Source organism: Rhinichthys klamathensis, unplaced genomic scaffold (assembly GCF_029890125.1).
Source record: "Rhinichthys klamathensis goyatoka isolate OS25496 unplaced genomic scaffold, OSU_Roscu_1.1 h1tg000172l_1, whole genome shotgun sequence".
In the NCBI taxonomy this organism is placed as follows: Eukaryota; Metazoa; Chordata; class Actinopteri; order Cypriniformes; family Leuciscidae; genus Rhinichthys; species Rhinichthys klamathensis.
Genome location: NW_026606702.1, coordinates 692090 through 764178, shown reverse-complemented (window position 1 = coordinate 764178; position 72089 = coordinate 692090). Strand labels below are relative to the sequence as shown.

Genomic DNA, 72089 nt, shown 5'->3' with positions numbered 1-72089 from the left:
GGTCGGACAACATGTCAGTGGTGGCACACATAAATCGCCAGGGCGGCATCAGGTCCCCAAACCTTTACAGGTTGACGGAACGCCTTCTGGTCTGGGCTCAGCACAACCTGCTCTCGCTGAGAGCAGCGCATGTGCCTGGTCACCTGAATGTGGGACCAGACAGACTGTCCAGAAACAATGTCCCAGCAGGGGAATGGTCGCTGCACCCGCAAGACGATCCAACTGCTGTGGAAAACGTTCGGCAGAGCGCAGGTGGACCTGTTCACGTCCCACGAAAACGCTCAGTGTCCGAACTTCTTCTCGAAGAGCAGGGATGCGCTGGCCCACGTCTGGCCCCGCGTTCCCTTATATGCTTTTCTCCCTGTCTCGCTCCTGCCTCAAGTGTTGGAACGAATCAGGGAAAACGGATGCACAGTGCTGCTCGTGGCTCCGCACTGGACAAACCAGACCTGGTTCCCAGTCCTGATGCAGCTGGCCAGCACTGCCCCGTGGCCTGTCCCACTGAGGAGAGACCTCCTCTCTCAGGCAGGGGGCTTGATTTGGCATCCTCGCCCGGATCTGTGGTCCCTGCACGCATGGGCCATCAACGGGTACCCGCTAACCTCCCGGGGGGAGTGTTAAACACGATCACGCAGGCTAGAGCTCCGTCTACTAGACAGCTCTATTCCTCGAAATGGTCTGTGTTCTCTGCTCGGTGTCAAGCTCAGGGCTTTTCACCCGTAGACTGCGGGGTTACGGAAGTGCTTTCCTTCCTTCAAGAGCTGCTGGATAAGGCAGAACCCCATCCACGCTCAAGGTATACGTGGCGGCCATAGCAACATTTGCAAAACCGGCGTCTGGCCAGCCACTGGGGAAGAACGACTTAGTCGTGCGTTTCCTCAGGGGAGCTCGGAGATTGAACCCTCCCAGGCCCCCTTCAGTCCCGATGTGGGACCTTTCCATGGTGTTGGAAGCCATGAAAGGTGCCCCATTCGAGCCAATCCATTTGTCAGACATGAAACATCTGTCTTTCAAAACGGTGTTTCTCATGGCTCTCGCTTCAGTGAAGCGCGTAGGGGACTTACAAGCGCTTTCGGTAAGCGCGTCGTGTATGGAGTTTGGGCCTAATGACTCAAAGGTCATACTCAAACCTAGGCACAGGTACGTGCCGAAATCCCTCAACACACCGTTCAGGGCCCAGGTGATTTCCCTGTCCGCCCTTCCGGTTCTCAATAAGGAGAAGGACGCGAGTATCCTTTGCCCTGTCAGGGCACTAAGAGCTTATGTGTCCCGCTCGTCTGGTTTTAGACAGACTGAGCAGCTTTTCGTTTTGTTTGGCGGACGTTCTAAGGGACTTGCCGCATCAAAACAGAGCCTATCCAGATGGATAGTCGATGCCATAGCGCTGGCTTACACCTCTAAGGGCCTGCAGTGTCCCTTGGGTGTCAGAGCGCACTCCACGAGAGGCGTGGCCTCTTCGTGGGCATGGTCTAGCGGGATTACCCTGCAAGATATTTGTACGGCCGCGGGCTGGGCCTCGCCGTCTACATTTATAAAATACTATAACCTGAAGGTCCCCGCCTTACAAGCTAAGCTTTTGGCGTTCTAGGATTCAGTGCGATCTGCCCCGCTGTGTCGGCCCAGATGCTGAGTTTGGCCTGCGTATCGCTCACTGACTGATACAGCAGCTCCACGAGTGTTGACAATGGCCACCCAGTTTAGGCTGAAAGTGTTTTCACCCTGGCTGCGTGGTATAATATCTATATGATTAGCTCCTCTGGATGCTATTTTATAAGGAATGATGCTTCTAGCCCCTCTTCCTTCACTCTCTGTGAGTCTATGGTGATTATGCACTACATGCGCCCCGGGCCTCTGCCCTTGGGACTTTGGTGTTGGATCCCTGTATGCACGGCGTGTTACACTGTGTTCCCCATAGCGTAAGATATTACGCAGTACGAGAGATACTCTCGTAAGAGAACGTACTCGGTTACTAACGTAACCTCTGTTCTCTCTAGAGAGGGAACGAGTACTGCGTATCTTGCCGTGCTTACAATACGCTCTGGTTCGCTTCGGCGATGAAAACCAGTTTGTATCAGCTATCGACCTGCTTATATAGGGCGAGACCACGCCCTTTCTGGGGGGACGTGACGAAATGGGCGCGAAGTGCCCCCATTGGTCAAGACGTCACGCAGAGCCGCTCTCGATTGGCTGCTGCTTTTGCCGCAGGGCAGCCAATAGGCGTGCGAGCCGCCTCGCCTATGTCTGCATGCTGCCGCAAAGCGTTTTACATTGATTAAAAATTAAGGATAATTTTTGGCTTCAATATCTCGAGGAAAAGAGGTTTTCCCCAAAGCGTGAGATATTACGCAGTACTCGTTCCCTCTCTAGAGAGAACAGAGGTTACGTTAGTAACCGAGTACGTTACCCAGCATGGTTATTTCCTGGTTTCAGGTACTCTGGTAAAGGTTAACCAGCTCTTAAGAATTTCTTAAAATTTGATTATGCACAATTTTTACATAATGAGATGAACCTCTTTTTTTGTCAATATATTTCAGAAATGGATGTTAAGGTTTTGTTCTTTGATAATTATTTAGAACCTGTGAGCATTTCTAAATCCACCTCTTCCTTTTTTAGATCTTCTGTCAGAACAGACAGTTTGCTAGCCATAGATTGCACCCTTGCACATGCTTTCATTCGGGGAGAGAGAGCCATCTGACTCAAAACCACATATATTGTCTTGAATGAATGTCAGTCTATTCAGAAATTCTCAGCCTCGCCTTACTGACCACAGTAGACATCAGTGCATTCAGTGCCTCAAAGGTAGGGTAAGCAATCTTTTCATAAACAGTTTGTTATTCTGGTTGAAACTCTTTTCACGTCCTGATAGAAATCAATTATAGAAGTGGCCTAAATATTTTTTTCCAAAAATTACATTCTGTGGAATTCTCAGGACCAAAAAATGTTTGTCCAATCATTGCATTCGGTCCAAATGCAATGATATGATGTCCTACTTGCCTGTCAACATACGTATTTATTTCCATTTTTTCCCATATTTTTCACACACCCTGTCAAGTCAAGTCAAGTCACCTTTATTTATATAGCGCTTTTTACAATACAGATTGTATCAAAGCGCTTCACAGTGATAACATGAAAACAATATAACAAAAACAATATAACAATATAACAAAGTTTGTTTCTAAAAGAAATTGCGTCAACGTCCACCTTAAGTAAGGCAGATCAATAATATTATTGAATATTAAATGTTAAATGTCCCCAACTAAGCAAGCCAAAATCCAAGGCAACAGTGGCAAGGAACCAAAACTCCATCAGGTGACAGAATGGAGAAAAAAACCTTGGGAGAAACCAGACTCAGTCGGGGGGCCAGTTCTCCTCTGGCCAACGGAAGAACAGTGCATGATTCGGGCAGCATTACAAGTCAGATTGGATCGGAACATTTAGAGTATTTTTTGGAAGTCCAAGTATGCACGCCGGTCTTAAGACGAGTTGTTGAGGATCAGTGCCGTCCACCATAGAGAGTCCATATCGCCCGTGTTGAGTCGTCACTTCATAGGCTTTGTGATTGGAGCATCTGAAGTCTCCGTGAGAGGCTGGATACAAACTGGAGCTGACGAACGCCATTTTCTCGGGACTCGCGTCCCGAGATAACAGCAGAAAAGCAAAGGGAAAATAATTAGCGTAGCTGCTGTTCATAATGATGATTTCCATAACACAGGCGTAAAAGACAAAACATGAAGACAGTGACTCTTGCGTCCCAAAATCACCCCCCTCCGTCCCCCACTCAACTCTGCCCAGCTTACTGACCTCTACATCCCTCCTGCTGCTGAGACCTAACCACAATCTCACAATCTCTCCGCAACCCAACCATACGCGCCAACCCGTTGACTAAGGCTGTCGAGCCCCACTGGTGCGTGAATAGGCAGTTTCAGTGGACAACGGTTCCGTATGGCATACTACCTACCGCAACACAATATCTGCCCAACCACCCGTCATTCACGCAATATACACAGGAACGTAATAACTGCAAATACTATGCAACCTATACAGATAACCTACAGTCTCTTCAAGTTTTATAGTATTAAATGCATTTGATCTGATTCAGCAGTATAATAAAAGGTAAGCATTATGTAAATGCTTGGCTAAAAAGATGCGTCTTTAATCTAGTTTTAAACTGGGACAGCGAGTCTGAGCCTCGAACAATATCAGGAAGGCTATTCCAGAGTTTAGGAGCTAAATGTGAGAACGCCCTCCCTCCTTTAGTGGACTTAGATATCCTAGGAATGACTAGAAGCCTCGAATTTAGTGATCTTAAAGAACGCGATGGATTGTAGGGCGATAGAAGGTCCATTAAATACACAGGAGCTAAACCATTTAGGGCTTTATAGGTCAGTAATAGTACTTTGTAATTGATACGGAACTTGATAGGTAACCAGTGCAGAGATGATAGAATCGGTGTTATATGATCATATTTTCTTGACCTAGTAAGAACTCTAGCGGCTGCATTTTGCACTAACTGTAGCTTGTTTATTGAGGATGCAGGACAACCGGCTAATAAAGCATTACAGTAATCTAGTCTCGAGGTCATGAATGCATGAACTAACTTTTCTGCATCGGAAACAGATAGCATGTTACGTAATTTAGCAATGTTTCTAAGATGGAAAAAGGCCGTTCTTGTAACATATGAAATATGATTTTCGAAAGACAAGTTGTGGTCTAGTATAACTCCCAGGTCTTTTACCGTAGAGGATAAAGTAACAGGACATCCTTCTATATTAAAGTTGTATTGTAAGTGGTTTTGTGGATAGTTTTTTGGACCAACAAGTAATACCTCGGTTTTATCTGGATTTAGTAGCAGGATTATGATGCGGTCTGAATCCTGACTGAAATTTTTCATATATCTCATTTTCTTGCATGAAAGAGCACAATTGAGCGGACACAGTCTTTTGTAGTATTTTAGACATAAATGGAAGATTTGAAATCGGTCTGTAATTTGCTAAGTTATTTGGATCTAATTGCGGTTTCTTAATGAGAGGTTTTATTACTGCCAGCTTGAATATTTTTGGAACATGACCTAAAGATAAAGACGAGTTAATAATATTAAGAAGAGGCTCTTCCACTACAGGTAACACTTCTTTCAGAAATTTAGTTGGTATTGGATCTAATAAACATGTTGTTGGTTTAGATGCAATGATAAGTTTATTTAGCTCTTCCTGTCCTATAGTTGTAAAGCGGTGTAGTTGTTCTTGAGGGGCGATAATTGAGGCTGAATCATAAGACACCATAGAGGATTGTACATTTACAATTGTGTTTCGGATGCTTTTTATTTTCTCATTGAAGTAGTTCATAAAATCATTACAGCTATACTGTAACGGAATAATTTGCTCGGGTGATGTCTGTTTATTTGTTAGTCTAGCCACGGTGTTAAATAAAAACCTTGGATTATTTTGGTGATTTTCTATTAGTTTGCGGAGATGCTCAGCCCTGGCTGCTTTTAGAGCTTTTTTATAACGTGACATACTGTCTACCCTGTTACTGTCATACTGTCTACCCTGTCTACCCTGTCTACCCTGTCTACCCTGTACTACCCTGTTCGCGCAGACATCACACGTCATCAGCACGTTCCGTAAGTCTATGCAGAGTTGTGGACAGACAATCATCCGAGCACGCGCAAACAAACAGCAGCCATCTTTTACAGGTCATCCTGAAGCAAAACAACGAGCTTATGCTGCATTCACGCCATGTCATAACCGTAATTACAAGATACACCCTCTGACGTTTGTCCTCAGACTGGGATTTATGCAGTTCTCTGGCAACACTATCAACACCGAGATGAATCTGCAGCAGTCAGGTGGTACAAGTCTGAGCTCTGTAAGTTGTTTTTATCTTCATTATTATTGTAATGTTATGTGCTTTGAGACATGAGGTAATTTAACGCCATCTCTCGAGACACTTTGCAGAATCTGCTCTGGCTGTGTGCATGTGTTTGGAAGGAGGCGTGGGTTTGGAGAACGCTCTGAAGGGAGGTTGGGATCTAATACTTTCAAAGATGATGTTGCTAGCCTGTAACGAGGTGCGGCTGAAGCAGAGATGAGGCAGGAACCAAATGCAGCACACGCTTTATTTAACAGACCACAAACTATACAAATTAGACTGGATACAGGACTCGGGACCAGGATACGAGAACAGAAACGAACAACCAACATCAACGTTAACAAGCTCAGCGAACTGTAACACATACAAGAACTCACCAAGACAGGGCTTAAATAATCAGGGACAAACGAGCTAGACAAGATAACAAGGGGGCGTGGTTAATCAGAAACACCTGGGATAACCAATAGACAAGACAGGGAACCATAGAACCTGACAGGACACAAAACCCACACCGTGATATAGCCTCTCCGAAATTGCCTGTATACCTTTAAGTTAACAGATTTTTTCTTGGAATGTTTTTCCCCCTAATAGTAGGTGGTTTGGTAGCTTCTATAGAAGCACTTCAAACATCTTCCTGATTATTGAGAGGGGTCCCTCAGATTGGATGTTTCCAAATAGTGCAGTGAGTGTTTTTCTACCATTTCTGTATGTCCTGCTGAAATGAGATTAGGCAGGTTAAGCAGCACCTCTAAGGGTTCAGCACGAGCTGCTGTCAGCTGTTTTACCTGGGATGTTAATGGACATGACTCATGACTGTTTTCTCCCAGTCAGCAGAAAAGGACTACCACGAAAGTCCATCTTACATTTTCTAACAGCCGCATAAGCTAAGAGTGAAACGAATAATTCAAACCTAAAAGTTTTTCTGCCAGAAAATATTTTTTATATTACTAATGACCTGTCATTATTCATTTGGTTTTGACTGTGATTGCAATAACTCACACCATTTAATATGCGTAATATTAATATTTGCATTTATATGACAGACTTCTCTGGATTTCTTCTTCGTCCCTGTCTGTCGAAGATGACAACGGTTATGGTCAGAGTAGCGACAACAGTGGCTAAACAGTCCGATTTTGAGTGGCTTTCAAATAGGAGGCTCCACACAAATAACCCATAATAGCTTATTGCTCTTTAAATGCACTGTCTGCACCACTCTAGCCCTTGGAGATGTTATATGCTGATTTCTGGTTATTTTGGGGTGTTTAATAGCACATTTAATTTCTGCTGCTCTTCACATGCCTAGCTAGTGATCAGACTCATCCCTGGTCTCTGTGTGAACATATCTGGTATGTACTGCCCTCTAGTGGTGTGGGAAAGATCACCTCAATGGATTGGTATTGCAAAACCACCAGTAGCCCATGTTCATTTATTTTTTATTTGGGTTAACCACAGCGCACCTCATTGCTTAATAAATGCAATCTCCCCACATTTGCTCTAATCTCTGTGTTTTCTTCTCAGTACTATCAAGCCTCCAGCATCCACTGCGGCTTATCATATTATTGTTACTGTCATAATAATCAACCTGATGTCCATCCACTGTTGTGACATCAGAAAATCCTGGACTACATGACACAATAATAACAAACATTTTATTTACACAATTACTCTGAATGGTATAAGAATAATCATCCTTTCTGAATTGTAACAATTTGAGGTCGCAAAAGAGTTAGAGACAGTGACACTAAAAACACTCTGAAATCAATGGAACAGATGCCATGCAGGAAAAGGACGAGAAATGTGTATGACAGGTCCAAATTTAAACATAATTTCAGATAGATGAATTTCACTGTAGTTTTTTCCTTTTACTTTGTTCCTGGTGTTTCAAAAGCAATGACAGGAATGTGCTTTGCTGCATTTTTGGCAATGTTCACATTTTTAGGTTATGACAAATCTCATGGGCCTAATCAGTTGACAAATACCTTATTTTTTGGGTTGTGCAGAGTGGAGAGATAGAGCATGGATGTTGAATGTATAGAAGTCATGCATAGAATTAGCTAAACTGAAAGTTTTTCAAGTTCAATCCACAAAACAGTTTCTGAAACGTAAAACTACCCAACAAGGCAAGCATATACTGAAGATTAAGCAACATATCAAAACAGGCATCCAAATTAATTTTGAGTTGGCTAACAAAACCCCTTTCATTCTGATGAAGGCCATCCAAATAACCTGAAAAAAAAACAGGGAAAAAGTGAATGTCCAATGAATGTGAGGATTTAAACAGCAGAAGCTAAGTGCTGTTTTATATTCTGAGTGTGCAAGTGAAAGTAAGTGTACTTGCAGTAAAAGTGAAAGAGATTTGAATGCTTAACTAGTGTGACAGGTTTCACAGTCAACAGCAGGAAAGGCGAAGACTACTCTGAACAATTACAAAAAAATCACATACAGATCTCATAACTCGCAGTTTTTCTTGAGAAAACTTGTGAGAGCTTCGGGTCCTCTGCACATTCTTCTAATGAGACTTGAGATATTTCAACAGAAAAGGTAAAGTAACAAGCCCTGGTGGGTCTGTTGCACACTTTAAAATGTGAACGAATGGTAAAGTCTTTAAAAATAGATCTTCTTTTAGCACTATGCGACATCCTAAAATTCTGTCCAGATGATTCATGAAACAAAAATTCTTCTGTTAACAATAATAAGACTTGTTGTGTTACTGTGACAATGACGTACATTTCAATACTTAAAGACAATAAGTAGAAAACTAGTCATAAGCAGATTATTACCATAGGTATATGATTAATTAAGCAAATGCCAGTAAAGATAATATTGAAATATGAAGTCATTTTTTGTGATGCTGTGATTGGTGGTTAGATGGATTTATTTTATTTCTTTAACAGTTTTTTGTCTCCCTATATTTAGGAGAGAATAATGGCATCTGCAAGCAGCAGTAAGGCTTAAAATTCTGTCACATGATAATATTTCATTAACACACAAAATATAGCATAATTTAGGTCATGTACATTCCATGTGTTTCTCTCTTCCTTCACAGACGAGTTTCATCTTATTGTCCCTAATGAATCTCAGAGTGCTGAGGTCAAACTGGGGTCTGATGTCACCGTACCGTGTCATCTGTCACCTGAAATCAGCGCTGTTGACATGGAGATCAGGTGGTTTAAGGAGACAGGCTGTGCTTGTCTCTATAAGAACAGAGAGGTGATAGAAGGAAGGAGCTACGATGGCAGAACAGGTCTGTCCACTAAAGAGCTGAACAGAGGAAATGTTTCCTTGAACCTCAGAGAGTTCAGAGAATCAGACATAGGGGTTTACCTGTGTCAGGTCATCAGTGAAGACAGAACAGAGGAAATAACAATAGGATTAGAAGGCGAGCATCCCATAACTTCCCTCTACATCAGCTCAATGTCCTCAACAGTCTCCTACCAGGGAGAAATTAATCTAATCTTAACCAAACCCAATAAAACACATGCTAATGCTTTAAATTGTGTCTTGTTCCCTCAGCAAGGGAGGATTCTGATGGCCAACCTGTAAATCAGCCATCAAAGATTCAAGGTAGACAAGTTCATCTGACACTTCATGAGGTAAGTCGACTTAAGAACTACTTTACATTATCCATTAACGTAATGTAATTGCTTTAATGCATTACAGTTTTTTTATTGCTTCCTAGGTTTGATTTTAAAATGTATGCACAGGGATCCTAAATCCCTGCACACCCTAAACCCCACCTCAGCAGGATTCATTATAAGCAGCTGTTTTGCTGTCCATAATTTAGATTTTTAATTGAATTGTATGTGCCCAGAATAAACATACACTTTATATTGTAAGCAAGTGTAAATCAGGTCATAAATGATCTAATAAGAAAATGGATGCAAACAGATATACAGACATGATTGTTTGACATGATTGTCTAAAGTACAAAAAGCAATACGGAATCAGTTCTAATCAGAAGTCATAGTTTTAATAAAGACATTTTTGTTTACTGATTCCATCCGTAACTGTAGAAACATAATGGATTCTTGAGAATCTTTTTCTTTACTTCCACAGTCAAACAGAACATGGGGGGAGAATCAGAGAATGAAAATGGAGGAATCTGTTTTAATGACAGGTGAGTGTTGTTAAAGTTCACTATGTTTGTATGTTAAAAATCAGGACTGACACGTTAGGTAGTGTTACAAGGTCTGACAGTGCTGCTCCACCACAGCTCTCAAAGAAATTAAAAAGAAATTCGGGTTTAGAGCATAGAACACCTCAACCCCGCAGACTATGTACCCGGAGTCTCATCTCCCACACTGAAACTTGTATGTATAAAACCCCCAGGCAAGGAGTACAAGGTAACACTTTAGAATACTGTATCTTACTCACTGCATAACTAATAAGGAATTATTGAAGAACTAGTAGGTAATTCTTCATTAACTACTTCTTCACTGCTGTTAACTACTAAGGAAGATGTGTTAACTAATCAGTATGTAATAGAATTTTATGATTGTGTTAAGTAACAGTTAGTTAATCAATAACTACTGAATTCTGTCATACCTCCTGAAGAACTACCATTAATTATCTACTAATTAAGGTTCAAGAAAAATAACTATGAAGTAACTAGTAATGAACAGTCATACACAGTAGTCACTACAATAATCCAGTTTTTTTTAGCATTGTAGTGGTGGAAGTACACAAATCAAGTACTTGAGTAAAAGTAAAGATACCCCAATAAAATATTACTCCAGTACAATTATAATTAGGCCATTTTCAAAATTACCTTAGTAAAAGTACAAAGGTAATTAATTTTTAAAGTACTTAAAAAGTAAAAAGCATATTATTATACTTAGTTCTTATACATTTTAAACTTATTTTGCACCATTCAAGTTCCGGCAATATCACGGTAGCCTACATTTTACAGTGATTTGGTGATGCAAGAGCGCGGGCATTTGCATCCTCTTCTGGAGAGTTCTCAGCGCCGCCGATTTGGTGCATTTCTTCTGCGAAATACAGGTTTGTGTACGTTTTATTTAATCTATAAAATCATTACTGTGCTGTAAATCATTTTATTTTATGCAAGGCAACATACAAGGACGCGATGTCAGTAAGCCTACCTAGCTGAGTCTGTCTTTTTTGCGTGATGGAAACGCCTGATCCCTTGCATAAAACAAATTATTTTATTCATAAATATAGTAAATCTATTTACATCAGATGTTAAATATGTTCTTAGAGCTGTGCACTGTTTGTTTATGGGCAGTGAAACGCAGGGCGGCGGTCTGAAGTTAAGCAGTTTCCCCGCCGAACACGAGCCCAGCTCCCGCAAGAGATCCAGCAACACTACGGTGGAGACGCGAGAACAGTTGATTACTTGAATTACTTTTAAAGGTTTAACTTTTGATTATAAATGTTTGTTAAACAAGTTTAAATGTAGGCAGTATACATGTTAAAACAAAATATCATCTGAAATAAAGGAAAATATCATGTAGCTTAAACGAGTCATTGTCGTGTATTTTACAAGGTGATTACGTTAATAGTGTTTTTTTAACAGTAAGTTTTATTTGAGTCAGAAGTATGTGGTAATTCTTTATTAATTACTAATGGGTTCCCTATATTTTCACTTTAGAATACTGTTTCAGGTTATAAGTAATTCCTGAAGAATTATCTAATAATTCTTTATTAATTACTAATAAGTTCCCTATATTTTCACTTTAGAACACCGTTTCAGGTTATCAGTTGCCTAATTCCTGGATAGTTATTTGATAATTCTTTATTAATTACTAATGGGTTCCCTATATTTTCACTTTAGAATACTGTTCCAGGTTCTAAGTAATTCCTGAAGAATTATCTAATAATTATTTATTAATTACTAATAAATTCCCTATATTTTCACTTTTGAACACTGTTTCAGGTTATAAGTAGCCTAATTCCTGGATAATTATTTGATAATTCTTTATTAATTACTAATGGGTTCCCTGTATTTTCACTTTAGAATACTGTTCCAGATTATAAATAATTCCTGGAGAATTATCTAATAATTATTTATTAATTACTAATAAGTTCCCTATATTTTCAGTTCCCCTCAGTTGTTGCCTAAAATACATGAATTTACTCAATGGCATTATATGCTGAGGAAAACAGACACACACAGTACTGTATATAAAATATAAAAACTAATCTGAGGTTAGTTTTGTATGACTGTTCATTAGTTACTACTTAGTTATTTTTCTTGAACCTTAATTAGTAGATAATTAATGGTAGTTCTTCAGGAGGTATGCCAGAATTCATTAGTTATTGATTAACTAACTGTAACTTAACACAATCATAAAATTCTATTACATACTGATTAGTTAACACATCTTCCTTAGTAGTTAACAGCAGTGAAGAAGTAGTTAATGAAGAATTACCTACTAGTTCTTCAATAATTCCTTATTAGTTATGCAGTAAGTAAGATACAGTATTCTAAAGTGTTACCGAGTACAATTAAAGAATATGTTTATTTAAACATAACTTAGGAGACAAAATGGAAAAGCTTCTGGAGAGGGAAAGGCCAAAACAAAAAAACAAACAAAAATTAGCCAGCTAACTATGGTTACACCTCTTTACTGCACATAAAGAACATGAAAATAAACAATATAAGCTTACCTCCCTGGCTAACCACAAAACTGGAGAAAGCATGGTAAAAATAAACACGCACCCTTCTCTCTACAAGGTGTGCACAACACACTCTGGCCTAAACATTGACATTGCCTAAAACTGCGTCACATACATTTAATAATAAGCTATGTATCAGGGAGATATTAAATACCATCGGGTATAAATAAATTTAGACATCATTATGTGATTTCCTTTTTCAGAGCTTGAAGTGAATTATGTGAAGGTAATTCACCAAACGATATTCAAGGTTTTCAAAAATCAAGGGAAAAAACTGGAACAAACTGAACTACAGTTAAAGGCATCCAAGACTGACTTGGAAAGAGTCTTACAACAATTAGAAACAATCAGAGAAAAATCTGGTCTCCTAGAAAATAAAAAAGACCTTGATATGAAAGAATCACAGATGCAACAAATAGAAAAACAACTGCTACAAATAACCAAATACATTGAAGAGAAACAGAATCAGCTTGAGGAGAAAGACACACAACTGGAGGATATGAGCAAACAGATCAGCGAGAAAGAGAAACTGCTGGAGAGCACAATCAAAGAGATGGAAACCAGTAAACAACAACTACAGACACTGAGACAGGAGCAAATGAGACAGCAGGAAATGCTGGAGAAGAAAGAACAGTTGAGGATTTCAGGTAAGAAATTTGATCGATATTTTACATTTGAAAATTTTATCAAAAACATTAATTAAAAACAAATGGGTGTTTAAGGGAATAACCTTTTTGATCTAACATCTGGGATTGTGTTTATGCTTCTCTCAGAGTTTAATGAAAAATCCAAATGTCTTGAAGAAACAAAATCTCTTCTAGAAGAAAGAGATGGAAAGATTAAAGATCTGGAGAAAGAGAAAGACAGACTTGATGAAGAACTTCAAGACAAAGACAGACGTCTTAAGGACATTAATGCCAAACTGATGCAAACAGTCAGAGAGGTTGAAAAGAAACAGAATCAGCTTCAGGGGAAACACACACAACTGGAGAACGTGCACAAAATGATGAATGAAAAAATGAGACGCCCAGAGAACAAATCGAAAGATCTGGAAGCCAGTAAATGTCAACCAGAGGAACAGGAAACTAAAGGCACACATCTGGAGAAATAACAGCTGTGTATGAGCCAGATTTTTTAAATACTACGGTGGCAGCTCCATTTTAAGGACATCCATTTGGGGTAGTGCTTTTTAAAATAATTGCAATGTTTCTGGTTGTGTTTATTTTGGTGATATGTGTATTTCATTTGTGGGTTGTTTTCATACTTTATCTGCTACTGTGCCTTTCCTATAAAATCTCAGTCAATGTGGTGTTTAATCGTAAATGTGTGTGTATCTCCCACTGATCTATATAAATGACAGTGGTGCGTCTCCTTTTATTTTACTTTTGTTCATGTAACAGGGTCAGATGACATTCCTGAGTTCAGGGCATTCCTTCAAGTCACTGGTTGTGTAAATGGGGTAGCAGCTGTTTAGTTTACTTGTTAACTAGTTTAATAGTTGACCCAGAAGTTGGCTATGCAAAAAGCAGCATAAACTACCCTTTGAAAATAGGCTGAACCCTAAGTTTAATGAAATCAAAACGCCAAGCGTTTAGGGTGAACCCGATGAAAATGAATAACTAAGCATTTTTAAATGGTAGCACTTACTGTATCACTGGTTGTATCTTGCACAGTTTAAAATTTAGGGTACAGGACTAAAGGCAAACCTTTTTGCTTTTCACTGCTCCCATAGTGTGTGATTGCAAAAAAAAGTTTGTATTGAACATTTATGGAGCAACAGATTTTGTGTGAAAATAAACCCTAAAGTGATTCATTTTGTTTAAATTTTTTATAAATTTATGAGGTGGCTATGGGGGTCTTTTACCCATCACATGGGGGTAAAAGGCTCACCAGCATGGGTCAAAAGGCACACAAATTATTGATACAAATACTTAAGCTAAAAAAATACGTTTTTAATAGCTAATGTCTTAAGTTAAAGGTTGTATCAGCGATTGTGGGTGACGTCACTTCTGTTTGTGTTTGAAGCGAGATCCCAAACAAACCAAGTTAGCTCGCCCCTCCCTCCCGTTTCGTGCATCATGAAAAAAAAGATCATGCACGCGCATTTCTTAAAGCGACAAACAAACGATATTCAGATTGACGTTCTACCTCAATGATGGCTTATTCTGCTGGGTAAGTCATTATAGTTGTTTTTCTAACATAATTTTATATCTGTTACTTGCACTTTTAATATTGTGTATTCTAAAATAGGCTACTGCAGAAAATGTTTTTACTTTTTTTTACTTTGAATGCATGAACATCATGTTATCAACTACATATCTAGCTTCCAGCTTTTCTCCCAGCTAACAGAATAGTTTTTTTTTTATATAAATGGTTACAATCAAGTTGTCATAACGTTGCCTATTATCATTTATTTAACTTGTACAGTTCTGTACGATTTAAAAATTTTCAAATCTTTAAGCTCTCTCCACCGTTCAAAAGCCTTCCCAATTATTATTCGTTTCTTTAAAGGGGTCATATAATGGTACATGCACTTTTACAAGGTGATTGTACTGAAATGTGTGTTCATATATCATATTTCATATAATGATATAATGATCATTTATCATATAATGATAAAAATCCATCCAGTGGTTTTGTTTTAATCTCCTTATATGTTTTCCCCTGCCTCAAATCGAGCCGTTCGAGCCTGTGACGTCACAAGCTCGCACGCCCCTCCCACGATTGTTGATTGACAGGAGCGTTTCAACACAGACCCGCCCTCGCTCATGAGGGAGCTGTCAGTCTGCGCGGCGCGGACCGGCGCGGTCATTGTTGAAATGCTGGAGCACTGTCTATGAGCAGAATGGCGTCTAAGCGATTGTGGTGTTCTGTTCTTGGGTGTAATAACGAACACAGCAGTCATTTTAATGTTCCTAAATCCAAACCGCTGAAGACACAGTGGCTGTGTTTGTTTTCGAAGGGAATATTCCCCACGAGCAACGTCAATGCTCTCATGTTTGCGCGAATCATTTCACACACCAGACTGCTTTATAAACGAGGATCAGTATAAAGTTGGATTTGCTGAGAAGCTGCTCATGAAAAAAGGATCGGTACCAGCTATTCGTGTTCCTGCTGAATCTCCAGAAGAACGGAAGTGAGTGTAACGTTTTATTAAACTTTATATTAATATATTAATCTTTGCAAATCGCTAGCTGCACGCTTCACAATGAATGCGTCTAAGGTTTACACTCAGGGTACATTACGGCATGTTTTCTATGTATGACGTTCTCAATATAATTCATAATCCCACATTTATACTGAACAACGCGTTATGGTTATTGTGTTATTGAGTTACAAATGGTGTATGCACAGCACAGAGGGGCGGGGTGAGCAAAGCTCATTATCATTTAAAGGCATATGCACTGAAACGGCGTGCTGAAAACAGCTGTTTTTGACCAGGTAAAATAAGTGTTTTCTTACAATACTAATGAGAATTTTAAATTAAAGTATATTACAAACTTTTAATTTAGACCCTAAAGAATCATATTAGCTTGTACAAAAATGGTATTATATGACCCCTTTAACGAATAACGACGGTTTTCCCTCGCCCTAATCCTCCTTTTCTTCTTGGGGATTGCCTCTTCCATGTTCACTGTATCTGGTCCGTTGATAGACGCGCTGGCTTCTTCTTCAGCTCTGACTTCGTGTGCAGGCGCCGTGCACGAGCGCAAAAATAAAACAAAACCCGCCCCTGTCGGTGATTGGTTGGAACACTGTTTATTTTGGTTTTGAGTGGTGGTTGTACCCATTTGTTTTTGTGTGCAGATCTCAGAGCCTAGGCTGCCTACAGAGACGCGTTTTTTTGACAGCCTGCTTATGGGGCGGGCAGCTAGCGGATCATTAGGAAAGATTAGATGAATGTGATCATTTATGTTTGGGCCTGAAATCGCTGATACAACCTTTAATACTTGTCCAAAACAATCACTTTTGCAAAGTTTGTACTATTTTCTGTTTATTTTGATAAATAAAATACTTTTTTGTTCAACAAATACATGCCTATACTGTCATTAAATATGTTAATATAAAAATATATTAAAAAAATTCAGAAACAACATTATTTAAAAAAGTAAATGTTCTGAAAGCATTGATGGAGATCCCATAATAATTTAATATAGATTTACAGTAGTAACAATAAATTATATTTTATTATATGGGGCGGGGGGTTCAGACTTTGTTTCAGAAATGGCCAGTGGTGTAGTCCCTCAACTGGAAACATTCCAAAGTTATTCCGATAAAAAGAGTTCCATAAAATCCTTAAACGATCTGAGGCCTATTGCACTCATCTCTCTTGTGATAAAGGCAATGGAGAGGATGATTAAAAACGATATCACTAAAGTAACTGACTCACAGTTGGATCCACTTCAGTTTGCCTATCGCACAGGCAGAGGGGTCGATGATGCAAAGGTGTTTATCACAGACCTTGTTCATAAGCATCTGGAGTCTCCTTATACCACAGCCAGATTTTTGTTTGCTGCTAAGAAACTTTTCAGTCGTTTTCATCTGGAGGACCAAATGATTTTCTGGATAATTGATTTTTTGACCAATAGTTTAAGTTAGTTTAGTTTAGTTTAGTTTAATTTAGTTTAGTTTAGGCATGAGTGTTTACACAAACACTAATAAAATAGAGCTCGCCCGAGCCTCAAAGAGATCAGTATCTCCTCAGAGTAATGCCAGGTGGCCAAGAAGAACTCACTCCAAAACACACACACACACACACACACATACACGGACCTTTCATGAAACTTCCTCATATAAAGACATTACTAAGATAAATTTGATATATTTGATATGTTTTTATGTTGGCCACGTCCTATTGGGGTATCTATGATTTTATCGTAGTATTAAATGGACTATAAGTGCTTGTAATTATGCATTAAGCTGTATCTTTGTAATTCCTATTCTTTTTCATGTTTTATTTGGTACCGTTGTAATCCGCTTAGTCTCACCGAGTTAACCAGATACAGGAAATTACAGTAAAATGTATTATTCTATGCACAACAGCTTTCTGGTTAAAAAAGCAATCTTTTAGCAATGTCATAAACTATGCAGATGAGTTGTCCTGACAAGACAAAAGAATACTTTCCCGCTAACGGTTTGCCGAATGACTATTGGCCAGTTCACTCCAAAGAGGTGTGGACTCCGGTTTCCTTAAAAGGATGGAATGCCAGTTCCTCCTTGTCTTCAGTGCTCTTCATCTCTTCCTTCTTCATCTCTTGGACGCTCTTCAAGATCTTCTCGTCAGTCCGTTAGTTTAGTTTTTCTTTTGTTTCCCGTTTCGTATTCTACTTTGTTCATTTCCGGAAGAACACCGGAAGAACCACGGACCCACGAGGACGCTGACTCACGCAGCCTTGTTCAGCAACATAAGAGAACCATATATGCAATTATTCATTTTAATAATAATATAATAATAATAATTTTTTTAAAAAGCACTTTTCATAGTTAAAAGCAATCCCAAAGTGCTACAGAGTATAAACAAAGATAAAAACCGGGAAGAAAAATTAAAAAGTTAGCAAAAAGTAAAAAATGTTTGCTTAAAAAGTAAGGTTTTTAGTCCTTTCTTAAAAGAGTCTATGGCTTGAGGAGCCCTTAGGTTTTCTGGAAGGGAATTCCAAAGACGCGGTGCCGCTGAGCAGAAGGCTCGATCCCCCATAGTACGGAGCTTAGTTCTAGGTGGTTGGAGAAGGGCCTTGTTTCCAGAGCGGAGATTGCGTGAAGAGTTTTGCTTTGTGAGTAGTTCCTTTAAGTAGGGGGGTGCGTTGCCGTGGATGCATTGATGGGTGAGTAGGATGATTTTATAGTTAATCCTGTATGAGACAGGAAGCCAGTGAAGAGAGTGAAGGATGGGAGTGATATGGTCATATTTTCTTTCCTCATTAGGATCCTTGCAGTACTGTTCTGAATGTATTGTAATTTTTGAAGGCTTTTGCCAGGAATCTCAAAGAGGAGAGAGTTGCTGTAGTCCAGCCTCGAGGATACAAAAGCATAGACAAGTTTTTCAGCATCTGACAGACCAAGTGTGGGACGGAGTTTAGCAATGTTCCTGAGGTGATAGAAGGAGGTTTTGCACAGATGTTTTATGTGGGCGTCAAATGTGAGTTGAGCATCAAATCTTACGCCCAGGTTTGTGACTGTCGATGATAGTGGAATGCTTTGACCAGAGAAGGTAATGTGGGTTATGGGTGATGACTGGACCTGATGTGGTGTACCAACTAAAATAGCTTCTGTTTTGGAGCTATTTAGCTGTAGAAAGTTTGCCTTCATCCATGCCTCAATCTCCTCAAGGCAGGAGCTCAATGATGCCAGAGTGGCTGTAGATGGGATGAGGTTGTTTTTTATATATAACTGAGTGTCATCGGCATAGCAATGAAATGATATTCCATGCCTGTCGATGATGTGGTCAAGGGGCAGAGTATAGATGGTGAACAAAATCGGCCCGAGAATCGACCCTTGAGGAACACCGCAAGTGACTGTATGCGTCTGAGACTTTACACCTCCCAAGGAAACATAATCTGTTCTTCCAGACAGGTAGGACTGGAACCAGCTCAAAGCAGTGTCAGAGAGTCGAATAGTATGATGGAGGCGCTGAAGGAGGATATTGTGATCAACCGTATCAAAAGCTGCAGATAGATCCAGTAGGATGAGAAGCGATGGTGTGCCGGTGTCAGCCGCCATCAACAGGTCATTTGTGACCCTGATCAGGGCTGTTTCGGAACTGTGAGCAGAACGGAAACCGGACTGAAATTTTTCAAAAAGGAAATTTGAATTTAGATGATCCTGAAGATGGGCAGCAACAACTTTTTCTAGAACTTTGGACAGGAATGGAAGGTTGGAAATAGGCCTGTAGTTAGCAAGAACTTCAGGGTCTAAAGTGGTTTTTTTTAGAAGGGGTTTGATGACAGCAGTTTTTAGAGCAGATGGAACATGACCAGTGCATAAAGAATGGTTGATGACTTTGGTTATTAAGGGACTAAGAGAGCTGATGTGTGTTTTCACCATGGCTGTAGGAAAAGGATCCAGCATGCAGGTGGAAGCTTTCATCCTGCCGATGATGTCCTCAAATTGTTGTTTAGAGATTTCAGAAAAACAACAGAGAGGCTGGAAGGTCCCAGGCTGTGGGTCGGCAGTGGGGACAGACAGAGCAGGGGTGCTGGAGAGGAGAGAGCGGATGGTTTTATCGAGCTTTAATGCGTTTACGATTCGATATCTTGGTGTCTCTCTATCTCAAGGTTCCTGTTTCTGTGATTTTGCCATACTGTTGACCACTTTCTAATTCTTTTGTCTTTCATTTTCTTTCATTGTTTGTTGCTTTAATGTGTATATACATGTATTCCGTGTAACTTTAGTTCACCTGTATACGTAGTTCTCTTACGAGAGGTTCTCTCGTATTGCGTAAGCTAGCTTGCGCTGCAGGAAAGATTCATCTTTGCTGAGAGTTTGAAGCCAAAAAATTATTTCATAATTTGTATCCATTGACAACGCAGTTCCTCTGTGGCAGACCTTGAGCAGGCTAGCTAGCAGCTCATTGGTTCGCTCAGAGAGAACTGCTTAAGCCTATGGGAGAGCGGGGCTGAACCCGCTGCCAATGAGAAGCGCCCGCGCGCTCATTGCATCATGGCCCGCCAGAATGGGCGTGGCTATGGTGTATATAACAGTCTCTCCCAGGCTTATATGTTGATTCATTTCATCTTCAGCGAGCTACACGCTTCTGCTGTCCTGAGAAAAGCCGTCGCCGTCGAGAAGGCATCACTCTAGCGAGCTCCCGGACCCTGAAGAAGCCGGCCGTCTTCGCCACCTTCAGCCGCCCTGCAAGCTAGCGCCATCCGACGACTGTATCCTTTTTCTCTATTATCTAAAAGAGCGCGAGCGTCTTTTTAAAGATGTCTCGTTTTTCCTGCGGCTCTTGCCGCGCTCCTCTCGAGGACGGAGACCGCCATGTCATTTGCGCTCTCTGCCTGGGACTCGAGCACGCAGAACTCGCCCTCGCGGATGGAGGATGCGACTTCTGTGAGAGCCTGCCGTTGTCGTCCCTGCGGGCACGACTTCTGGCGGCTAAATCCGCTTCCGCGCCGCCTCTCTCTTCGCCGCGGAAGAAGAAACGCCGCGCCCAGAGGCCGCCGGAGCCCCCTGCGGAACCATGCGGGCCGCCGCTGCCGCTTCCCGCTTCCCGCTCTCCCTCCCCGCCCCAGCCGGACATACAGTTGCCGCCGAGTGGCCGCTCTGTCGCTTCCGATGACGCCGCGGAGGAGAAGGATTCCTGTTCACTGCTCGCGTCAGACAGTGAGGAATGGTCATCTCTCGGATCCACGAGAGAGTTGGCGGGGATCCGCGCCGGAATAGAGGAAGAACTAATGCGCCTCCTCTCACAGGCCGTCGAACGCCTCGGTCTCGAGTGGTCTCCTCCACCCGAGCAGGCCCCGAACCGGATGGACGGCAGCTTTTTTCATCGGCGCTCGACCCCCGCGTGCAACCGGGCCGCCCCATTCCTGCCTGAACTTCACACAGAGCTGACGAAGTCCTGGAATGCCCCACTCTCGGCTAGAAACCGCTCCGATATATCCGCCTCGCTGCGCTCGGTGGACGGAGCCGCCGAAAAAGGTTATTCAGCCATGCCGCCCGTTGAGGACTTGGTCGCCGCACACCTCTGCCCGCCCTCTGCTAGATGGCGCTCTTCCCCCACGCTTCCTTCGAAAGCTTGCAGAGCGACCTCGAGCTTTCATGCTCGCGCCTATGCCGCCGCCGGTCAGGCCGCCGCAGCGCTGCATTCTATGTCTGTCCTCCAAGTGCTACAGAGCGATATTCTCCGTGAGTGGGCCGAGAGCGGTAGAAACCCCCCCTCCGCTGTCACGGATCTGAGAAGTGCTACGGACCTCGCCCTTCGCGCCACTAAAGCCGCCGCACAAGCTCTGGGGAGATGCATGGCCAGCCTTTGTGTATCCGAGAGACACTTATGGCTCACGCTCGCCGACATGGGAGATTCTGAGCGCGCCGCGTTTCTTAACGCGCCCCTCTCCCCGACGGGCCTTTTTGGATCTGCTGTCACGGGAATCGTCGATCGCTTTTCCGAGGTCCAGAAAGCCACTCAGGCCATGAATTTGTTTCTGCCCCGCCGCGCTAGCTCTTCCGCAGGCCGCTCTCGCGAGCCTCCTGCCAGAGCTCCACCACAGCGCCCTCCTCCGCAGACTCAAACAGCCCAGCGCAGACAGGGCGGCCGCCCTCGCTCTCGCTTTGACAGCCGCCGCAGACCGCCGCCCCCACGGGGCCCGCGACCCAAGATCACGCTGAAGCCTGATCATCAGAAGTCTGCCTAGCAAAGTTAAGAAAACGACGGCGCTCTCCCGCTGCGGCCGGACCGCCGTCAAAGCTTCGCCCTCTGCCAGTCCCCGTTGTTTCGCCGACTGCTGTAGTGTTGACCGCCATAAATAAGCCGGTGTCCCAGCCCGCTTGCGAGCGACAAAAAGCCGTTTTTACGGCTACCCAGAGAAATCTCAAAAAGAGAAAATATGCCAGTTGTGTAGAAAATGTGCCCACAATCATGTGTTCACCCATACACACAAGCATAACATATCCCGTGTCTCTCTCAGAGCCCCCCCACATGAAACGGGCACAGCCCGCTCTAGTATCAGAGAACATAAACACGCCCACGAGCTCATGCGCGTGTCCCCTCTCTGCTCGCTCTGTTTCACGGCCCATAGACTCCTCTCTGAGTGCAAGTCCCGTTGCCACACACATTCAAAGCGCGCCCACACACTGTGTCCAGCCCGCTATGTGCAGCAATCAGGGCGATATAGCCATTCGGCCACTAGCCGCATGCTCCAAAGCGTGGGAAGCCATTCCAGGCATTTCCCCGTGGGTGCTAAGCATTATAAAGAACGGCTATCTGCTACAGTTTCGCCGCCGCCCGCCTCGTGCGCGCGCTCGGCTCGAATCTACTGTCAGCCCGCTGGCCGCCGGCACGCTCCGCTCAGAAATTGCGACGCTGTTGCAAAAGGGCGCCATAGAGAGAGTCCCGCCATTTATGACCGAGTCGGGGTTTTACGGCCGTTATTTTCTGGTTCCCAAGAAAGACTGCGGCCTCAGACCGATTTTAGATCTCAGGTTTTTGAACAAAGTGCTCATGAAGAGACCGTTCAAGATGCTCACTATCAGGAAACTCCTCGCGCAGGTGCGCCAGGGGGACTGGTTCATCTCTCTAGACCTGAAAGACGCCTATTTTCAGATCCAGATAAATCCCCGTCACAGGCCATTCTTACGTTTCGCCTTCGAGGGTCATGTTTATCAATACGCCGTTCTCCCGTTCGGCTTATCCCTGGCGCCCCGTACATTCACGAAGTGCATGGATACGGCGCTCGCCCCCCTGCGGAGCCAGGGGGTGCGCATATTGAATTATCTGGACGACTGGCTGATTTTGGCTCAATCACAGACGGAGCTTCTGTCGCACCGCGCAGTTCTCCTCGACCATCTGAAAACGCTGGGCCTCTCTGTCAACTGGACAAAGAGCTCCCTTCAACCCAGTCAATCGATTTCCTTTCAAGGAATAGATTTGAACTCGGTCACGATGACGGCTCGCCTGTCCACACAGCGCGCGCGCAGTGTTCAGCGACTAGCCGCCTCGTTTCAGATGGGCACCCGCACACCTCTGAAGACTTTTCAGAGGATGCTGGGTTACATGGCCTCAGCCTCCGCTGTGCTTCAGCTGGGCCTTCTGCACATGCGCCCGCTTCAGCTCTGGTTAAAAAGCCGTGTACCCCACCGCGCGTGGAACACGGGCCGCCAGCTGATCAGGGTTACGCAGACATGTCTCACGGCGCTGCAGCCATGGACAGTAGCAGAATGGTTTCGGCAAGGCGTCACGATGGGGACCTTTTCCCGCCGAAAAGTCATCTCGACAGATGCATCCAACGCGGGTTGGGGTGCAGTCTGCGAGGGCTCACCGGCCTTCGGCCATTGGTCGACACAGGAAAGCCCCTTACACATAAACTGTCTGGAAATGCTTGCGGTCGAGAACGCGCTCTCGCGCTTCCTCCCGCTCATTCGGGGACACCACGTCCTGATCCGTTCGGACAACATGGCTGTGGTCTCCTATCTCAACCGTCAGGGCGGCGTCAGATCCAGGAATCTCTTCCTACTGACACACCGCATTCTAGTTTGGTCTCAGAGCCGCCTGCTCTCGCTCAGAGCGACGCATGTGCCGGGCCATCTGAACGACGGTCCAGACATACTGTCCAGGAACCTCATCTCCACAGGAGAATGGTCCCTGAACACACAAACGGTCCAAATACTGTGGCGGCTATTCGGCAGAGCAGAAGTGGACCTCTTCGCGTCAGAAGAGAACGCTCACTGCCCAATATTTTTTTCAAGGAGCGAGGATCTGCTAGCCCAGGAATGGCCTCGCCGCCCGCTCTATGCATTCCCTCCGATCGCTCTGCTACCGCAGGTAATTCAGAGGATCAGGGACACATGCCACTCGGTGCTCCTCATAGCCCCGCGTTGGGAGAGTCAGAATTGGGTTCCGGAGCTCACTCAGCTGTCACAGACAGCCCCGTGGCCCATCCCAGTCAGAGCAGATCTCCTCTCTCAAGCTCGCGGCACGATCTGGCACCCCCATCCACAGCGCTGGGCGCTACATGCATGGGTGATCAACGACTATTCGTCGATTTGCCAGAGGGAGTAAGAAACACTATCATACAGGCTAGAGCACCTTCCACGAGAAGGCTCTATGCGTCTAAATGGTCTGTGTTCTCAAAATGGTGCACCGACAAACATCTGGACCCACGGTCGTGCGAGGTGCCGTCTTTGCTTGTTTTCCTTCAAGAGATGCTGGACAAGGGCAGGTCCCCCTCCACTCTCAAGGTTTACGTGGCAGCCGTCGCGGCGTTCTCTGAACCCCGACGCGCTCAGTCCCTGGGCAAAGACGAGTTAGTCATCCGCTTCCTCAGGGGAGCTAAGAGGATGAACCCTCCGCGCCCCCCTTCGGTTCCTATCTGGGATCTTTCTATAGTTCTCGAAGCTATGAAAGCACCCCCGTTCGAACCGCTCGAGTCTGTGGACCTAAAATACCTCTCGCTCAAAACCGTTTTTCTGACGGCTCTGTCCTCAGTAAAACGCGTGGGGGATCTTCACGCGCTCTCATCCAGCGCCGCGTGTCTTGAGTTTGGACCGAATGATTCTGCCGTCATTCTCAAACCTAGGCATGGCTATGTCCCGAAGGCGATTGGTACCCCGTTCAGGGCTCAGATTATTTCCCTATCGGCTCTACCTTCATCCGATAGTGAGTGCGACGCCAATCTCCTCTGCCCGGTGCGGGCTCTGAGATTGTACACTACGCGCGCTGCCGCGTTCAGACGCGCTGAGCAGCTTTTCGTGTCGTTTGGGGGGCGCACCAAAGGTCTGGCCGCCTCTAAACAGACACTGTCTAGATGGATAGTGGACGCGATCGCCTCTGCTTACGCATCTAAATGCCTGTCCTGCCCTCTGGGCATCAGGGCGCACTCCACTAGAGGCATGGCCTCATCGTGGGCATGGTCCTGTGAAATTTCCATTCATGACATTTGTGTGGCCGCGGGATGGGCCTCCCCGTCCACTTTTGTCAGATTTTACAACTTGGAAGTTCCCGCCTTGCAGGCGAAATTACTAGCTGTCTAACGATCAGCTCCCTAAGAAGCTGCATTACTGGGAGTCCCTCACACAACCGGTTCGCCCCTTGTGCTCCCCTTAGATGCTTATGTATACACTTCATGTGCCCGCTCTGACGGCCTCATATTACATTCACTCCACGTTAAAAATCCCCCGGTATCACCCCGGGATTCATGAGTGGATTCATAGCGCGCACGGCGTTGACCAGGTGTTCCCGCAGCGTAAGCTAGCTTACGCAATACGAGAGAACCTCTCGTAAGAGAACGAATCGGTTACCTAACGTAACCTCGGTTCTCTCTAGATGAGGGAACGAGTATTGCGTTCCCGGCCGTGCTTGCGCTACTAGCGTTTCGCTTCACGCTGAAATAAATCAACATATAAGCCTGGGAGAGACTGTTATATACACCATAGCCACGCCCATTCTGGCGGGCCATGATGCAATGAGCGCGCGGGCGCTTCTCATTGGCAGCGGGTTCAGCCCCGCTCTCCCATAGGCTTAAGCAGTTCTCTCTGAGCGAACCAATGAGCTGCTAGCTAGCCTGCTCAAGGTCTGCCGCAGAGGAACTGCGTTGTCAATGGATACAAATTATGAAATAATTTTTTGGCTTCAAACTCTCAGCAAAGATGAATCTTTCCCGCAGCGTAAGCTAGCTTACGCAATACTCGTTCCCTCATCTAGAGAGAACCGAGGTTACGTTAGGTAACCGATTCGTTTTCCTTTATTAAAAACATTATATTCATTTGATTGACTCAGTTTGCTGCTCACATTACGAGGTCCCTTAAATGTTCGGTCAAGCTACGTGCTTTACAAATTTGTCAATACTTAAATAGTATTTTTATAGAACAGGAAAGTTAATTTTCATGGCCAGAGAATAACTTCTCTTGAACATCTATAATAACTTTCATGAGGTTTGATGAAGATAGGATGATCAGTTTTGCTGGACAAAGCAGATCATTCGATAATAAATTGACCCCATGCAAGATTATCTTGGAATCGATCTATCCAAGACAATTGACATATTAATATTTAAATGAAGTTTTATGTAACAAAGTTCGGGAGGAGCATGTTCAGGTAATCATCCAATTTCTAATTTCTCAGCATCCCACCACCACCACCCCTTCACCCCACATTCGGCTGGGTCCGCTCATAGTTACCTATGATCTCTAAGGTTATGGGGGGAGTACTCTGGGGTCGGGCCGAATTCTGAGCTCGGAGCCCTCCCCCCGGACAGCAAGCCAAATACGCATTATAATATTACATCAGATTTCATTAACATGTAAACTCGTGAATTATAATTCGTTGTGATTGATTATTGATATATACAATTGATCTAATTTTGCCTACCTGTATGGAGAACTGACTATAATTCGTTGCATTCAGTTGTCCATATAGACCGTTGGCAACTTTTTCCCTTTACGGATAATTTTAATCTATGTATGCGATTACTGGACATATTCATGACCAGTTATTAAAATCATATTCCCTTTATTTGAGCTAAGAATTGCTACAACTTCCCCAGGGATGTGTCCTTTCACCTCTGCTCTTCATTCTGTATACCGACGATTGTAGATCCACTCAACCTAATTGTCATCTGATTAAGTTTGCCGATGATACCGTTTTACTGTCTCTGCTTTCAGGCCTTTCACAGCATCATGGCCCAGCCCTTCAGGAATTTGTTGAGTGGTGTGACATCTCCTGTTCGGAGCTTAACTTGAATAAGACTAAAGAGATGGTAGTAACCTTTTCTAATAAGCAGAGACAGGTGGCTATGGCAGTACCTACTGTTATTCACAGAAAGCCTATAGAGATTCTCAAAGAGTACAAGTACCTTGGGACAATTTTTGACAATCTGTTAAAATTTACTTCTAATACAGAGGAGATACTGAGGAAATGCCAGCAGCGGCAGTACCTTTTAAGGAAGCTCAATTCATTTGGAGTTAGTAAGAACTTGCTCACTATGTTCTACTACTCCTATATTGAAAGTTTCATTACATTCTCCATTGTCTGCTGGTTTCATTCTATAAGCCTCCAAAATAGAAATAGTCTGGAACGCTCGGTTAAAGTCTGCTCAAAAATGATTGGACTCCCGATTAGGGTTCTTTCTGTTATAAGTGAACAGCAAATGCTGAGGTTGGCTGGAAGGATTTTGCGAGACACTACACATGTAATGTTCTCTGTTTTTGAGTGGCTTCCTTCACGGCGACGGCTTCGTTGTCCATGTTGTAGGACACAAATGAGGAAGGCAACCTTTGTTCCCAAATCGGTGCAGCTTTTAAATTCTCAACCATCTCTAGCCCCCTTGTTTATCATGCCTTGATTTTAATTATTATATAATATATATATTAGGTATTCAATTAATATGTATTCCGTGCACATTGTGTTATTTATTTAATGTAGGATGTTTTTATGTATAATGTTTACGTTACTCTATGTGGCCTCATTAATTGCCCCTTGGGGACAAATAAAGTGTTTTGAAATTGAAATTGAAATTGAAACAAAGGTCTACGTTCGATTTGACAAAACCTGTCTGAACGATTCACGGAATTATTACGACCGCGTCGCCAGTCGTCAACAACTCAACAGTGAACAAGCCGGGTCTCTGCGTGTGGTTTAAAGGTGCAGTCGACTGTTGATAGGCCTATTTGAAATCGACTGTATATTGTCCACATAAAATAACCCCCCAAACAGCTTTCAATATCAAACAAAAATAATTATTTATCATCATCAAGTCCTTTATCACAGAAAACAGAAAAATATACATTTTACTTTAAATACAGTATTTTTATTAATTTTTTTTTCTCTAGTATTTATGAAACAAATGTAAATAATTGAAAGAATATTTTGTAGTTCACTTAGCTCCAATAAGAATTATTTAAATCATTTTCTTTCCAACTGTCGTTGTAAAAATAAAAAAGATACATCTGCATTTCTTAATGCAAAACCTTAAATGGTCCACACCTTCTTTCAGATTTCTTTAATCTTGTTTTATTGATTATAATCATGCAGAGCACGTTAAGTAGAACATTGTTGTTGTCCAATTTTGTCTTTCTTGGATTACTGTCAAAAACATTTGCAGTTACAGCTTGGCCACTATGCAGAACCCTTTAAGGGGTAACTTTGTACCTTATCTACACCTAAAAGGTTTCTCTCTTTTTTTCTTTTCTCTTTTTACTATGCTATTATTTTTTCCAGATGTAAAAGTGTGCATACGTCGGACTGGAAAATCAAATGATGGTGAAAAGGAATTTACTGACTCATTGAAAAGACGAATTCCGAATCTGAGGGAAGTTGATACAGTGGAAGAGAGCAACATTATTTTGGTTCCCTTTCGTAGTCACTTCGAGTTACGTCGAAATAACGACGAAATGGGGGTTTCGCTTAGAAGCCTAGCCCCTTTGAGTGTTAAAAAACGAGCCAATGGCAAATAAATGCCATGGGTCTACGGAATTTGCATAGCGTAACTCCACCCCACCTCGTGGGTATATAAGGAAGAACGCTGGCAGAATGCAGACATGTTTCTGCTGCGGAGCCAAGAGATCCTCTTCACTCCTACGAGCCTGATTTCTCTGACTGTCATCCAGTGTCTTCGAGACGAGCAGCTCTCTAGTCTGTGTTGGTGCAAAGGCGATTTTCCAGCGAGATTCACATTCTGCCTGCTGATCTGTGCAGTGGTCTGCATCCAGCGTGTGTGTTTCTCCCTGGCCGCTTCAGCGCAGGCTGCTGAGCGTCCTCTCACAAAAGAGCTTGCACGGGCACGTCTTTTTCAAGATGTCTCGCCCGTGTGTTTCTGGGTGCGGTCGTGCCATTTCTCCCTCTGATGGGCATGATCGCTGTCTTGCGTGTTTGGGCTTAGAACACGCTATGGCAGCTTTCATGGATGAATCATGTTCTTACTGTGGGAACATGACCATTGCTGCACTGAGATCAAGACTCCATGACCTTACTAAAGGTAGAGTCCCCTCTGCCACACCCCGATCTACCCCCTCCTCGAGAGCTGGTACTTCGGCTGGTGGCCAGGGTGATCTGAGGGTCACGGTGTGGGGTCACACCCCCCTCACCAGCGCAGCAACCCGCGAGTTCCATGGGTGCAGCCGCGGGGCCGTCTTTGGATGTGCCTCGCGTCTCATTCGGGGCTCCAGAGGAGGATATGATGTTGATCGCCGCATCGCAAGGCGAGCTGGAATCTTCTGGGGATGAAGATTCGGCTGTGCTGCCGCCCTTCGGGGTCCCAGCATTGTCTGAGTCCGATCCAGAACTGACAGCTATGCTCTCCCGGGCCGCCGCAAGCATCGGGTTAGCGTGGAACCCTCCACCCTGCCCTGAGCGCTCGCGGTTGGATGATTGGTTCTTGGGGACTGCACGCGCTGACTCTCGTCAGCGCACCCCCCCCAGTTCCATTCTTCCCGGAGGTGCATGAGGAGGTCACGAGATCCTGGAAGGCCCCGTTGTCTTCTCGCGATCGTTCGGCGGCCTCCTCCGCCTACTCTTCCCTTAATGAGGCTGCGGTGAATGGGCACACTGAGGTTCCCCCTGTTGAGCGCTCTGTAGCGATGCAGTTGTGTCCGCAGAGCGCTTCGAAATGGCGTTGTGACCCAAAGCACCCCTCCAAAGCCTGTAGGTTCTCGTCTACCTTGGTGGCGAAATCCTACAGAGCTGCGGGGAACGCCGCCGCCTCGCTGCATGCCATGGCCATCCTCCAAGTCTACCAGGCCAGGATGCTCAAGGACATCGGGTGGTAGAGCACGAGGGTAGAGCTGACCAAGGGCTCTTTGATGAGCTGCGTGCCGCCACCGACCTCGCTCTCCGAGCGATGAAGGTGACCGCAGGCTCCCTTGGTCAGGTGATGTCCACAGCTGTGGTCCAGGAACGACATCTGTGGCTTAACCTGGCCGATATGCGAGATGCTGAGCGGACTCGTCTGCTCAACGCTCCCATTTCCCAGGCAGGCCTATTCGGCGGCGCAGTCGAGGACTTCGCCCAAAAGTTCTCGGCTGCCCAGAAATTGAGGCGATCAACCATATACTGCCCCGGCGGTCAGCTGCTGCCTCCACCCAGCCGCCGGCTCAGTCCACTCAGTCTGTTCGCCGCCGAGGACGCCCTCCTGCGACTCCCACCCCTCCCGCAACTCCCACCCCTCCCGCTCGGCCCCAGCAGCAGCCTTCACCCGGGCCGCGCCGTGGAGGTGGTCGCAGAAAGGCGTCCCAGTCCGCTCAAGCCCTGCCGCCCGCTAAACGCCAGGCCAAGCGGCCACTATGCCTCCCCAGTCCGAGCCAGTCATACCGCCTCGCTGTCTCACCAAGGGTACATCTGTGGTCCCCATGACCCCGCTGGTACAGTTCCTGGGAACCTGGCTTCAGCTTCCCAACCTGTCCCGCTGGGTCGCCAGGACCATCAGGCTCGGGTATGCGATTCAGTTCGCACGATCTCCTCCCCGCTTCCGGGGAGTCCGCTACACTATGGTCGGTGGCAATGCCCCTGTCATGCGTGCGGAAGTCGCAACCTTGTTGGCGAAAGGTGTGGTCGAGATTGTCCCTCCAGCCGAAATGAAGTCCGGGTTTTACAGCCCCTACTTCATTGTACCGAAGAAATCCGGTGGGTTACGGCCAATCCTGGACCTGCGCGTTTTGAACCGATACCTTCACAGGCTTCCGTTCAAAATGCTCACGGCCAAACGCATTTTCGAATGTGTTCAGCCTCAGGATTGGTTTACAGCCACACATAATCGTGGACACACTCTAGATTTACTTATCAGTAAGGGTCTAAACATCTCATCGATTGTTATTAAGGATGTAGCACTGTCTGATCATTTCTGTATTTTCTTTGATATACTGATCTCCCCTGCCATTGAAGCTAGATCTGTGTCTGTCAAGAAGAGATGCTTAAATGAGAACATTAGTGTGCTATTTATGAAGGCTATATCTTTGAAACCAAGCATATCTGCTGACTCTGTTGATTTTCTCCTTGAATCTTTTAACTCAAAAATTAAAAGTGTAATTGATGATATTGCTCCTGTGAAAGTCAGGAAGAGTGTTAGACAAAAAGCACCTTGGAGAAACTCAACAGCTGTGCAAAACATGAAAAGACAATGCAGAAGAGCAGAGCGCATGTGGCGGAAGACAAAACTTGTAGTCCATTATAACATCTACAAATACAGCATTCATGCTTTTAATATGGAACTAGGCAAAGCTAGACAGACTTTCTTCTCGAATATTATAAACAGCAACTTAAACAACACACGCACTCTTTTTGCTACTGTAGAGAGACTGACAAACCCCCCAAGCCAGATTCCCAGTGAAATGCTCTCAGACGGCAAGTGCAGTGAGTTTGCTTCTTTCTTCTCTGAGAAAATCAATAATTTCAGAAAGGTGATCAGCGCATCATTGAGTTGCGCTGGGGTCAAACAGATCAGACCACCACCTGAGAAAGTAGTTACTATGTCTGTTTTCGAAGAAATTGATGGCAAAATTTTGGAAGAAACAGTACAGCACCTTAAAACATCAACCTGCGCCCTTGACGCACTTCCCACATCTTTTTTCAAAAGTGTGTTAAACAGCTTAGAAGCAGATCTCCTAGAAGTGGTAAATGCCTCACTTCTCACTGGGAGTTTTCCAAACTCCCTGAAAACTGCAGTTGTCAAGCCCCTCCTGAAAAAGAGCAATCTGGATAAGACCATATTAAGCAATTATAGACCGATCTCAAATCTTCCATTCATAGGCAAGATCATTGAAAAAGTTGTCTTCAATCAGCTGAACAAATTCTTAAGCTTGAATGGATACTTTGACAATTTTCAATCTGGTTTCCGATCGCATCACAGCACAGAGACAGCGCTCATAAAGATAATAAACGATATTCGCTTAAATACTGATACAGGCAAATTATCAGTGCTGGTACTACTCGACCTCAGTGCTGCATTTGACACTGTCGATCACAACATACTTCTTGACAGGCTGGAAAACTGGGTGGGGCTTTCTGGGATAGTCCTAAAATGGTTCAGGTCATACTTAGGAGGGAGAGGTTATTATGTGAGTATAGGAGACCATAAGTCTGAGTGGACATCCATGACATGCGGAGTCCCTCAAGGCTCAATTCTTGCGCCACTCCTATTCAACCTGTATATGCTCCCAATGAGCCAAATAATGAGAAAGAACCGAATCTCTTACCACAGCTATGCAGACGACACACAGCTCTACTTAGCCCTATCGCCTAACGACTACAGCCCCATTGACTCCCTGTGCCAATGCATTGATGAAGTAAACGGTTGGATGTGCCAAAACTTTCTTCAGTTAAACAAAGACAAAACTGAAGTCATTGCGTTTGGAAACAAAGATGAAGTTCTCAAGGTGAATGCATACCTTGACGTTAGGGGTCTAACAACTAAAAATCAAGTCAGGAATCTTGGTGTCTCTCTAGAGTCAGACCTTAGTTTCAGTAGTCATGTCAAAGCAATTACTAAATCAGCATACTATCATTTGAAAAATATTGCAAGAATTAGATGCTTTGTTTCCAGTCAAGACTTAGAGAAACTTGTGCATGCTTTCATCACCAGCAGGGTGGATTATTGTAATGGACTCCTCACTGGCCTTCCTAAAAAGACCATAAGACAGTTGCAGCTCATACAGAACGCTGCTGCCAGGATTCTGAGCAGAACCAGAAAATATGAACAGATCACACCAGTCCTCAGGTCTTTACACTGGCTCCCAGTTACATTTAGGATTGATTTTAAAGTATTATTACTGGTATATAAATCATTCAATGGGCTAGGACCTCAATATATTGCAGATATGCTCACTGAATATAAACCCAACAGATCACTCAGATCATTAGGATCACATCAGTTAGAAATACCAAGGGTTCACTCTAAGCAAGGAGAGTCTGCTTTTAGCTACTATGCCAGCCGCAGCTGGAACCAGCTTCCAGAGGAGATCAGATGTGCTCCTACAGTAGTCACATTCAAATCCAGACTCAAAACTGGTAAAATAAAAAAATAAAATAAAAATCCTTTCCTCTAAATCCTCGCTTGCCTGGCTTATGCTACTCCGAGCTATGTCTGAACTTTGTATTTTGAGCACTTCTTGCGTTGCTTTTGCCTCTTCACGATGAATCGCTTGGTTTAGTCCTCAGTTGTAAGTCGCTTTGGATAAAAGCGTCTGCTAAATGACTAAATGTAAATGTAAATGTAAATGTAAAACACATCTGTTTAGCTATGCATTTACTGAATGAGCACTGTGCCACTGTTCGTCCGACTGTTTTTACTGTATTTTATTTTTTACTCTAAACTGTTTTAATTATTCTTATTTGTTCCTATGTAAAGAACTTTGAATTACCATGGTGTATGAAATGTGCTATATAAATAAACTTGCCTTGCCTTGCCTTGCCTACAGCGATCGACCTGAAGGACGCCTACTTTCATGTCTCCATTCTTTTTCGACACAGACCGTTTCTTCGGTTTGCTTTCGAGGGGAAGGCATATCAGTACGCGGTTCTCCCCTTCGGGCTAGCCCTGTCTCCTCGCGTCTTTACGAAGGTCATCGAGGCAGCCCTTGTGCCGCTTCGGCTACACGGGGTTCGCGTCCTGAACTATCTCGACGACTGGCTAATCCTAGCTCACTCTCGAGACCAGGTTTGCGAACACAGGGACCTAGTGCTCCGGCACCTAGCTCGTCTGGGCCTTCGGGTCAACTGGGAGAAGAGCAAACTTTGCCCCGTGCAGAGGATCTTTTTTCTCGGTATGGAAATCGACTCGGTCGCCATACGAGCGAGCGCGCGCAGTCACTGCTGACTTGCCTGCGTCAAATCCAGAGCAAGAGTGCGGTTCCACTGAAACTATTTCAGAGGCTCCTGGGCAATGTTCCCTCTAATTTTTTTTTCTTGCTGAGCAAAACTTTTTTCTATTGGGCGGACATTTTTCGCCACCTGAGCAAAAATATTCTTTATACCTGACCTGTACAGCATCTACTGTACAGTAGAAACACAAACATTCAGTTGTAACTTTTAATTTGAATGTGCCATTTCTATTTTATTTTACCCTTGATGTAACTTATTGGTATTAAATCATATTTTCGAAAAACAAGCAGTTAATTAAGAAGTCACTAAATGAAGCACATTTTAGGTTACCTGATATTTTTTTACATTTTACAGTGCTGTTAACTGTACAGTCTTTACCAAGAAATCCTATGAAAAATAATTTACAAAATCTTCTGCAGGACAGTTCAATTCTTTACAATAATAGAATATAGTATGAAAGAAAAGTAAGCTGTTACACTGAGATGGTTTGGGAAAACCATAAAGTGTTTTTGTACAGTCAATTAATTGTGTACAGGAAGCATTAAACCATCAAAGTTAAATGATTGTTTATTGCTTATGAATTTCCAATATTTTCTTTAGCAGGGGGTTTAAAACTTTTTAATGGCAATGAGCCCTAAACAATACCCTTGTGAGATTCTTTATTTGGGCTTATAATATAATAAAATATAGGCCTACTATAACCTAAACAATACCCTTGTGAGATTCTTTATTTAGGCTTATAATATAATAAAATATAGGCCTAATATACTGTAATATAATATAAAATTGAATTGAAGTGATATAATATATCAGTTTAAATGCTTCAATTTGTTTACATATTATATTATTATAATTTGAAAACAAACTGAAGCATTTAAATAGATCTAATAGCTACATATTTTCAAGAAAAGTGAATATGTGAACTCTTTTATAGTCTAACCATCCCTGAAACTCCCCCACACACAAAAACATCTATTTAAACTAATGATGTATTTTGAATTTGCACGCGGGTGGGTGTGTAATTGTTACCGTTTTGTGTCCATCAACCGTTATTTCCACCACTTTAATCAAACCACTCTTCTTTAAAACATTATGATGTGTGTGGGGTGGTGTGTGGGGTGGTGATGGCGCAGTGGATAAGACGCATGCCTTTGGTGTGAGAGACCCGGGTTTGAATCCACTGTGAGACACCAATGTGTCCCTGAGCAAGACACTTAACCCCTAGTTGCTCCAGAGGCGTGCGACCTCTGACATATATAGCAATTGTAAGTCGCTTTGGATAAAAGCGTCAGCTAAATGAATAAATGAATAAATGAATAAATGTAAATGTAAATGTAAATGATGTGATTTTATTTCACGTCTTTGCGTTTCTCGTTGCCTCTCGTATTGAGCTATTTGGTCCGCACACACGACTCACTGCCAATCACACGCGCTCACATCGTTCACTTTCTATGAAACCTGTAAACTGCATTCACCAGTTTTCACTCTATAGAGGTTGACCAGAGCACTGAAATTATTTCTCACTTAAACTACAATCAAATGGATTTCCTCACACATTTCGCGTCAGTCCTCTGCGTGGCATTTTATTCTTTTCTGCGCGGCCGCCGCTTCAGAAGTGCACGGCCGCGCACGCGTGCAGCTTAGAGGGAACATTGCTCCTGGGGCATATGGCATCCGCAGCGGCAGCCACAGCGCTCGGGTTGCTTCATATGAGACTGCTTCAGCACTGGCTTCGCGATCGAGTCCCGAGGTGGGCATGGCAACAAGCCATCCTACGGGCCGGTTTGCCCCCGGATCGAGTTTTCAGGCATGTTGTTGTGTCAACAGATGCCTCCACCACGGGTTGGGGTGCCATGTGCAATGGACATGCTGCCGCGGGCTCCTGGACAGGACCCCAGCGCCTTCTGCATGTCAATTGCCTCGAGTTGCTGGCAGTACGATTGGCTCTGCACCGCTTCCATGCGTTGCTCAAAGACCAGCACGTACTAGTCCGTTCAGACAATACCGCAACAGTAGTGTACATCAACCGTCAGGGTGGTCTACGCTCCCGCCGTATGTCGCAACTCGCTCGCGACCTCCTCTTATGGAGTCAGATGCATCTGAGGTCATTTCGTGCTATTGACATTCCAGGAGACCTGAACTGTGCAGCCGACGAGCTCTCACGGATTCAGCCTCTCTCCGGCGAATGGCGACTCCATCCCCAGTCGGTTCAGCTGATTTGGGAACAGTTCGGGGACGCTCAGGTAGATCTGTTTGCCTCCCACGACTCTTCCCAATGCAGCCTGTTTTATTCCCTGACCGAGGGCACGCTCGGCACGGATGCACTGGCTCACAGCTGGCCGCAGGGCCTCTGCAAGTATGCGTTTCCCCCAGTGAGCCTTCTCGCACAGACCCTGTGCAAGATCAGGGAGGACGAGGAGCAGGTCATTTTGGTTGCGCCCCACTGGCCCACCCGGACCTGGTTCTTCGAACTTGTACTCCTCACAACAGCACCTCCCTGGCCAATTCCTCTGAGGAAAGACCTCCTTTCTCAGGGACGGGGCACCCTATGGCACCCTCGTCCTGATCTTTGGAACCTCCACGTGTGGCTCCTGGACGGGATGAGGTAGGTTTGAGTACCCTACCACCAGCGGTGGTGGCTTCCATCACTTCCGCTAGAGCATCGTCCACGAGACATGCCTATGCGTTGAAGTGGAACCTCTTCGTCAACTGGTGCTCTTCTCACCAAGAAGACCCCACGATATGCCCGATTGGTGTCGTGCTTCCCTTCCTGCAAGAAGGGTTGGAGCGAAGGCTGTCTCCCTCCACCCTGAAAGTTTATGTTGCCGCTATCGCCGCACATCATGTTGCAGTTGAGGGTAAGTCCATTGGGAAGCACGACCTGGTCATCAGGTTCCTGAGAGGAGCGAGGAGACTGAATCCTCCTCGTCCTCCTCTCGTACCCTCTTGGGACCTCTCAGTGGTTTTAACTGCCCTGCTGAGTGCTCCCTTCGAGCCCTTGCAATCAGTGGAGCTTAAGTTTCTGTCGATGAAGACAGCGCTCCTGGTTGCATTGGCCTCCATCAAGAGGGTAGGGGACCTGCAGGCATTTTCCGTTGATGAAGCGTGCCTGGAATTCGGGCCGGCTAACTCTCACGTGATCCTGAGACCCCGGCCTGGATATGTGCCCAAGGTTCCTACCACTCCCTTTCAGGACCAGGTGGTGAACCTGCAAGCGCTGCCCTCGGAGGAGGCAGACCCAGCCTTGGCACTGCTCTGTCCAGTATGCGCTCTCCGTGCCTATGTAGACAGGACGCAGTGTTTCAGGACCTCAGACCAGCTCTTTGTCTGTCATGGTGGGAAGCTGAAGGGAAAGGCTCTCTCCAAGCAAAGGTTGTCTCACTGGATAGTGGACGCCATTGCTTTGGCATACCAGCAGCAAGGTCGACCGTGCCCGCTCGGTGTGAAAGCCCACTCCACCCGGAGTGTGGCTTCCTCTTGGGCTCTTGCGCTCTCTTCGCTTGATCGCCATTCCACTCCACGGACTGGATACGTGCGATATTCTCCTCAGGTGAGTTTCCCCGAGAAGCCCTGAGTTCCTCCCGCACTGTTGACGTCAACGCCAAGGTTATGCCCACGGCAGCTTTCGCAGTTGGCTAGGTGCCTCCATGTGCATGGTTCCCCCGCTGGGTGACCCCCACGTGTGTATTTCCACTGTAAGCCTCCTTGAGCATGTGTCTTTCCCTCGGCAAGCCACCTTGCCACTCCTGGAGTTGAAAGATTTCACCCTACGGGCTGGATACTCCAGTGTTCTTCCGTATGCTACCCTCTCTCGGGCCATACGTGTATTCCTAAGTCCTCCCTTCGGGAACGGAGACGTTACGTCTTCCTGACACTTCCGCTGTTCTGCTGGAACGCCGAGCTCAGTCTTGGCTCCTCAGCAGGGAAATATGTCTGCATTCTGCCAGCGTTCTTCCTTATATACCCACGAGTTGGGGCGGAGTTACGCTATGCAAATTCCGCAGACCCATGGCATTTCTTTGCCATTAGCTCGTTTTTTTAACACTCGAAGGTGATAGGCTTCTAAGCGAAACCCCCATTTCGTCATCATTTCGACGTAACATCTCCGTTCCCTACTCAGGGAACGAGGGTTACATACGTAACCGAGACGTTTTCTGTCCTATTGTTTCCCGGACTGGAACTGATATTGATTAAGCACTTAAAAGATTCAATGGCAAGACAGGTTGTTTCAATATATTTTCTCTCTATTTTAAGTAATAAATAATGTTTTATCATTCAGAATATTCTGGAGTATGAAGTTTTTATGGTGAGGTCATTAGACAAATTTGTCTATTTCCTGAACAGACTCTAAGCTGGTTGTTCTAGTGGTGCTTCATCACACGTTTGACCCAGAGAGAGAACAGTACCAGACAGCAGCAGATGTGTCAATGGGACAGACATTCTTACTGTGGACTGTCTGTTCTATGAGGATACAGGATTACTGGAGTGTCAGAAGAATTCAGATGAAATTGACAAAGCTGTGAACTGGTTAATAGAGCAGGTATTTAACAAGATGCTTCAAAATATGAAAACTGCCATTAAATGTATCATTTGAAAACCTTGTCACTCGTAAGCTCATGTTGTAATCCATCTCTTACAGGGGAGGAAAACATGTCAAAATACATCCATGTCACAGTACTGTAAGTATAGATTAACTATAATTTACATATTTAAAATCACTAAAGTAAAAAAAAAACATTTTCTGCATGAAAAAATGGATGCATATGATTTCTGTTTGTTGTATGTCCTAATGTTCAGTAACACACTTTAAACTTTAAAACTCTTCTCTTTTTTTAAAAAGACAATGAAGCCAGCAAATTAGAAGAGTTTGTTTTGTGGATAAAAAAAGAAGAAGAAAAAAAAGACTCTGAGGAACAGTACACACCTGTCACTCTGTCCACCACTGCTTACTGCAATGCTGTGCATGCAGTGTGAATAAAGGTTTATATTAAGTGTGCAATTAAAAAATAGTCTGATTATAACAAACCATGTGATATGAATGAAGTAGCAGTTTAATATGTCATGTTAAGTACAGATGAATTATGTTTCTGGACGTGTCTTGTCCTCTAATATTTGCCTGAAATCTAAGAGATATAAAACGTTATTATATCAACAAGTGTTTAAGTATGAAATGGATGTTTTATTGCTTTATTGCAAATTTTGCCTACAGTGTTCAAAGGTGTTTGTTCCACCAGGTCAAAATACATACATTTTCATGACCATTGTGACTCCACACTTTTACTTTTGTCTTTTTCATATGAGGTATAGATGTATCTAACTACAGCTTTTGTAGATAGATGCTAACTTGAAAATGCTGACAGTATAGAAGTCAGAAAGTGAAATCATTTGAGAAGTTACATCGTGGCTAGATGTTAGCTTTAAAATATAACTCGGAGACACTCTCTTTAAAAAAAAAAATGCATTCTCTTTATTTACACACTTACAGTCATGTCTTTTAAAGATGTTTCTTTTGAAGTTATCTGTGAAGGGTTTTTAATTATTATTTAAATGTAAAGGTACTTTAAAAGTGGACTGTAAAGTAATCATTAGTAAAGGGCCAATTTTTTTGCAGTTCAATTTCTATAGATGAAAAAATATCATTTAAACACACCTGCAAATAAGACACAGTCACCAAAATCAAAACGCCACAGCACACTGATATATACAACCTGTATTTATGAAGTAGTGCAGATATCAGTACATAAATGATTTAATGTCTCATTTCAGCTATACAAGTGATCTGCTCATTCCACTCATTTCTCCATCTCCATCATCATCATCCAAACCCAGTGCTTTGCTGAAGATTGAAACCCTTTTGATAAACATGCACAGCTGTTGCATAGAAATCACCTCTATATTCTCTTTCATGCAACTTAATAGTTTTTCTTTAATTTAATGTGTGAAACAACTGACTTTGAATAAAGAAGGGCAAACCACAATCTCTCTGTCTATTTTAGGGCTTGATTTTCTTTTCTTTTTTCCATTTGTTCAGAAATGATTTAAAATATAGACTTGCTGGTGAGGTCAAGCTGGGGAGAGAAGTGAGTGGCACTGCCAAAGAAACAAAGAAAGGCTTGGCAAACCAAAAACTGACTACATGGTCTAAAAATCACAGATAAATATGCAGTGTAGTGACCCTGTCTGTCAACGTTTCTGGGTTAAAAAACCCCCGAAGAGTTCAAATAAAATATTTTAGCACTGCAATGACTTTGCAACACTGACCTCATGTGGCAACTTTAGGAAATGCAGGGGTCATGGTGTAGGACAGCATCCAGTGTCTTTTAATACTCCAGATTGTTGTTTAGGGAGAAATTGTGCTTTTTGCAGGTAGACCATAGTCAAGGTCACTCTGAAACAAATGTTGGATATGTAGAAGAGTCCGAAAGTGAAGTCAGATGATTTTAAATAGTTTTTGGCTATGCTTTGGGAGGGGGAGTTGGTTGACTGGTTGTCAGGAGTGAGTTTGCTTCAGCAAAGACAAGACAGAGACATACAGACATTCATTCAATCCCATTTATCAGTCACAGATACATAGTGCAAAACAAGTGTAGTCCCCGTTTATGTAGTTTCTATGACATTATAATCAAAGAAGAATTCAATCAGAACCAGATTTGACTCCATCACACTAAGTCTAAGCCAGTCTGGAGGGTGCATGACTGTTTTCTGCTGTCATAAGGGGCTGTTTTGTGTCATGTGACAGCAATGTTGCATGTTTAACTGGATCTGATCAGGGGGCAAGTGTCTGTAAGCAATGCTTTCTGTGATCAAAACATAATAATGCATGTTTTATCTGGAACATAATACTGGAGGAAGTGCCTGCAACTGCTTATTACATGCATTCATAAGGCACCCACAGTGAGAAAAAACCATCACAAAAATCCATCAGATGAGTCCTAATGTTGTTGATCTTCCAAGCAGAGGTTTGTTGACAGTGTTGGATTATGAATGTGATTATTCACAGATTTAGATTCACAGAAGTAGTTTGTTGCATAGACAGTGAGGTCAGTTAGAGTTTAAACTCAGAAGTTAAGATTTGTGTGGTGAAAACAGAGCCAGAGAGGAAAAGCTTGACCTCACCAAAATGATTTGTTTACTTTGATATTTTAGTTTGTATCATATCTGTGTAAATATAATTTGCACATATATATTTGAACTATTTTAGGGGGAATATCATTGTCTTTGTCAATATTAATTGCAACTGCTGTCAAGAGACAGTTCTCTTGACATCTAAATTAAACACAAAACAGTTTCGGATGAGTATTTTAATGGTGATTTCTTTTTACAAGAATCCTGATCTTTCGCCCTGGCCAAAAAACAAACCGTAAACAGTAAAAGTTGCGTTTCCATATGCAAGAGATCTCGGCTAACGCGCATGTTTACCGTCTAAATTCAGCCAGGGGCACTTTAAAACAACTTTTAACTTGTTACATTTTCATAAGTTGATAAAAATGATTTTTTTTTTTTTTGTAATTAGACGCTGCAGTTCATAGAAGTAAATCTCGTTTACTAGTATATATACAAATATATATATATACAATCTTTTTCTTTATAGCATGACAAAATCACAGACACCCTATTTTATGTGTACTAATTTTACAATCAAAGAGTGATGTAGGGGGGCAGAGATGATAAAAAGCAGCATATTTGTACACGTACGGGGGGTGTTTGATCGTACTTCCTCTTAGTTCAGGGAAGAATAACCTTGCACTTTAAATTCGTATCACGATAACCTAATAAATACGATCAATGAGATTATACATAGTACATTTGAGCTCCTTCTGGATGGAGCTGTATTCACACACACACTGCCACATTATATTCACGTATTGTGACTGAGACTTCGTCGAGTGTAGTTTGGACTGAATCACGGTAACCTCAGCACTGTGAAGCGTCTCACATGATTAAAACCATTACTACGAGCAGCAGGTGGAAGACGTGTGCGGCCTCAGGTGAGAGAATGGTGTTCCATACCGAACATTTTCCCATAATGCACAGTGCGTGTGCGTATGCATGTGTGGGGCTGTGTAAGGATGTCGATCCTAATACCGCACCAGATTTCTCTCTCGGAAAGTCCTCTCTGTCACTTTCTCTCTCTCTCGCACTCGCTTGGAAGAGCAGAGCAGAGCAGCTAAAACAAGCGGCATCGGTTACTACATACAATATATTGCTTCAAGAAAACGCTTCTAAAATATTAAGGGCTATAGTCATCCTCAATAATCTAAAGTGCCTTTTCTGTGAGAGTCGAGCAGGGCGGCTGAACGGGCCCTCTGATGCTGGGATACGTTCATATACTGATTCTTTCACAGACGTTCTCTTCAACACATTGGCACACGCACACAGACACACATCGACACATTCAAGGGACATAATCAATTACATCTGTCCTGGAATCAGGCTGTCAGGACAAACAGAGCGACAGAGACAGAGAAATGCAAGTCCTGTCTTCTCTCTGGAAAGATGGAGGGATGGATGAGTAAATAAACGTGTCGAGAGATGAGTCATTTGCTTTTCCCCGAAGTGCTGGAACCCCTGGAACCCCTGGAACCCCGGTCTCCTCCTTCGCCCCTCTCTCTCGCCTCCCTTTCACCTCTATCTCCTCTTTCTTTCTCAGATGCGTCCCTCTTTTCTGAGCTTTTGTCCGATGCCTCTATTTTATCTGATCGGTCTGAACGCTCAGACTTCTCTGACCTCTCTGATCTCTCCGCCCCCTCCAATGGCTCCGCCCCTTCAGAACGCTCCTTGCGCTCTGATTTGTCGGGGTCAGTTGAGGAGTTTGTGGCTTTCTCCCACTTGGCAATGTCCTCGATCTCTTTCAGGCTTGCGTTGATACTGTTGACCCAACCTTTCAGATCCTCCTGCGAGACAGAACATACACACAATTGTAATAGGGCCACAATAGACAAAATACTCTGATCTTTTTCACTCAGATGGGGCTTTGTCTTTACCTCATCCTTAGCCAGGAAGATGTAGTCCCCTTCAGCAGTGGTCCTGAAAATAAGAAACACATAAATTAGAAACACATAAATATATATGGAAAAGGTGTTAAAAGGGGAAGATCATATGAAGTTAATATGTTTGGGAAAGTTGGCTGTGACATACGGTACTGTACACTACCGTCCAAAAGTTTGGAGTCGGTTCGATTTTTAAATGTTTTGCTTGTAAGTTTCTTATCTATTTTATTATATTTTAAAATGTAATTTATTCCTGTAATTTCATCATCATTACTCCAGTCTTCAGTGTCACATGGTTCTTCAGAAATCATTATATTATGCTGTTTTGCTGCTCAATAAACATTTCTTCTTATTATTATCAATTTTGAAAACAATTGTGTTGCTTAATATTTTTGTGTAAACTGTGCTACATTTTCCCCAATATTCTGCAGAAAGAGTAAAAAGTTCAAAAGAACAGCATTTATTTGAAATAGAAATTATTGGTAAAAATATAAACGCTGTCACTTTTAATCAATTGAATGCATCCTTGCTGAAATGAAGTATTAATTTGTTTAAAAAAGATTCTTATTAACTTTTGAAAAGTAGTGTAATAAAGCCTCTAAAAAATAAAACAATTAAACATTAAGTCAATCCTTCAGTATTTCAATAGAAAATAAATCAACACAAAAACTTCAAAAAGCATCAGGTCTTTAATGGAATGTTGTTTGAAAGTGCATTTCCTGCATAGTTGTTTGCTATTTTTTTTTTTTGTAGATTAGCAGGCAAAGCAGCATTATTAAAGATCAGTTGTACCTGAGAATGAAGACATTCTTCTTCTTTTTGTATCCGTTGGTAGTGTCAAATTCGCAGATGGCCAGGTTGAGAAGTGGCTCGTCGTTGAAGGGTGTGGTCTTGTGTCGTGCGTCCTTGTAGAAACCGATCTCCCCTTGTTTGAGTACGCAGAACATATTAACCCACGACTTGCTGCAGGAGGTGCAAAAGGTTAGAAATAACTTTGAGTTATTAGGCCATACCAAGGCATTTGGTATTGTTATTATCAGACAAGCACACTCAGAACAGCATTACTACTATTCACAGGGCCATGACCCCCAGTCCCCAATATTCAGAACAACGTTTGATCAAAATGGGTTTTAAATGACATAAAAATAAATTTGCTCCCACAATCTTGAATATTACATCTTTGACTATTCGTATTGCTATAACCTGGCACATGACATCTCTTCTTCTTTAGACTAATGTTTTTTTGTGCATTCTCCCTGATCAAATAAAGAAATAAATTAAATTAAATTAAATATTACATTTGAAATGAACCTCAGTATGCCATATATAAACTTAACCCTATACTGCACGTAGTATATTTTAAGTATGTAAAAAGGGTTAATATCACACTGAATTCATCATATTCAGTGAGAGCTCATTCAATGTACATCATTTACTGTACCAGAATGTAATCTACCTCTAGCTTTTAAAGTTGCAGGTTGCAAGTCATGCAGCAACAATTTAATGTACATCAATTCATGTAATTTATACTTGCAGACTGTGTTTGTTTACTATCTAACAATATGTATGCTATTCTGAACACAGTGTTATTTGTGGATAAAATTAACATAATTAGCTAATAGCTAGGTAACATGATTTCTAGTGTATTAGCAGTAGCGATGAAAAGCATTTAGATTATTCATAAGATTATAATGATAAAAAAAAAAATCATGAATAAAGCTTAAGATCATTTCAGGACATTGCAATCAGTTACTAGTCATTAGCAGCTAGTAAGAAACAAACCTGTTTGGGCTTCTCTCTTTCCCTTCCTCTTCGTGTTTCCTGTACAAGAAGCCCTCGTGATGGACAGTGTGGGTAGGAGGCTGAGGTGTGGATGGGCCACCCTGAGCGGGCGCAGAGCGGGACCTCCGTGGCTCTTCGGGTTCTTTTGGACGAGGTCTTCGCCGTGGTTTGGGGCGGTCACGAGCTCGAGGGCGATCCAGACGGCTCCCTGGTGCAGAGAGGCTACTGGATGGTCTGTACGCCTCTCCCTTCGCCTGAAAAAGAAGATATTCTTTGTGCATGTACGAACCGTTTGTTGATACTGAATGTGTATATGAAAATTAGGTGTGTTTTGCATGACATTCAAGTGCTTTCTTTGCTTATAAAAATATATGCACATACTGTACCACACTTTCACTTATATCTGCATACAGCTAAATCAAAGTTTGCATAAGATCAGTCTTACCTAACTAATTAAATGTATAAAGTCTGAGCTGAGATCACAATTCTGCTCTATCACCACTGTGCCCTTGAGCAAGACTGGGATACTCCAGAGGCACTGTACCTGCAGTAAGTCTACTCTTATTTCGACTTTGAATGATACAAATGGCACAAAAATCCTAAACCTTTAAATCAGTGGTGTGTGGACTGATTTAAAAGTAAAGAGAAACACCTGAACATACACTACCAATCAGTTTGGGGTCAGCAAGTTTTTTATAAAGCAATTAATACTTTTATTCAGCAGGGATCCAATAAATCGATTAAATGTAACAGTAAAGACTTTAACAAGGTTACAATTTTTTTCTTTTCCATACATCAAAGAATTCTGAATCCAAAAATGTATCACGGTTTACACAATAATATTTAAGTCTTCAACATTGATAATATTGAGAATTGTTTCTTGAGCACCAAATCAGCATATTATAATTTATTTGTGAAGGATCATGTGACACGGAAGACGGTTGCTAATAAAACCAGATTTGCCATTAAAGAAATAAATTACATTTGAAAATATATTCAAAGGTGAGTCTTGGAAAAGACTTCTTTAAAAAAATAACAAATCGTACCAACCCCAAACTTTTGAACGTAGTGTATTACTAATTGTTTAGAGGACGCATTAAAATGGTGATGGGAAATGTGATGTATGATGTGAAATAAATTTATGACAAATATTAAATTCAGTACAGACACATGACACATACATGGCAAGCTTCTCTCTCCTGCACTTGCTCAACAATCTCAGCCATAGTGGAACGCTTCTCCCTAAAAAAGATGAGAAAGCCAACTTAGAAGTTAGATACCCATATACAGATAAGAACACACACATACACAGATTTGTTATTTTTTCATGGTAGGGACTTTCTTTTGACTTCTATGCTTTTATATTGAACTAATTATACTTTCTAAATCTTAACCATAGACATTATAGTTTCTAAATCTTAACCATAGACATAACCCTCACTGCAAACTTTCAGCATTTTTATATTTTCATTATCATTTACAGTATATTTCATTATGCAGTATTATTTTGTACACATTTTTATAGAAATATTTATATTTGGTTCAGCATTTGTTTTTATATATTTTTTTCCATTTAAGGTTTTGTAATTGTGTTATGTGCTTTTGTCAGTTTTAAACATTTCTAATTTTAGTTTTCCATCTAATATTTATATACTTTACTTTATTCCAATTAACAATTTTTTTAATAGTTTTAGTTAACAAGTACAGCACTGCTCATTACTTAGTATGTTTATTAAGCTTCATTGAAACTGTTGGCTGACTTCAGGTTTTACTCTCCTCGTGGGGATCTTTAACATTAACCCAAACCCTAAACACACCTCTAAAAGCTAATGCATTTTAGAATTGAATAAATATACATTTCCTTTACTTAATTTATGAATTATTTTTTATCTTTAAGGACATCACAGAAAGGAGGTTTTGGTCCAAACTATAGCCAAACAAACACATATACACACTCACCCAGATGGTTTCTTGTCGGACGGCTCTTTCCCAGATTCTGCATCGCTGGAGTCATGTTTCTGTACTCTCTGCCTACCACTGGCCTCCTGCTCACTGGACGACTGTCTCTCCAGTCTTCGACGGTAACGCTCCTGCCTAACAATCATCGGGAGCTCGTTAAGTCGCGCCTGGATCTCCTGCTCGCTGGAGGTCTGTCGGCCAAGCCGGTACTCTCTCTCCCGCCGCAGGTGATCCATCTGCGGGTCAGAGCGGCTTCCCCGGGGGTCTCTTTGTAAACGGCTGTGGATCATCTCCAGGGAGGGGTCCAGGCCCATAGGAGCTGGGACGCCTGCTCCTCCACTGGCGAGCTGAGCTCGGTGAGCCTCCAGTAAAGGTGAAACAGCTTTGTGAATGTGGTTGATTTTGGGCTGAAAGCAGTCAGCTTTCAGGTGTTGCCAAGGATATCCTATTTTGGGCTCTACCACCCCCACAGCACCTAAATGGTTCAGGCTATGGTAGCTGGAGCCATCCTCTCCTAAAACACCCTGTTGGTTTAGTCCAGTGTAGCTGGAGCTGTTCACCCCCAAGACACCAACTTGTTGGTTTAACCCCTGATAGCTGGAATTATCCAACCCTGAAACACCCTGTTGTTTTAGCCCATGGTAGAAAGAACCCTCCACCACAAACCCTGATGGCTGGTTTAGCCCGTGGTAGGAGGAGCCATTCATAATGGGCGTGTAGGGGTTCAGGGTGGACCCGAGCCGCTGAGCGAGTGTGTGTGCCACCATGTGTTCTGTGGCGTGCATGAGGTCCGGCCCAGGCTTAGACTCCGGAAGTGAGTCCTGAAGAGGGTTACGGAAAAGAGAGGAGGACGAGGACGAGGAAGAGGAGCTGGGCACAAGACAGGAGAGAGGGAACATCTGCCTGCTGAGGAGAGAGGAGGTAGAAGGTGGCTTGTTCAGTTCCTCCTTCATCTTCTCTGCCTGCAGATGGAGGAGAAAGAGAATGTTAAACAAAGAGTCAATGAGTGTTTAGTTCTTCATTTTATGTTATTTATAAGTCTTTGTTTCCATAATGACCTGTCGTAATGAGCTGAAATGGTCCTTCCATGTGGCTGCAGCCTTCCTGAATGCTTCATGCCGGCGAATCAGCTCCTCTACCTCGTCTGTCCCGCCCCCTGTCTCACGAGTGTTTGGAGTGATTGGTTCTTTGATTGTGAGCCAGGACTGCTCCGCCAATCCTGGCTGGGTAGACTGCAGCCTCTGCTGGGCTGGAGGGCACAAATAGAGCTTATGGATAACTCTGAAGGAGGATTAAATTGGCAGACATTTGACATGATGTTACAACAAAGTTATCACTGACCTTGCTGAAGCTTCTCCCAGTGCTGTTCCCATCGCTCATTCAGGTCTTTCTGCTTTGCCATGACATATTCCAGCTTTTCCTTTACCTGGATCAGAGGGTATAAATATTGTAATCATTTATGAGCAGAACACGGATGGCAAATTATCCATGTTTTATGCAGGGGCACAAAATGGGTGTATTCAATGCAGAGGTGCGCCACGGAAGAATAGCACCAAAAAATTGCTTTTTTTTGTCTTTCAAAATGTATTTAATGTGACTGCCACATAACAAAAAGAAGAAAATTATATCCTTAGATCTTAACACTACTGTTCAAAAGTTTGGGGTCAGATTTTTTTTTTTTTTTTTTGGTGCGGCGGGGGTTATACTTTTATTTAATAAGGATGCATTATATTGATCAAAAATCGACATTTACACTGTTATCAAAGATTTTGATTTTTCTATTCATCAAAAACTCCTGAAAAACATTTATCACAGTTTCAATAAAAACATATAGCAGAACAGTTTTTAATATTGATAATGATAAGAAATGTTCTTGTGCACCAAATCAGCATATTAAAATGATTTCTGAAGGATCAAGGGACACTTTAAAAAAAAATGTTTTTAACAATAGTTAATAGTCAAAAGTTTTAAAATACATAGTGATTAAAACACAATAAAGTTTTTTGGTAATTCTTTGGTTTTCTCTGATTTTATGTATGCGTTTGCATGTTTTAAAGAGATAGTTCACTCAAAAATTCTGTCATTATTTAATCAACCTCATGTATGAGTTTCTTTGTTCTGCTTAACACAAATAAAGATATTTTGAAGAATGTTTGTAACCAAACATGTTGGTTACAAACATTCTTCAAAATATCTTCATTCTTCACAAAGAAATTCATACAGGTTTGGAACAACATGAGGGTGAGTAAATGATGACAGAATTTTCATTTTTGGGTGAACTGTCCCTTTAAGGTGTGCACATAAATGGTTCAGTGTTTGAGTATGTGTCTACCTCTTCAGCTGCAGGGTTGCGTGCAGCGAGCAGCATCTTTCCCATCTCCACGCAATGCACAAAGTTCTTGCTCTTGTTATCTATCTTACTCTTCAAAATCTGATGTTGGGACATCATGCCCTCCAGCACAGAGAGGTCCCTGACACGTACACAAGGACCCACCCAACACCGAAACCCACGCCCAGACACAAACAAGAAACATGCACACACATTATCCTGATGAACATTGTCTATCATGATTGGTTTCAAATTTAAATCCAACGGTATATTCAGGATGATTCCGATAGTTCTATAAATGATCTGGTACCTGGCATCGTCAGTCGAGCCAATCTGTCCCATGATTCCATCCATCCACATGCTCAGTTCTCGCACCACAGCAAAGAACTGGATCTTATCGGTTACTGTGGTAACCTGCACACGGCTGCCCTCACATGCAACGAGGAGCTCTTTCCAGGCCTGCATCACTTCCTGCTCACGGCAAAAAATGGCATCTGCCTTCTCCCCGGCGTAAATTGCACGCAGCTGAGCTGCATTTTCTTGTAGTTGGCGCACCTGAGGGGGCAAAGGTAAAAACAAAGGTATTTGTTATTAAGCAAATGCTTTTATTATAATTTGACTTAAAACTAAAACTAACCATCATTTAAATGTAATTGAATTAAAAGCTACTTGTTTCCCTCTTAACTTATTCTGATTGGTTAAAGTCATTATGAAATTAAAAAAAATTACAATTTTATGTATTTATGGAATATACATGTAGCAATATACATTATTAAATGATTTACCCGTACACATATTTTTTTTAAATCATGTGCCCTCATAATCTTTAATCAAAAAAACTTCCCTCTCCCTCTCCCTCTCCCTCTTCTCTCCTCCGTTGTTTACTTGTTTACTGGCATAAGAGCGGGACAACCTGTCACTCACATGAGATCACAGTAATAGCAAACTACAACAATCCAATCAATTCCCAATTAACAATATGAAGTCCCATCCTACATTTTTTCTTGTTCGAAAAGCCGGTTCACTCCGTTTCATGCCGACTTTAAAGTATTTAGCACTGTGATGGTTGTAACTGTGTTTCTGAGTGTTATTGTGCTCATCGGCTGAAACGGGAACCACCCCTTGCTTGGTCAGGAGGACGAACCAGCCTAAACACTTATTTATCGTGGCGGCTGCACCTGGTCAGAACAGGTGTTGTTGTTTTGTGTGAGTGTGTGTTAGTGTGAGTCTTACCTGCGAGACCAGCAGCTGCAGGGAATGCTCGAAAGAGTGCAGAAGTCTCTGCAGTGTGCCAGGGTTGGCCGAGCTCACCTGACAGGACCTCACCTCTGGCAGCTGTCTCATCTTTCCCTCAATCTGGACCAGCACCTACAAAACACAAACACAGATACATTGATGATCCTTCAATATGTTAATTAACTGTGATTGTGTTTAAAAAACATGCTTTATGGTTGTATGTGTGCTTGTATACCTCCTGACAGTCAGTGAAGAACTTGTGCAACTGGAACGAAGCTGCGAGCATCTGCGCCCTGGTCTCCATGAGCTCCAGAAGATCCGCCCAGGACTCGTTCAGTCCGTCCTTCCACTCGGCGATGGTGGCAGCATCAGAGTGACTGCAGTCAATCATCTCATTGACCATCTTATTGACAGAATCCATCTGTTTCTGACCCACTGCACGTGTCTCAGAGGAGAACCGAGTAAAGCTGCCCTGCAGAACCTGAGAAAATTAAATAACACAAAAACAACATGTCAGAGATGAGCTCAAAGAAGTTGAGACATTTCTGAGTGAAAAAAAATATTCAATGGGGAAAGACGGGACATTTTTTTTAATAGTAGCTTAAAACACTGCCTAAACAGCCATTTGTTTATTGGTTAATATTATTTCCTGTCTAAAGGACGTCAGCAGAAAAGGAACATTCTTTCAGTGGAAGAGCAAATTCATTTTGGGTTCATTTTTATTTCATCTTGACTGGAAGTCAGTATATTACATCCCTGAGTTAAGTGTGAGCTGGTGATACCGTAACATGCTCCAGGTCCTGGCCTAATTCAGTGGAGCTGGCAACGGCCTCCCTCTCAGAGATCCATTTCTCCAGTGCCTCCACCTCTCGCTTCAACTGATACAACCAGTACTGCTGCTCCAGCTTTGTTTTCCTCTGTTCCACCAGGTCTTTCAGAGACACATACAGCCGGTCTATGTGAGCCTGCTGTTTGGTGATTTGCTCACTGAGATAGAAGCAAGAGAAAGAAAAAGATAGACAGAGGTTCAATTCTAAGAGGGCCACACTCCATTTATTGCCAATCGATAAATCTACCATTTAAAAGTTTGTGGTTGGTTGTTTTTTCATTATTTCAAAAGAAGTATCTTATGCTCACCAAGGTTGCTTTTTTTTATCAAAAACAGTAATAACAGTAATATTGTAAATCATTATAAAAATGTCTAACTGTTTTCTATTTGAATATATTTTAAAATGTAATTTATTCCTGTAATGGCAAAAATGAATTTTCAATAGCCATTCCTCCAGTCTTCAGTGTCACATGATCTTTCATAAATCATTCTAATAGGCTGATTTGGTACTCAAGAAACATTTCTTATTATCATCAATGCTAAAAACAGCTGAGTTGTTTAATATTTTTGATGAAACCATTATACATTCTTTTTCAGAATTCTTTGATGAACAGAAACATTTTAAATGTCTTTTCTGTCAAGTTTGATCAAATTAATACATATTTAATAAAAGTTTTCATTTCTTTAAAAAAAAAATACTGACCACAATAATGGTAGTGTATGTATAGCATGCCTTATGGACAGCGCAATAAAATATTTGATTATGCAAATCAGAACAAGTGATTGACTGATATGTAAAATGCAGCTTTTGGCTATGTAATTTTGGACCAATTAGTTTTTACTGTGGGAGGGGCTACACAGAACAATACAACAGAGATAGAAACCAAGAAACCGTCAAAATGTAGAGCCTGCCACTGTTGTGGCTAGTTAGGCCAAAAACTCAGATTAACATGGAAGAGATTTGTTGCAGTGTGCCTGATTTGGACTTGGTGTAAATGAGACATTTATATTTACCTGTCTGGATGTCCCAACTCAAGCATTCGACGGCACTGCTGGGACAGTGAGCCCACTGTCTCTGCATAATTCTCTACTGTTTGCTCTAAAGCCAACTGCTCTTTCAGTAACCTAAGAGTGCTGGTCTCGTCCTAAAAAGAGGAGAGAGAGAGAGAGAGAGAGAGAGAGAGAGAGAGAGAGAGAGAGAGAGAGAGAGAGAGAGAGAGAGAGAGAGAGAGAGAGAGAGAGAGAGAGAGAGAGAGAGAGAGAGAGAGAGAGAGAGAGAGAGAGAGAGAGAGAGAGAGAGAGAGTATATCTTGGTTTACAAAGTGAAAGACAAACAGATCACACTGTATTAACTACAGTTTACAACCCTACTATAGTCTCTATTCTGAAAACTTTTAATAAACACACACATACACATGCCAGTGTATTAACACACTGTAATACATTAACTAAATAATGCTGAGTAATGACGTATGAAAAACAGCATAAATGAAGTCATGGGATTTCAATCATTTAGATTCCATGGACCCCCAAAATATGATTATTGTCATGAGAGGGTCCCCCATCCTATAATTTTAAAGGCATCTATTTAGTTTCTTGCATAAAGGCCCAATTTATATTGTGAAAAATGTATATAATAAATGTCTAAAAAAAAAATTTTTAAATATCTATTTTCTATTAAGTTAATTATTACTTTTTTAATTATTACTTTTACTCATAGAGATGCATTATTTATTTATTTGCTCTTTTATTTTCTTAATTATTATTAGAATTTTTAATTATTTTATTTATTTATTTACTTATTTACTGTAATCAAACTTTTATTTATTTTTAAATACAATTTATATTTTTTATATTATTATAGATTTTTTTTTTAATATCCACAGACCCCGTAGCACTCCCTTGCGGTCCCCTGGGAGTTCCTGGACCCACTTTGAAAACCCTTGATTTAAGTGATACATGGATTGAGTTTTAGGTACAGTACATACGTTTCCGTTTTCCTCATTGAGGACCTGAAGCTTCTGTCCACTGAGCCAAGACTCGGCCTTCGCTGCCTGGGTATAGTACTGCTGGGCGTGACTCACAGCATCCAGCATCACTGTGCGACGTTCCATCTCTACCTGGAGCACCTCCCACAGCTGCCTCACATGCCCCGCCCCCTCCCGCACAAGCTCCACCTCTGGGGTCCTCAGGGCAGCAACGGCCTCTGCCCTGTCCAGCACCTCCTCGACTCGCCCTCTCCGAGCCTGCATCTCCATCTGCAGCGCCTACATGTCCAATTGTTCACACAAGTGAAATATCAATCAAAATTCATCACTGGAAGCCATGAGAACCAAACCATATCCTCAGTCTTAAACCACAACAATATCCAGAAATCTGCAAAATGACTTATGATATATCAAAAAACAAGAAGTTAATAATAAATTATTAGTTTGGCTTTTAATGCAAGTTCACACCAAGAATGATTACTATAAAGATAGCTGTAACAATAACCATATTAGTATCCATACCAACGAAATATAACTTTCTGTTTATTATAAGCACACGCTGCAGTTATCTTGTCTGCTGTGGGCATCCCTGTTCTCATAGAATTAGAAAGATTATTGAAACTCATAGTTATCAGTACAGTTATCGTCCTTGGTGTAAATGGCCCTTTATAAATGTAGCTGATAATCGATCCAAATTGACAGACTCCACAAGCCATTTGTATATTATTTGGCTGTTGGCCTGCAACACAGCACTGAGATAAATAAATTCCCAGACCTCTTATTTATTTTATTTATCTTATTTTTTCTGCTTCCTCTCTCTTTTATAGTCTTATAGTTATGGAATGTTGGCAGGAAATATCCTCTTACATCATTTAATGAATGTACAAATAACATACATGATTGTTCAATGTATAAGTTACAGAAGTTAGTATCCCAAAACAAGGCAAAAAGTATCAAAGGAAAGAGCAGCATTGACTGTTTAATTACTGTGATCAAAGCAAGTTTAGCTTTTTTAGCTTTTTTTTCCTAATCGTTTTTAGATGGATACTTTCTCCAACAAAAATGTGGGTAGGTGATTGAAATTTTGCGTTCATTCTTTGGCATTTATAATGACTTAAAATTAAACTTAAAGCTTAAAATTAAAGCTGTTAATTTAACACAATATTTTAGTGTGACTAATTGTAAAAACAGAGCATATCCCAGAGTGATTGTCTTTATTCTTTATCACAGAAACACTACTACCTGTCTGAGAATGTCCCAGAATTGTGTCCAACATCAGAGTTCAGAAAAAGAGACAATAGTTTTACTGACAACAGGTTTGTAACTCCCACCTCATGGTTTTTGAATAAATGCTGGACACTCTGCAGATTGGTCCCATATTCTGTAGATGAGGCCAAATGTAACCGCTCCTGAATCCATATCTACAAAAAAACAAAATAGAGAAATGGAGGGCTTTAGGTATAGTAAAAGTACATCATTTTTTTTCATGAACTTGTGAGTAGTTACCAAGGAATAGCTATGCAGTTGTTAAGGTTTTCTGATAGGGTTGCATGATTAAACTGAAATAAAAACCGCTTTTTCACCAAAATAAAAGCTTGGGCGTTTGAACGTTTGAAAATTAATAAATGAAAACAGACATCATTTTAATACTGTAATTTTACAGTTATATTGTAAAATAAAATTATAATATTTTTCTTAAATAATCTATTTTTTATTTCACAGTGAAATTTATAGACCAATTTTCAGTTGGTAAACATGGTGACGTTTTTCTGTGGGCGGAGCTTAGGTGGTGGCAGAACGATATCCTCTGGCCGCTTCACTAACGTAAAGTCTGCAAGTTTTGTTAGCTTGTTTTTAACAATGACTGGAGAAAATCCGATTTTATTTTAATGTGCAAGGTCGCTCACTGTCCAGGACCGCGATTGTTATTTGCAAAAGTTAATTTTAACGGACGGAACCGGCCGACCCTTACACTCATTGATTGAGGATCTGACAGGATTAACGTTAACGCTACCTCCGGTTGAGTGGCCTGACTTCTACACCTACCTGATAGAGAAACAGAGGGCATGTAAATCTTTAGATGCCTATAACTATGTGCTGAATGGTCAAGTACAAGACTTGTGTGTACGATCCGTAGTTCTGCCGAGCCAGCGCGATGAAGACGACAATGTAAAGAGTGACATTACGGTGCAATTTTAATGAGGTAAATATTTTCTAGAAATAAAAAATCGCAGATAAAGCATATTCATTTTTCATTGATTCTTGCACCCAACAACACAACAAGATGACATTTAATAATAAGAAGAATAATTTAAGATCCTTATTTTGTAGCCGAATCTGTGCTGGTTTGTATTTGCCGCCTCCAGTTTTCACTTTGTTCTGCCACCAGCTAGCGCCGTGACGTAACTGTGACGTCGGCTGGAAATTGGTCTATATTCACAGCCAAAGTAAAAACAAGCACAGCAGACTTGGAACTTTTTTAAAATTGCATTTTAGATCGCAATCACAATTTTTATCAGAAAAATCACAATTAGATTTTGCCCAAAATCGTGCAGCCCTATGTTTATAAGTTTGTTTAGAATGTCCTTATGCAATTGTAAGGATTTCAGAGTTAATTCCTAGCTTTTTAGTGAGTAACTAAGTGATTATTAAGCTGGAATTTATTTGACCTTTTTCTGCTCTTCTATTATTTAGAAAAGTAATAACTTCACTTCTTAACAAGCAGAATAATTTAAGATATGCATTATGTGCAAATTTTTATACTTAATTCAATGAGCAAATAGTAATAGGAAGCACCACAAACTAAATGGAGAAAAGAAAGAAATACTCACAATCTCTTCCTCCAGGTCCTGGGTAACTTGGTGCATTTCTTTTGAGGCAAGAAGGATCCGCCTCCTTTCCTTCAGAGGCTCAATAAGACGTACAATTCGGGTCTCCACCACACCTCCTTGCTCTTCTACTTCTGGTCTCCGGGGATCAGCATTGCCCCTGACTTCGCCAACACCATGATAAAGCTGCATTTGGGCTTCCAACGACTAAAAGATGAGTATAAAGTGAAATTACAAATGGACATGCAATTTGCCAAATCAAGAAATATCATTTAGTGGCTGTTTCTGGTCTCACTTGTATCCTCTGGAGTTGCTGGCTGAAAGTGGGGCGGGGCTGAAGGAGGGTGGGTTGAGTGGTGTGGGCGGAGCTTAGTGTGGGTGGCTGCTCCTGTATGACGTTGAGATGCTGGTCCAGGTCGCTGAGGTTGTTGGTGGGCAGGTCGATAGTGCGGTGGTTCTGGGTTTCAAAGAGCTGGCGAGCCTTGACTTTGGTGGTGTTCTCCAGGTGAGACCAGCACTCTCTGATTTCCTTCAACTTTACCTCCACCACCGATCGCAACTCAGGCTGTTCCTGGATCAGTTCCTCGCCCTCCTACACACACAAATGTAACATAATCCATGGACTTGTTACTGCTCTGGCCCTCAACCATCATCCTTGCCTGAGTGTGTATGTGTAAGATGGAAAGAGATCAAAGTAAAGAGAGTATCTGTCTCTTCAGAGCCATGGCTGAAGTCCAGCCTCTTAAAATAGGGCAGGCACACACACACACACACATATTTATATATATATACATACATACATACATGCATGCACACATACACACTCACTCTCTCTCTCTCTCTCTCTCTCTCTCTCTCTCTCTCTCTCTCTCTCTCTCTCTTCTCTCTCTCTTCTCTCTCTCTCTCTCTCTCTCTCTCTCTCTCTCTCTCTCTCTCTCTCTCTCTCTCTCTCTCTCTCTCTCTCTCTCTCTCTCTCCGCATCAGTGTGTAAAGGTTAATTCTTCCCTGCAGAGACACATGAAATTAAATTCTCTCCTGAATCTTTTTTCAAAGCGATCTACATCCCTCTTTCCGTTACAGAGCCGTCACTGTGTGTGTATGTATGTGTGTGTGTGTGTGTGTGTGTGTGTACACGTGTGCGTGTCCATACGTGTGTGCATTTGTGTTTCATAATGCAGTGCAGCATTTCTCCTTTTGGCACAAGTCGCCTGCTCCCCGTACTGCAGAGTGTGTGAGAGAAGGAGAGATAGAAGGCAGAGAAGCAGATGGAGAAACACAAAGACAGATAGAAACGGGGAGAAACAAAAAGATAGAGAGGGACCGGAGAAAGCAACAGGAAAAAGGGGATGTTTGGATGGAAAACAAAAGATGAAGGAGAAGGGAATGAGACTGAAGATGGAATGAAAAACTAGATAGATGGTTCTAGCTGGGATGCTAAGGTATTCTGACTGACTGGTTGTTAAGTATTGCTAGGGTGTCTTAGCTGGCTGCTCGAATTTTCTGGCTGGTTGCTAAGTGTTTGCTAAGGTGATCTGGCTGGTTGCTAAGGTGTTTGAGCTGGTTGCTGGGGAGTTCTGACTATTGCTAAGCATTGCTAGATTGTTCTTGCTGGTTGCTGGGAGCTGCTAAGGTGTTCTGGCTGGTTACTAGGCATTGCTAGGGTATCTTAGCTGGCTGCTAGAATTTTCTAGCTGATTGCTAAGCGTTGCAGGGGATCAGCACACTGGCTGATTGAGCTGGTTGCTGGGGAGGTCTGACTGGTTGCTGACAGACAGACAGACAGACAGACAAGCATACAGAGCCGTCTGTTCTCTAAACGCAGCATCACTTTAAGTTGAACAAACCTAATGTACGCTCTAAGGACATCATCATGTCCCGTGATTGGTCCAGCCGCCTGTCTGTCATTGAGGATGCTGAGCTGAGTGAGTCTGGAAGTGGGGGTGGGGGAGGGATCTTTTCCAAAAAAAGTTCTCCAATCACAGCGGGACATCGTGTCATTGCTTCTACTGTTTCTCAGGTCTCGAGAGATTCTACATTCAAGAGATTGGATTTGAACAAATTCTGAGGCATCCAACAATGAAAATGATTAAGGATAATATGAAACTTGTGAACTTACGAATTTGAGATAATTAAGCTTATAATAATGTTATCTTATGTTTCTTAAATTCTGTGGATTTAGCTCACAATACAATAGTAAAGAATCAAAACATTTGGTTTAGGTATGGGCACAAGTACCCAAGTACTTGAAAGTGACAGCAGTGATTGATCATAAAAAACGATGATCGGGTGACTTAAAAAAAAAGATGAATAAAAATACAATAAAGTGCAAGCCGTGCCAGTCTGTCATATACATAACAGTATAATCAGAACATTCTTGTAGAATTTTGTCAATTATTTGTGCTTCAGATGCCCTTTTTGTGCAGTTTTTGGTAAGAGCGCATTAACAATGGGAGTTACAAATTCTGACTTGCACAGTCAAGCTAATTTGTGCAAATGTAATTTGTAATATTGAGTTTATATATATTAGGGGTGTAACGGTACATGTATTAATCCCGAACCGCCACGGTATGGACATCACGGTTCAGTGCATACAGTCAGACGACGAATACAGTCAGTCACACAACCCAAACAGTTCAGATGGCACGCAAGAGCTTGCTAGTAGCCTATAGGCCTTATTCACAGCAGCGCCAGTGAAGGATAGAGACATATATCTCTTCAGTGGGTTGTACTGTTTTTTAATGTGTTTTTGAACACTGCAAAAATATCTTTCCAAGCAGATGCCATTGAAAACAAGGTAGTCTATCCCTCACAGGCTCGCTTTAATACCTGTCATGGCGCTTCTCTGAATAAGGTCTATATGCTTGCTAAGTTACGATTATTTTTTGTGACGCGCTCCACAAGCTTCACGAAAAGGAAAACGGGACGGCAGAAAGCGGCGTCCTGTTTGTTTTCTTTATTTTACAAAAGCACAATGTTTTGTTTTTATTGTGAGTGTACACAAATAAAAACCTTTACAGTTTCGAATGATGTCTTGCGCTTATCTGTATGACAATAAATGACAGAGTATTTTAAGTTGTTTCTGCTGTTATAACGAGACAAAATCATTTGGCATTGTGCTGATTTATGTTGTGAAAGTCTCACTACAGTCCAGTAATGAAATATGCGTGTCCTGGAAATGGGAAGCCTCGGGTGCCGGACAAGTAAATGTACAGTTCCCTTCCGAGGGAACTTCCGCTGCGTCGAAATCGACACTACGGGGAATGCCCTTAGCATGACGCGTCTGAAGCCTGAATCCAACTAGTCCAATCCTGATTGGTGCTGCGTGATGACGTCAACCGTGACGTCATATGTGACGGTGAGCGGAACTATAAAAAGGGCGCCGGAACCCGGAAGCAGTAGCTTTCTGTCCTTCAGCAAGCGTTATATGTGAATCTGTCTGTCTTATTTGGTGTTGTTTGTTCGGTAAAACCAAGGTATTGTGATGGAGGAAAAGAGTGCAAAGCATTTCAGACAGTGTGCGTCCCCTTGCCCACGTTATTTAAGCGAGGGTGACACACACGAGCTCTGTGTGGTTTGTTTGGGAGTGGAGCATGCTCGGGCAGCGCTTGAGGGCGCTGCCTGTGCAAACTGTGAAACACTGCCCCTGAGAACGCTCCGCTCCCGCCTGAGCCTGTTCGATGAATCAGGCCAGGCTCGCGCTCCCCATGGATCGGGTCCCGCGTTTGTTGAGGCATCGCGGCGCTTGCATTCATGGGGATCGCAGAAGGATCTGACAGAGAATGTTGAGACGGCTGAGGCCCTTTCTCAGCATTCATCTGTCAGTTCTCATGGTCCCGCTCACGGTTCGGGAGCCCGCCCTGCGGCTTCTCCCGACCGCAGAGAGGATCCGATGCTTGAGCTATCTGAATCCGAGGATTTAGATGTGCTCAGCGTCGAGGCAGAGGGATGTGATATTCCATCACCACATTCCCCTGCCTTTGAGGAGCTGCTGGAGGTTGTGACCCGAGCTGTGGCCAAATTAAATATCGATTGGCCCCCAGAAGTGCAGGAAGCGACTAAAAAAAGTAAACTTGATGAGCGCTTCCTGCAAACTCGGGCACAACCTTCGCGCCGGAGTCTCCCGTTCTTCACCGATCTCCACACTGAGGTGTCGAGATCGTGGAACAAGCCCTTCTCCTCTCGACTTTCCAGCCCCGATGTACATTTATATTCGTCAATCATGGGGTCGAGAGAGAGGGGCTACGGGACGATGCCGCGGGTTGAAGAGGCTTTTGCTAACCACCTCTCGCCCGATGCTGCGTCGTCCCTGAGAGCTCCGGCGCTTCCCTCCAAGCCCTGCCGTACCACCTCGGCCTTGGTTGGGAAAGCATATATGGCGGCAGGTCGGGCTGGTGCATGCCTGCATACTATGGGGCTGTTGCAGGCATACCAGGCCGACCTCCTAAAGGAAGTGGACGACAGCGGGGAGGTCGCCTACGACGACATCCGCGAGATGCGTCGTACGGTGGACTTGTCTCTCCGTGCTACCAAAGAGACGGCCCGCGCCATCGGCCGTTCTCTAGCAGCATTGGTAGCTACGGAGAGACACCTGTGGCTGAATCTGTCGGGCATCGGGGATAAAGACAGGGCTTTCCTCCTCGATGCCCCGATTTCGCCTACTGGCCTCTTCGGCGACGCAGTCAACACTGTCGTCGAGAGGTACCAGGAATCGAAACGACAGTCAGCCGCATTAAAACACCTTATCCCCCGCCGTCGTTCTAAGTCTCATGGGTCTGCTGCCAGGGGGCAGTCCCATGAGGCAGCCGCCAGCTCCTCACGCCTGCAGCTGCAGAGAGAGAGTGTTGCCTCTCGTGCTCCCCCGAAAAAGGCCTGGAGCCAGGGGCAACACTCTCAATCGAAGTCTTCCAACCCTAGGGCAGATCTGAGGACTGTCATTCAGGCTAGGAAGGCTTCATCAAAGAGGTCCTGACGTGTTGCGCAGGCCTCTGAGGGTGGTCCCCTCCGTGATCGAGCAACAACAGCTCGCTCCTTCACGGAGCCCTCAGGAAATCGATGTATGCTGCCCGCCGCTACGTGCGCTTCGGGACGCATCGGTTTCCAGCGAATGCAAGGTGCAGAGTCCGCCCGTAAAATTGACGGCTCCGCGCATTGTGTTCCCTCTCAAGAGGTCTGCAGAAAAATTAAATCGGTTAGTTCCTGCCAATCAAATGCTTCAGGTCACCGATATCTCTACTATAAGACCAGAGGTCAGTCCCGAGAGACTGATTCCCTTAGTGGATTATTTAGACACCTGGAAGGGTCTTCAAATATATCTCAATGGGTCCTGCTCACGGTAGAAAAGGGGTACAGAATTCAGTTCGAATATCGTCCACCTCGATTCAGCGGAGTGGTTCACACGCTGGTCAAACCAGAGCAGGGTCAGGTTATGGAACAGGAAGTTCAGTCCCTCTTGGCAAAGGAGGCCATAGAACGTGTTCCTCCTCAAGATTGGGAGACCGGGTTCTACAGCCGGTACTTCATAGTTCCCAAGAAGGATGGGGGGTTGCGCCCGATTATAGATCTCAGGGTATTGAATCGGTCTCTGAGGAGATACAGGTTCAAAATGTTAACTATACCTCTAATTGTGAGTCAAATCAGATCCGAGGACTGGTTTGTCACCATAGATCTAAAGGACGCTTACTTCCATATCTCCATCCTTCCTCAGCACAGGAAGTTCCTAAGATTCGCTTTCGGGGGAGTAGCGTATCAATACAGGGTTCTTCCGTTCGGCCTAGCGCTGTCCCCTCGCACCTTCACGAAGTGCATGGATGCTGCTCTTGCTCCTTTGAGACTTCAAGGCATTCGCATCCTCAACTACATCGACGACTGGCTAATACTGGCGCAGTCGCTGGAGTTGGCAGTTCAACATCGAGATGTTGTTTTGCAACACCTGAGGTGCTTGGGGTTAAGGCTCAATATCAAGAAAAGTTCGTTAATTCCTCTACAGAGAACAACTTTTCTGGGGGTGGTTTGGGACTCAGTTACGATGCGGGCACAACTGTCTCCCGCCCGTATAGACTCCATCCTGACCACAGTAATGAGTGTCAAACTAGGCCAGGCTGTCACTGTCAAACATTTCCAAAGGGTTCTGGGTCTTCTTGCAGCAGCGTCCAACGTTATTCCTTTTGGCCTGCTGTATATGAGGGCCCTGCAGTGGTGGCTCAGGACCAGGGGGTTTTCCCCGAGGGGGAACCCTTTTCGCACGATCAAAGTAACGCGCAGATGCCTTCGTTCTTTGGTCATGTGGAAGAAACCGTGGTTCCTGTCCCTGGGTCCCGTGTTAGGAGCACCGTGTCAGAGGAAAATTCTGACCACGGATGCGTCCCTCACGGGCTGGGGTGCGGTAATGGAAGGCCGCTACACCAGAGGTCTCTGGAGGGACCATCATCTTTCTTGGCACATCAATTGCCTGGAGATGATGGCCGTGTTCCTGGCTCTCAGGCATTTCCTCTCGGACCTCAGAGGCCATCATGTTCTAGTGCGAACAGACAACATGTCGGTGGTCTCGTATTTGAATCGTCAGGGGGGCTTGAGGTCGCGCCCTCTGTGCAGACTGGCGCATCAAGTCCTCCTATGGTCCCAGGGAAAGCTTCTGTCAATCAGAGCAATGTTTATCCCGGGACACAGCAATTTGGGGGCAGACATCCTGTCGAGGCAGGGGCTGAGGCCCGGGGAGTGGAGACTCCACCCCGAGTCGGTGGAGTTAATATGGAAGGAGTTCGGTCAGGCGGAGGTGGACCTATTTGCCTCCCAAGAGAATTCTCACTGCCCCCTATGGTACTCCCTTACTCATCCAGCTCCTCTGGGACTGGATGCCATGGTACAGACGTGGCCGAGGTTACGTCTGTACGCGTTTCCCCCGATCGCTCTGCTCCCAGGGGTTCTAGAGAGGGTCCGGCGGTACGGGATCAGCCTGCTCCTTGTAGCCCCGTACTGGCCGGCCCGAGTATGGTTCTCGGACATCATGGTCCTCCTAGCAGGTCCTCCATGGCAAGTCCCTATCAGGAGGGACCTTCTTTCTCAAGCAGAGGGCACAATATTTCACCCTCGTCCAGAGCTATGGAAACTGTGGGTCTGGCCCCTGAGGGGGACCAGCTCATAAATGCAGGTCTCTCAACCGAGGTTGTTGAGACCATTCTAAACTCTAGAGCCCCCTCCACGAGGAAACTATATGCTTTGAAGTGGAATGTGTTCTCTTTATGGTGTAGAGATCACTCTTTGGACCCAGTTAACTGCCCAGTGGCTTCAGTGCTGGAGTTCCTTCAGAACCGCTTCTCTGACGGGCTCTCCCCGTCCACGCTTAAGGTCTATGTGGCGGCCGTTGCTGCCTTCCACACGCCTTTAGGGGTGGGCACCTTGGGGAGGCACCCACTTATTGTTCGTTTTCTTCGTGGAGCAAGGAGGATGAGGCCTGTCATCCAGTCCAGAGTTCCCTCTTGGGACTTGACAGTGGTCCTCGAAGGGTTATCCCTGGCGCCCTTCGAACCTCTGGAGGAAGTGTCGGAGAAATTTTTGTCCTTTAAGGTAGCATTCCTGCTTGCCATCACGTCCCTAAAGAGAGTGGGCGACTTGCAGGCTCTATCGGTCGCTCCTTCCTGCCTCGAGTTCGCTCCTGGCAAAGTAAAGGCTATTCTCCACCCTAGACCGGGCTATGTCCCCAAAGTGCCAACAAATGTGGCACGGTCTACAATTCTCCAGGCCTTTCATCCTCCACCCCATGTGTCGGATGAGCAAGCTAAGATGCATTTACTGTGCCCGGTTCGAGCCTTGGAGGCCTATGTGCATAGGACCTCAGGCTGGAGAAAGTCGGACCAGATGCTTGTGTGTTTTGGGGCACCTAAGAAGGGTTCTCCTGCCTCCAAACTGACCATAAGTAGATGGATTGTAGAGGCTATTTCTGCAGCTTACGAGGTGCGCAATTTGCCTTCACCTCTTTTGCTCAAGGCCCACTCCACGAGAGGAGTGGCCTCCTCTAAAGCTCTACTTGCGGGTATTTCTCTTCAAGAGGTCTGTGATGCCGCAGGCTGGGCCTCCCCTCACACTTTTATAAGACATTACAGTCTGGATCTGCCCTCTACACCGGGTTCACGGGTTCTCTCGTCTTGAGTGTGCCAGATTGCTTCACACCAGGGCGTACTCTCTTAGTGTGGCGCAGTGGGCATTTCGTTCCCCGTAGTGTCGATTTCGACGCAGCGGAAGTTCCCTCGGAAGGGAACGTCTCGGGTTACGGCTGTAACCCTCGTTCCCTGAGAAGGGAACGAACGCTGCGTCCCTCGGCCACACTCTTCGCGCCCCTGGAGACGACTTGCTTCGGACTATTTAAAGCTACTGCTTCCGGGTTCCGGCGCCCTTTTTATAGTTCCGCTCACCGTCACATATGACGTCACGGTTGACGTCATCACGCAGCACCAATCAGGATTGGACTAGTTGGATTCAGGCTTCAGACGCGTCATGCTAAGGGCATTCCCCGTAGTGTCGATTTCGACGCAGCGTTCGTTCCCTTCTCAGGGAACGAGGGTTACAGCCGTAACCCGAGACGAACTTGTATCAAACCATGACCCCGAAACCGAAGTACGTACCGAACCCTGACTTCTGTGTACCATTACACCCATATATATATGCGTATATGTATGTATGTATATACACACACACAGTAAAACTTTGAAATGTACAAAATTTTCTTACGGGGAGGCATGCCCCGGACCCCCTTAGAGGGACCGAGATCCACCCACTACAGTTTCACAAAATCCTATGGGAAACACTGATATATATATAGACAGAGCTTCAGTTTATCGTTGTTCATTCACTCTTCAGCTACAACTCACACAGCTCAAAAAGCAATTGATTTGTTGAATATTAATGAAAAATTTCCTACATCATCGAATATGATTTTTTTATTTGAACCAATCAAATTCCTTTTAGATTTGTTTATTTTTCAAAAACATCGGATCATTATTAAAATGAGACATCTAGAAATCTACAGAATATGCCAGAATTCTAAATTCTAAAATGACCTGTATAACTGTAAAATAGATCCAAGAGTTCTGACACAGCTGTAGTCCTGAAACAAAATCCTGAAGAACAGAGAGAGAAAAGGAAGCATGTTCCAGATTGCACAGAAAGCAGAATTAGACTCTCCGTCTTCAAATTGAACAGAACAAGCAAACGTCTGACAATTCAAAGTCAAATACACAATGCGTTTAGACAAAAACTTTGACTTGACTCAGTGAAGCAGAAAACAATTTTCTAAACAGCAACACAGAATATTCAACATATATACGGATTGCCTTGCATTTGCTGGTGTATCTAATTCACTGCAGAATTCAGATTATAAAAAGCTATTTCACTCATGAGATAGGTTTGCATGTTTGTTATGGTCCACTGAAATCGTCCGAACAAAGCTTTGAAAACGTTGGCAGTACCAGAACAACATTAATCACAAGTTTCACAAAAGGCCTGGAGATACATGTGAGTGACTCACACCCACATAGAGTAGCCAAGAAGCTACTGATTTCCACTGGCATTTACGGATCAAGAGCAGAAAGAACCATGCCATTTATTATAATTGAAGATATTATGTCATACTATGACATTAGCTTTCGCAACCCATGATATGACACTGATCCAGATTACATTAGGGCTGACCCATTGAATATTCACAGTATATTCACAATGACTTTGCTGTTGATAACAATTTACATGACATAAAAACAGTGAATACAGTGAGGATTTTAATGTGCTTTTTATTTGCAAATTACATTTCTTACAGAAAGTGTCCTTAGACTAGTAGACTAGCAATCCTTTCTTGCGAGTAAGGAGAGTTAAGACAAAGATGTTTTACAATGTTCACTTAAAGGGATAGTTCACCCAAAAATTAAAATTACCCCATGATTTACTTACCCTCAAGCCATCTTAGGTGTATATGACTTTCTTCTTTCAGACAAATACAATCGGAGTCATAAATATATCATTGCTCTTACGAGCTTTAAAATGGCAGTGAATGGGTGTCCTGATTTTGAAGTCCAAAAAAGCGCATCCATCCATCCATCCATCCATCCATCAGAAAAGTACTCCACACGGCTCCGGAGGGGTTAATAATGGCCTTCTGAAGCAAAGCGATGCATTTGTGTAAGAAAAATATCCATATTTTAAACTTTATAAACTAAAATAACTAGCTTCCGACAGACGGCCGTATACACATCAATTTATGGAGAAAGAGTGACCTCTGACCTGACGCATGACGTATTGACCGTATTGAGGACAGAGCAAAACAAAACACCAGTCACAAATTAGAAGTCTAAAATGAGTATGAAATGTTGGAGGATAAGAGAAGAAGAGCTTGAGTTTGTTGACCAACCCTATTTGTTTGAACCGCAAGAGCTTACGATACTCCTACATCGCATAAGTGGTTACTCTTTTGGCGTAAGTCGACTTGCGCTGGCATTCTGCCGGAAGCTAGTTATTTTAGTTGATAAAGTTTAAAATATGGATATTTTTCTTACAAAAACCCATCGCTTTGCTTCAGAAGGCCTTTATTAAATCCATACAGTCTTATGGATTACTTTTATGATGGATGGATGCACTTTTTTGGACTTCAAAATCAGGACTGCCATTTACTACCATTATAAAGCTTCGACGAGCCAGGATATTTTTTTAATATAACTCCGATTGTGTTTGTCTGAAAGAAGATAATCATATACACCTAGGATGGCTTGAGGATGAGTAAATCATGGGTGAACTCTCCCTTTAAGTCTGATTGTATTGGATTAGAAAGTTGCAGTAATTTTTTTAAAACAAATATTAACATGTAATATTTATTATATGTAATATTATATTTGTGTTTTATAAGGTTATAGAGTAGTGCTGTTAATCGGTTAAAAAATAACTAATTAATCGCATATTTTTCTGTAATTAATCGCGATTAATCACACCTAACATTAAAGTTTTTAATATATTTTTCTATTGTATTCCTTTCACATTGAATCTCCAAGTACTGATACTGATGTCTTCTTTTTTTCCTTAATTTTAGCCATTAATTAAAGCCATTCAACATTACAGTATAACTGAAAACTACATTTTAACAATAAATAGGCTTTTAAAAATACTATAAATTTACTATAATAAAAAAACTTTTGTAAGTGAGCTTAAAACAGTCTTCACATAAATTGTACACCAATTGTAATAAATGTCACATTTAGCTGTGCCTTTAATATATATATATGAGGGGTTTTCTACTCATTTAAGACCGATACTCGACAAACAGGAATTTTGACATAACTTTGTGTGTTTTTGTCCGTTCGAGCGCGATAGAGAACTCAAAGTGGCACAGGCACGCTGTCTGAAGCGGCATTCAGTGTGCGTGTTTTGTTTGTTCATAGAAAGCCGCTTCACAGGTTTGATAGAATTTGAATGAAAGATAATGTGATCATGTAGCCTACTGTAGCGCAGTCAAAGGATGACAGAAAAAAAACCGGATGCTGCATTAATTGCGTTGAATATTTTAATATATTCATATAAAAATTTATCATCATCAATATATTTTATATATTGTCATATTAGATGTCAAATTTTGGGCTATATTTCCCAGTCATATGTCTCATACATTAAAAAATATATCTATTAACAGAACAAGTTTTTCTTGCCACATGAAAAGATTTGTAAGGGCATAAACCAATCTGATTGCTGCCTGAAAACTGATTGTTGACTTTAATAATTCCTGTAAAAGGACTGCTCCTCTAGGCAAGCTCTGACACAGAAGTATCAGAAAATAAACACAAGTGACATTTAAAATCAGCTTGAATAAAGATTAGCTTAATTATTACAAAGTACAGTCAGCCTAAAGGCTACAGAGTTTAGCATCTTACATCATCTATTCCTTGGTGAACTGTAAATAGCAGCAAACTTCAATAGTAATAGATGGAAAGAAATATGAGAAGAGAAAACAAGGCCAAAACAGAAATATAGCAGGCCCACAACATTTAATAAACAATTCAGAGTACTGTAATTCAAACATGTGACACAAATCCACCACAAGCACACGGTGAAGAATCAACAAGGCATTTGAGTTATTATTCATCAAATCATCTATGCAGCAAAACGCATCTGAAATTTCTGGGCATAGTTGGATTGTTTACCACATACAAACACACAATTCAATCAAGACAGAAAAACCTTTGTAGCAAAGCTTCTTCACTTATGTTTAGATCTTCTGGCCAACTTTGTTTTGACCAACACTACATGCTTGCATCTTTGTCCACACAGCATGTACATCTACCACAAAAACAAACACACACACACACGCAAAACCATGGACCTAAAAATATCAGCATTTAATGGATTCATATTTTGGTAACTCTTGGTTTTATAAATTTTTTGAGACAATTTATCATTTGGGAAACATTCAGCTCATGCCTGTACATCAGTTTTTCACCCACTGTCAGCATGAAAAAAGAAGTAGCAGTAGCAGCATCTATGCAGTCATACAGCAACACACGATGCACCATGTCACATGGTTCCTTTTCTGTGATCAGCAATACTAGGAGATATCTTACTAATACCCATTATACCATTAGACTGATTTACATACTAATCATATTAAAGTCCCCGCCATCCCACAAGATGCCGTGTGGTTTTAGACACTTCACAGTGCCATTTAAAACCCAACCATGACACATCAGATGCACCAGGATGTACTGTTGTGTATCAGGTCATGATAAGCAATCTTTCAGGACAGCATGTACCAGATAAGAACAGGTCATCTGGGATAAAATATTGTATTGCAGGGCATCATAAAGCCCCACAGACTAACTGAAACAGAGCTGCATGTAATTTAACATGCTATACAGCATTTAATGGCAACTGATATTAAAAATAAGATGTGAATATACATGTAGATGTAAAGACAGCGTGTTTGCATCATGATATTAAGGACAGCAGAGGATCCTTCTTTTCCACCGGCCTTGTCTATCCACTACTGCTCTTCATTTCCACTATCAAGCATTCCATGATCATTATCACCACCAATGTTTCTTCTCGTTTACACCACTAAGGTTTTTTTTTTTTTTTTTTTAGAATATCAGCTTGAGCTTGACCCTAAAAGCTAAAATGAACAGTCGGTTTCAATGTCAAATGCTTAAGTGAATGTAAGAAGCATCACAACATTAGAATTTACAGTATGAAATATGGATTTTTTAAAGAAATTTTAAGATCAAGACATTTTCTATAATAAAGGTGAGAAAATGCCCTTCAAGAAATTGTGCTGTATTCAGCTCATCTTGAATCAAATCATATTTTCTCAATACATCCTCAATCAGGACCAAATGCCCTCAACTAATCCACAACCAATGTTAAATCTGTCCTCGACCTATCCACAAACAATACTGAATCTTTCCTCAATTTATTCTCAACCATTCCTGAATATGTCCTTAACAGATCCTCAATCTGTCCTTAACCCAATCTTAGCAAATCCTGAATCTATCCTTAATAAATCTTCACTCATCCCTAACACAACTGAGTCTTATTTTTACTGTCATACTTCTTATGCAATCTGCTTTTTACCCACAATCCCTCTTGGCTCTGTATTTATTTCCATACATCCCAGAGTAAAGGTAAGGTCTGACAAGCATTTATATTTATTATCTAAATATTGTAATCCAATTTTCTTATGCTCATCAAGTCTGCATTTATTTGATCAAAAATATAGTAAAAACGAATATTGTGAAATAGTATTACAACTTAAAATATCTATTTTCTGTTTTAATATATTTTAAAATATAATTTATTCCTGTGATGGCAAAGCTGAATTTTCAGCAGAAATTACTCCAGTTTTCAGTGTCACATGATCCTTCAGAAATCATTCTAACAAGCTGATTTGGTGCATGATAAACAATTCTATTATTTTATTTTTTTTGTCAGTGTTGAAAACAGTTGATATTGAGTTCTGCTTGATATTTTTGTGGAAACCGTGATACATTTTAAAAACAAATCTTTGATGAATAGAAAGTTTAAAAGAACAGAATTTATTTGAAAAGAAATATTTTGTGTCTGCTACTTTTGATCAATTTAATGCATCCTTGCTGTATAAAAGTTTTAATTTATTTTTTCTTTGTTTAAACCTTACTGACCCTAAACCTTTGAATGGTAGTGTATGCATGTCCTTATATTTTTATTCTTATATATTTATATAAATTTACAAAGAAACTGTGGTCATGTATAAACTAGCTAATGTGTTGAAAAGTATTGGAGCCCATGGAGTTACCTGAAAAGCACCTTGTGTAAGTAGCATCTACCTGAAATGTTTTTTTTTAATTCATGCTCTCTCCCCATCACATTTCTTTCATTTCAGCCCTTGTGACTCACCTGTTCAATCTTGGCAAGCCATTCTTTGTTGCGGGCCAGTTCAGCCATGAAGGCCTGGTGCTTCATCCATTTCCTGTGCAGCTTCTGAGCTTCATCTCGAGCTCCATCGCGAGCTGTCAGCATCCTATCGGCCTCTGGGAGCTCTGCTCAGCTATACCATACACACATGCACAGAGCAGTCAGCAGACAGCTACGACACAGACACACTCTGTCACAATCTTTTAGCCATCATTTACACACACACAGCACTAGGCCCCATATATTCAATAGCAATGCAACATTGCAGCACCACGAAAAACCTCTTCCCCTCCACCACAACACACACACTTCCCAAAAATCTCCAGAGCAGAGGAGAGAGCAGCACCTCAGCAGAATGTGCAGCAGCAGTGGGTTCTGGTGCTCAGGGGTGGGGGATCCACTGGGTCTTCATGTCCTCCAGGTTAGCGTCCAGGCCCCTGCAGTTCTGCTGCAGTATCCGTGCGTCAGTCCAAGGCTCAGAAAAAAACAACCGGTACGCACGCACACGCAGGACAGACACCCACCAAAAGCGTTCAGTCTCCTAGAGAATCTTCAGCGGCAATGACTCCAGCAGTTTCCGGCAAAAAAAACACTGCATGATAATCCCTCAGGCGAGACAAGGACCAAATGCCGCGTCTTTGCCTGCCTGTATACGTCCGCGTCAGGGCGAAGCTCTGGTTTCAGCGCTGCGTCCAGAATCGCTACGCCGTCCTGCTGTCGACCTGGGTGGATGGGGGTTCGTCGGAGGAGTGGGAGGAGTTGCCGATGTGCGTGTATGTTGGGGGGGGGGGGGGGGGGGATGGCGGATAGCAGATTTAGACACGTAAAGACACAAGTTACCCTCTTTGAATGAGCTCACGCACTCACAAATATCGTGCTGCGGAGGATCCGATGGCTGAATGGATACACACGTGTGCTTTTGTGGGAAGATTCTCATGTGTTCTAGTGTGATTGCAATGCAGCATGCTGCAGTCTCTCTCTCTCTCTCTCTCTCTCTCTCTCTCTCTCTCTCTCTCTCTCTCTCAGCGCAGAGAAAACCACCTCAATCCTATCAACACACTTTACTGCAGTGCCTCAGAGTGAGGGAGGGAGTGAGAACAAGAAAGAGGGAGAGGCAGTGAGAACGAGAGAGAGACAGGGGAAAAAGGGAGGGGGTGGTAGATGATGAAGGCAAAGGGGGGTGGCAGAGACGGAGGAGAGAGAGAGAAAGGAAAAGACGAGGCATAAGGATGGAATGTTGGCTACAAAGGGAGATAGAAATACTGTAGGAGAAACACACCTCGTAAAGGACAAGGAAAAAGAGAAAGGGAGTGACAGGTGTGAAGGAAAGGAAAGAAAAAGAGGCGACATTTTTCAGTGTCACTAGGGACGTTTAGCTGCACCGCGGGGGCAGGAGGGTGTGGGTGTGGGTGTGTGTGTGTTAGGGGACAGTAAGGAAAAGAGAACAGATTGGTTTAGAACACAACCACAGGGATGCTGAGGCATTGGAGGTCACAGTCTCAGCAGTAGTGTTGGGCAGATGCCACACAATGTGTGTGTGTGTGTGTGTCTGTGTGACTGTGAGGACATTCAGAAAGGAAGATGTATGTATGTTACATGTGCACTGAGAAAGATACTGGCCAGATTAACTTGAGAGGTGGATTGTGTCATTACAAAGGTCAAAAGGGAAACCTGAAGGTTCAATGGGAGATATCTTGACTGTGTGTCTATAAGGCATCTGTCATCATTTCAAACAGCTGAGTGAGAGCAGAGGAAAGGACACA

At 42.9% G+C, this 72089-nt stretch overlaps 3 protein-coding genes across 3 annotated transcripts; 2 read left to right on the top strand and 1 right to left on the bottom strand.

Moving 5' to 3' along the window:
- The first annotated feature begins 8256 nt into the window (after positions 1–8256).
- On the top strand, positions 8257–9317 carry LOC130091939 (butyrophilin subfamily 1 member A1). The gene is made up of 4 exons (XM_056260102.1): positions 8257–8409; positions 8785–8812; positions 8915–9247; positions 9307–9317. Exons 2-4 carry the CDS (start codon positions 8794–8796, stop codon positions 9315–9317), a joined length of 363 nt encoding a protein of 120 aa, XP_056116077.1. The 5' UTR covers positions 8257–8409; positions 8785–8793.
- Positions 9318–9377: 60 nt separating this feature from the next.
- LOC130091927 (interaptin) lies at positions 9378–14251 on the top strand. The gene is made up of 4 exons (XM_056260085.1): positions 9378–9461; positions 9925–9985; positions 12711–13154; positions 13281–14251. Exons 2-4 carry the CDS (start codon positions 9955–9957, stop codon positions 13616–13618), a joined length of 813 nt encoding a protein of 270 aa, XP_056116060.1. The 5' UTR covers positions 9378–9461; positions 9925–9954; the 3' UTR covers positions 13619–14251.
- A 26798-nt stretch (positions 14252–41049) lies between these two features.
- On the bottom strand, positions 41050–71297 carry sptbn4a (spectrin, beta, non-erythrocytic 4a). The gene is made up of 20 exons (XM_056260067.1): positions 70673–71297; positions 70309–70459; positions 56207–56503; positions 55915–56118; positions 54415–54504; positions 53084–53362; positions 52110–52240; positions 51049–51253; positions 50502–50747; positions 50264–50398; positions 49341–49585; positions 49034–49172; positions 48043–48127; positions 47760–47950; positions 46702–47663; positions 45924–45984; positions 44743–44996; positions 43753–43923; positions 42955–42997; positions 41050–42864 (listed from the first exon to the last, which is right to left on the bottom strand). Exons 2-20 carry the CDS (start codon positions 70429–70431, stop codon positions 42508–42510), a joined length of 4218 nt encoding a protein of 1405 aa, XP_056116042.1. The 5' UTR covers positions 70432–70459; positions 70673–71297; the 3' UTR covers positions 41050–42507.
- Positions 71298–72089: the final 792 nt, after the last annotated feature.

Bases quoted from the DNA above. Each gene is read 5' to 3' on its own strand.
- LOC130091927 (XM_056260085.1), top strand. From the start codon at position 9,955: ATGAAAATGGAGGAATCTGTTTTAATGACAG. The intron at 9,986-12,710 runs GTGAGTGTTGTT...TTCCTTTTTCAG, and splicing joins GGAATCTGTTTTAATGACAG to AGCTTGAAGTGAATTATGTG. The intron at 13,155-13,280 runs GTAAGAAATTTG...TGCTTCTCTCAG, and splicing joins AGAACAGTTGAGGATTTCAG to AGTTTAATGAAAAATCCAAA.
- sptbn4a (XM_056260067.1), bottom strand. From the start codon at position 70,431: ATGCTGACAGCTCGCGATGGAGCTCGAGATGAAGCTCAGAAGCTGCAC. The intron at 53,363-54,414 runs GTGGGAGTTACA...TTGGACATGTAG, and splicing joins ATTTATTCAAAAACCATGAG to GCGCTGCAGATGGAGATGCA. The intron at 50,399-50,501 runs GTATACAAGCAC...TGTGTTTTGTAG, and splicing joins TCTTCACTGACTGTCAGGAG to GTGCTGGTCCAGATTGAGGG.